Source organism: Tachysurus vachellii, chromosome 10, assembly GCF_030014155.1.
Source record: "Tachysurus vachellii isolate PV-2020 chromosome 10, HZAU_Pvac_v1, whole genome shotgun sequence".
Classification (NCBI taxonomy): domain Eukaryota; kingdom Metazoa; phylum Chordata; class Actinopteri; order Siluriformes; family Bagridae; genus Tachysurus; species Tachysurus vachellii.
In genome coordinates, this window is record NC_083469.1 from 15,211,518 (window position 1) to 15,283,606 (window position 72,089).

At 38.0% G+C, this 72,089-nt stretch overlaps 4 protein-coding genes across 4 annotated transcripts; 3 read left to right on the forward strand and 1 right to left on the reverse strand.

The window, feature by feature from the left end:
- Positions 1–499: 499 nt before the first annotated feature.
- LOC132852556 (connector enhancer of kinase suppressor of ras 3-like) lies at positions 500–46,986 on the forward strand. Its single transcript, XM_060879813.1, has 25 exons — positions 500–754; positions 13,652–13,815; positions 22,107–22,309; positions 23,369–23,456; positions 26,126–26,167; positions 27,125–27,244; positions 27,590–27,649; positions 29,464–29,532; positions 29,640–29,786; positions 32,237–32,364; positions 32,784–32,968; positions 33,098–33,184; positions 33,396–33,646; positions 36,688–36,725; positions 37,691–37,733; positions 41,501–41,554; positions 41,678–41,714; positions 41,795–41,964; positions 42,145–42,218; positions 42,519–42,590; positions 42,678–42,739; positions 42,866–42,993; positions 45,120–45,438; positions 46,129–46,316; positions 46,398–46,986. The coding sequence occupies exons 1-25, from the start codon at positions 703–705 to the stop codon at positions 46,596–46,598; spliced, it is 2,982 nt and encodes a 993-aa protein (XP_060735796.1). The 5' UTR covers positions 500–702; the 3' UTR covers positions 46,599–46,986.
- Positions 46,974–55,251, reverse strand: LOC132852557 (calpain-1 catalytic subunit-like). Its single transcript, XM_060879814.1, has 19 exons — positions 55,055–55,251; positions 53,605–53,858; positions 53,297–53,366; positions 52,980–53,098; positions 52,735–52,880; positions 52,470–52,647; positions 52,269–52,340; positions 51,333–51,418; positions 50,602–50,676; positions 50,176–50,506; positions 49,775–49,983; positions 49,559–49,616; positions 49,060–49,117; positions 48,916–48,980; positions 48,654–48,722; positions 48,473–48,551; positions 48,220–48,336; positions 47,965–48,017; positions 46,974–47,845 (listed from the first exon to the last, which is right to left on the reverse strand). Exons 2-19 carry the CDS (start codon positions 53,839–53,841, stop codon positions 47,819–47,821), a joined length of 2,049 nt encoding a protein of 682 aa, XP_060735797.1. The 5' UTR covers positions 53,842–53,858; positions 55,055–55,251; the 3' UTR covers positions 46,974–47,818.
- Positions 55,252–63,399: 8,148 nt separating this feature from the next.
- Positions 63,400–68,335, forward strand: LOC132852558 (complement component C1q receptor). The gene has a single exon (XM_060879815.1). The coding sequence runs from the start codon at positions 63,501–63,503 to the stop codon at positions 65,133–65,135; it is 1,635 nt and encodes a 544-aa protein (XP_060735798.1). The 5' UTR covers positions 63,400–63,500; the 3' UTR covers positions 65,136–68,335.
- A 1,199-nt stretch (positions 68,336–69,534) lies between these two features.
- Positions 69,535–70,825, forward strand: LOC132852083 (signal peptide, CUB and EGF-like domain-containing protein 1). Its single transcript, XM_060879111.1, has one exon. It carries the CDS (start codon positions 69,618–69,620, stop codon positions 70,644–70,646), a length of 1,029 nt encoding a protein of 342 aa, XP_060735094.1. The 5' UTR covers positions 69,535–69,617; the 3' UTR covers positions 70,647–70,825.
- Positions 70,826–72,089: the final 1,264 nt, after the last annotated feature.

The window sequence follows — 72,089 nt, forward strand, 5'->3', positions numbered from 1 at the left end:
CATCTATCTGATTGATATGCCATTCAACACCACCTGTGCAATATCACACATGTATAGATATATTTCTTATATCTATATTGCATTTTAAGATATGGTCATTTTGTTTCAAGTTCTTTGTTACCAGTTTCCTCTTCTTCTTTGCTTGTGTGTACATTTGGTTGGCCCAATTTGGTTATTTAAAAACACAAAGAGCTAAAAGATGTCCCCTTGATTACTGAGCTAAAGTTAGGATTGGTTTTAGTTTTAGCATTATTTAATGTGTGTGCGCGTGCGTGCGTGTTTAGACACCGCAATGTTTGAATAGTGAAATTGATGTTGGGGTTTTGTTAAACTGTAGAAGATAATTCATTTACTAATTAGGTTCTGACTAACGTGTGTGTGTGTGTGTGTGTATGCTCGAGCGCGTGTGTGTGTGCGCTAAAGCCCCTCCCCCGCCTGCCTGTCTCGCTGCTGATTGGACGGCTCTCTGTCATTTAATCTTTCACTGCTTTTCTGGAGCGATTCTTCTGACCTCGGTCGTTCAGATGCGTTCATTTTCACTGAGTGAAAACACCAGTGATCGTTTTAAAGTGGAATATTTTTCAACTTCAACGTAGAAGGATGGAAGCATGAATACAGTGCTCGGTGAGAATTTTAAACTGTGGCTGCTGCAGTCGGCGTTTAGTTCAAACTTCTGTTGCCTGGTAGTTTAAGTAAGAAACCATGGAACCGATAACCAAGTGGACACCTAAACAAGTAGTGGAGTGGATGAGAGGTGAGTAAATCGGTCGAACATTTAAAGATATATTTGTTTCACTGTTACTGTTTTGTCACGTCATATTTATACAATCTTTCTTTAACTCGTGCGCCGCTTTTGTTTACATTCAGTTTCATAGAAACTCGGCGGCTCGCGCGTGTCATTCAGCACCAGCCGGCTGCTGAAGCGAGCAACAATTTACAAGCACTATTGAAAGTTAATGTTTGACAATTAATATAAAATTCACCTTTTTTTTTTAACATCTGTCGTTTTACAATCCCTATATATTTTTTCCTGTATAATCTTTCATGAACCCTTAAGAACCATTTGAGCCTTAAGAGTGTTTGTGTTTCTGCTGATTTAACATGAGCACGACAGTCATGAGCGTTTACCAAAATACTACAGTGGATATGAACCTGACACAGTGACTAGGTACTTGACTGTAGTATTGTTATTGTTTTGGACTAGGAGTTTGACAGAGAGCTCATCTGTAAGGCTTTTGTGGTAGTGGAGAAGGCTTTTAATGGCAGTTGATTGTGCAGGTGTGTTGTTAAGGTAGCGCTTTGTTTACATGGCTAAGCTAACAAGCGTTAAAAAAAAAACATAAACCAGTGTCAACTCATCACATATAGGGCTGTTTGATACTGCAGAAATACATCTTACCGTTTACTGGTTTAATAATTCACACCCTGATTTGGCCCATGAGAGTCTCAGCTTTGTTTGAATTGTGTTCAAACCTGTTTGCGTAGATTCCTGTGAATAAACACATTTGCTGAAATGAGTAACTGAATTACTCCAAACCTAACCGAAATGTCTTTGCCAAACGGTTTTCGTTAACAGACATTTGCTTCACCCAGAAAGCAAATAGCAGCCCCTGAAATCATGGCACTTCTTGGAGCCTACTGAAGTTTACAAAGCTAACATACATAATTTCATGTGTAAACTTGTTGAACAGTGCTTATTAATCCAATACTGCTATGCATAATCTAGTCTCTTGATAAATGGTTTTGTCTTTTGATAATGTATCATATTTGTTTATGCATTGTTCAGTTCTACAAAGTTCTACTAAAGGCAGTTTACAGAAAACATCAATTAATGCAGGATAAATTGTTGTTGTTTTTTTGCATGTGACACTGGATTTTATGCTTCAACACATCAGTTGTTTCTTATTACAATTTGTACTATTCTACTGAAAACTGAATTGATTTTTTTTACCCATTACTCCAACTACCAAATAAACTGTGAGACAGCCTTTCATGCCAGTCTGTGGGATTTCAAACATCCATAGCTCTCTACCATAAACGTACTGCTGAGTGAGTTACACCAGAACGGAAGTACGAATATCATATCATCATGTGTAATTATTAGGTTTTCAAACTTAAGTGAGAAACAGTAGCTTTATCTTTCACTGTTAGCCCAGGAATGTAATGAAAGTGCATTCTTTATATGATTGTTACCTTTTGCTCTTTGTGTTGCAGTGATGACTTGTATAACCCTGGCTCTTAGCCTATAAAATATTTAGCCTGTTTATAGGTCTGGGTTTGTCCAGTATTATTTCCAGCCAAATGCCATGCCATAGAAGTATTGTTGGGTCATGGGAAATTCATGGTTTATTTTTAAGGACCTGGCACAGTTTAATGGCTGCTGTTCCAGTGAACTGCATCTGGAGGTCAAGCTTGAGAACAATGCAGGTTATAATTCGCACTTTGTGACTCATGAGACTGGTTTAGTTGCCTGATGGTTTCGGCTAGCATAGCTGAAGTTTTATCAAAGGTTTTGCTCTCTAGACAATCAGTTAGCTCGAGGATTTGGGTCAAAACTGCATTTAGAGAGATTAATCACCCATTTATGTGAAACCCTCTGAATGCCCACCCCTAAAGAGTCAAGATTTGATATCTTTAATCAGAGACTCTTAATGAGAAACATATTTCCCAGATTTGTTTGTATGTGCAAGAGATGGTATAACCCTGTCAGTTCATGCATAAAGTTTGTTATTTTATCATAAGTTCTTCATGTCTAAATGTGTGAAAAGGTAATGTCTAAAGGCATGACTCATTTAACTGAAAGTATGAGGAGTCAATGTTTAACAATGTAAGGTATTTTAAGGAAGTCCATCTGGAATGACTTGAATGAACAACATTCTTTGTCACTCATACACATTTAGTTTTCTTCATTTAGTAAAATAGACTACAAATTACCATTTACAATGACAATATTTTTAGATAATTTTAGGTAGGAACAATGGGTTTTCTGTTGGTTAAATAGTGTTGGTAATCAATAGCAAAGTTTATACACATACTAATAATATGCTAAAAATGCAGTCGAGCATCAATTAAAATTGATTGTTTGATTAAAACATCTGATTAAATCTCCACATTTCTTGCATACAAAATGTACAACATGTGAATTTGTGTCATTATATACCCCGACTATTACTGTATGTATTTCTAATATTAAAAAAAACTGGTCCTGACAGGAAGCAAATAACAGAATGGTTCTGAACAACATTCTGCCCTTCCCTTCTGCTTGAAAAGCAAACTTGTATGCTGTAACAGGACTAACCATTTAAAACCTGTTAGAGCTGCTGGATGTTAGATTTTGAAATCAGATAATAACAGATTATAACTCAACCCGACAACTCTGTATCCCAAACATCATGATGTATATTAAAAATAGTATTCCTAAGATTATTAAATCCTGAAATTCCCAAACTTTTTACTAACCTCTAATGTCGTAGGGTAGTAAGCTTTTTGGGATGCAGCCCAAAAATGTGTATTGTGCATATTCTGTGTAATGCTAAATGCTGCATAGCATACACAGTGTAGTGGCCTAACATTAGCAAGCTATAGTATAAGTTCTGGCTAAACAGGGAAATGCCTACACATATACATACATGTACATATCTGTTATTGTCAGAGGACAAACATGTTCCTGTCGTACTAAAGTGTTTAGTTAGGGTTATATGTGATTAACATGTGAACCCTTTGAAAAATGTTTTCAGCAGGGTTAAGGGTCTGTATAGATACTTTATTTAGAATTAATTCATTCGGATCAAAATTTACTTTGAAAACATAGCTCTTTGATTGTTCCTGTTTAAAGAGACATCTTGACACAATATTTGTGACTCTTCAACTATGAAATTACCATGTGGATCCTCTATAAGAGGATCTTATAAATTTAAAGCAGACTTTTCTAGAAACCTGGAGAGATGTCAAGAATTTCCACTTTGCCTTTGTGTAAGTGAATTAGTTGATATCAGCTGTCCATACGGTTTGATTGTTTTAGGGACTGAGTTTCAATTGTATACATGCAGTAATTCTTAGAAATACAGCTGTGTCGTTATAAACACAGGAGTCTCGCTCAGTGTTTTAGTCATGTGATATATGATGGCTGGCTTATGGTATTTACTGTATATGGTGTATATATTACAGTCATCAGATCTTGAATAATTGCTTTTGTCTGTCAGTTTAAAACCTTAGTTTTACATACTCTGCCTTAAGCTTAGCTAAAACACAGCAGCTTTCCAGTGAAACACTGAGTCCGTTGACATTTGCATGAATCCAAGCTCTGTTTCCCACAGAGACCAGACATGATAAAGGGTCACCTTGTGTGTGCCATGGTGAAGTGAAGTTGTTGGCTTTGTATTCAAACCTGAATATCCAAGTACAAAGCTGCAAGATTATCTGATCTTAGCAAAGCCAGTGTTAGCACCCTCATGAACTAAAGTCACTGGCTTCTTATAAAATCCTTCTTCATACTTAACTCTGAGGACCACATTGTTGCTGACAGGTAATCCATTAGAAAAGTAGAACGCTCAATTTGTACACAAATATATGGCAATAAGGAGAGATGCAGAGCCTCATCAAGCACAAAACTACATTCTACAATCACTACCTAACCTGTGGCATTCTATTAATAAAATACAGCATGTGCTTTTGTTCTGTTAAATATGCACTTCATGGGTTAATTAAGTGATGTTTGTTGTAGATTAAAAAAAAACAAACATTTCATTTCGGATAATTTCATTATCATGTCAGAACGTCTTGACCCTTCTCTAATTATTTGCACAGCACATTAGAGCAATGCCAGGTCATTTGATCACAGCTGTTAAAAAAAAAACAAACAAAAAAAAAACGTAAAGGATTTATAGACATTACAAGTAGTATAAGCAAAACCTGATAGCTTTGGATTTATACAAAACAGCTAGTCAGAATTCTCCAGCATATTTTCTGCATGCCTTAGTTATCTGATCTTATCTGATGATAACGTGGGAATTTTTTTTTTCCCCTGGCTGTTGTAATTCACATTTATAGTGTTAACCTGTGTTGTTGTTGTAATATGCAGAATGCTTTTGGCAAGCATTCACACAAGTCTATAAAACACATGATGCCTCTGTGATATAGAAGAGAAGGCTTTCCTGTGTCCACTGGGGGACATGCAGGCATACTTCTCTATGTTTAAACAACCACTAAGACAGGAATGTATACCGCAGCTAGGCCAAACCCTCAATGAATCAAGAAAGAAAAGTGCTACAAATAGCCTTTTATGTCCTTGTCCTTTGTTCCATGCCACTTGTGGCTTTTTAGTCCATATTTAAAATTAAAGGCCAAATAACCACTGGTGTGTGTGCTATATAATATAATATAAATAAATCTCCTCAAGCTTTTGTTATTTCATTCCAAAGGGATTTGGCTGTAGTTTTGTTAAGGAAATGCCTCTTAATTTTGTATTACTAAAGGTTGCTCTCTCTTTGTCTCCGTAACTCGTGCAAGTGGGAAATTTATGTCTGGAACATGTTGAGACTTGCCTGTGCTTTCTACAAGTTGCTCTCTGATTATTTTTTCATTTAGCCATGTAATCTGATTTGATGCTTTTTTACACTGTGTCTCATGCCTAGTAGTGTTTCTCCCTGCATCTTTGTTAATACATATTAGTAGTAGTAGTAGTAGTATTTAAGTCTCTTATCCATAAAAGACTTAAGGCAGTTGGCATAAAACATGTAAAACACCTAGTAGAGATGGGAATTTCCTGTGGCACAGCAATTAACTATTATCTTAGCATCACATTCTTACTAGAATAATGTTTTACAGCAGGTAGTAAACAATAACACTGTGATGATTCATCGTCAGTTTCCCAGCTGATGTTCTACTAAGCTGATGATGGTGAGTGGAAAGTTGCACATAGTTCTCAAATAAATAAAAATCTGGGTAATTTACTGACCATCAGTTTGGGGTTTTCCTTCCATTTGCTACCATTTCATCAGAAGCAGGTTGGTAGATTTTTGGACTTTAGCTAATTCTTGTAATTTGGAATAACATCTAAGAGGACAACTCAATCCAAAAGATGTCCAGCATCCCAATGAAACCCTGAAAACCTGCACATAAAAACAAGACCAAGTTCTAAATACGTGTTTGTGATCTGGCTTTTCATCGCAACAAACAATAAGTAAAGACTTTGTTCTGTAAAGGTTGTTGAGTAATTCTCTCAACCAGCACCTGCACGTAGGTAAACAGAGAAAGGGTGGCGTCGCACGTGCGCTTACAAAACAGTCTTAACCACACCACACCAGAGCACTGAGGGGAAATCCTTTCACTGGTTGCCACTGTACAAACTCTGTCTACTTTAAGCAAAAGGACACTCTGTGTGTGCTGTAGTTTTGTCATCAGCATAAATAATGACAAGGCTCAACATTATTGAATAAGCGGCTCTATTAATGTCTGCATTCAGGATGAGGCTTGTTGCTAATTGGTACAGGGTGTTCCTTTATACATGTATGATCAGATTTTAACACTTGCTTCACCCCAATTCACCTGTTTATATCATGCACTAAAAGTATGTACATTTTGTGCAGAATAATTTCATACCTTTTGAGTGTGTAACAACGAAATATGTACTGGGACACAGTAACATGTCATGTAATGGAAGAGAACATTGTTGCCTTGCTGCATTTCAGCTTTTCTTCATTCATTATTCCTTATATAGTTTAGTTTACCATTCTGTTGATTTTTCACATTTTAATGACACCAATTTAAAAAATGACACCACAAACCTTCTTCATGCAGTGAGCTGTACGCAATATTAAAACGTGTAAGGATCCTAGGAGAGAGCGTGAATTAACTAATAGTGAATTATCTAATTGGCCAAATTGTTTTGATACAGTATCTATACTTTATACTTAAATTATGGTAAATTTTCCTGTTTTATGCACCTGACAGAATGGAGCTTCCGTCTTCTCTGTTGAGATAAATTTATAAAGAATCCCTTAAAGGAAATGGCATAGAGTAAAATAAAACAGAATGAATAAAAAACAAAATTACTCTTGACTTATTAATAAAAGACAAATATTAATATAAAAAAAGGTTTGCTACGATGGCTTAGGACTAATTTCCAAAGTTTTGTTCTCATGTCTCTATTAGTGAACAGTTTTTCCATACTAACACTACCTCTGGTTTGCACATTAGGAATTAAATGTAATTCTGTATCCTGAGTTTCTATGTTCAGTAAAGCCACTTTGTGACAATGTCCATTGTTAAAAGTGCTGTACAAATGCAATTTAATTGCATTTAATTGAACTGAAAAGGTAAGTTAGAGCTAAAGGATTCAAGATCTGGAGGACAAAATGCAGCCCAATAGAATGAACACTATGTAAAAATAAATTAATTAATTAAATTCATTCATCTTCTACCGCTTATCTGAACTACCTCGGGTCACGGGGAGCCTGTGCCTATCTCAGGCTGTCATTGGGCATCAAGGCAGGATACACCCTGGACGGAGTGCCAACCCGTCGCAGGGCACACACACACTCTCATTCACTCACGCAATCGCACACTATGGACAATTTTCCAGAGATGCCAATCAACCTACCATGCATATCTTTGGACCGGGGGAGGAAACCGGAGTACCCGGAGGAAACCCCCAAGGCATGGGGAGAACATGATCGGTTCGGTGTGAGGCGAACGTGCTAACCACTAAGCCACCGTGCCCCTCTAATTAATTAAATTAATAAATAAATAAATTAATACATTAGGTGGTCTTTAAACAACAGTCAAAAAATTGTACCACCTTAGAATCATCTGTATCGTTTTTTTTGCATTCATGTAAATTATGTGGCAGCATAATGCATAAAACCAAGCAGATACAGACCAAGAGCTTAGTGTGATCTTTGTGACTTCAAGGCATGGCTGCTGGATGTTCTGGATGTGCTGCTAATCTGATCTTCTTCAAAATGGTGTGAAAAGCAAAAAAATGAGATGAGGGGAAATCAGATCAGAATGAGCAGACAGTTGATAAGTCTAGTAACCCTAATAGTCACTCTTTACAAGCGTGTTGAACAGAAAAGCACAAAACATCAGCCCTTTAAGTGGATGAGCTACAGCAGCAGATGATCACATCAGGCTCCACTCCTGTCAGAACAGGAATCTCAGGCTATCATGGCACACATTCACTTAAACTAGACAGTTGTTTTGTTTTCTAATCAACTATCCAGTTAGCCAGCCCCCAAAACATGCACTATCAGCACTGTTAGTTATTACACCTGTGTTTAGTCCCTACATTAAGATATCAAAGCTTCGCCAGGGGCTCACTTTCCCATGGAATTGTGCCCAAGCACAATATTTACTGCATGATTTGGAAAAACATGCAAATGACTCATCATAGTCTTTCATCTTGATGTATGAGCTGGATTTATTTATTTTTTTTATCTTATAGAACCAACAAGAGAGTTGTCTTCAGTGCTGTGGCTTCAAGCATGTCTACTTTATAACTTATTTTATCATGACTTCAGCTCCCATTTATTCATTTTTGCTCCAGATGTTTAAAATCTCGGCTTTATGAGAAAGTGGAATATTTTACGTCTCCCAATTGCTTCTTTAGATTTCTAATTCGTGCCTTTTTTTCCCTTTTACTCTTTAATTATGCCTCATTTATGAATGCCTCTCTCCATTTCTGCCATTTTGAAGTGTCCATCTGCCTTCCTTTTCAGATTTTATCTGCATCTCTTATGCCATATGACTCCTTCTGTCTTATGTTTATCATATTCTGTCAGTATGCACTGCAGTATGTTAAGCCAAAGGTATGAAGCTTTAATATGCACCAGTAATAACCACCATCACTGCATCTTAAACCACACTACATGCTGCAAACTCCCAATATGTAATTAATTATGATGTCCTGCAAAATAAGAGGAGGAAGAGTTTTTTCTCAATGGCAAAACCAACAAGATGTTTAAATTACATTGTTTTGTTTTATATATTTTGCAGCAAACTCCTTATGAGAAGTTATTCTCATAAGATGATAACTTATTAGTTCCTGAAAAACAGGTTTCCATTGCTAATGCTGCCAAAAAGCATAAAACATTAGAGAAGATTAAAAACATTTATTCTGCTTTAGCGGTTATTTGACAGCTGATTTACATATATTTTTACAAGTATTATTACAAGTAGTCAAAAGTTTTCTCCAATTTGATTTGTATATTTGTGTTTGTTCCATCATACATTCCAGATCAGACTTTGGGTTTGGGTTTGAGGTTAGAGAGGGTATTTTTCTTCTTCTTCCTATTAAGGCCTTTGATTGTTTGGGGGAAATCTGCATTCCTTATGCATGAGAAAAGTGTTTCTACCATTTTCTATAAGTTGTATGTAAACACAGGGCTAAAACTAGTGTGGTACAAGTTAGGTATCCCCACCTCAGTGTTTCAGACTTCTCTGTAATTGTGGTTTTGCCTTTTGGGGATGTGGCACAGACGAGAGTCAGAGAGGTCAGTTGGGGAGTGCCTGATTTCCAAACCGCTTCTGATTACACATCTGTAATGATCCTGTGTTTACTGCATTGCTTGAACTTATCAATAGTGAGAGAGTCTTATTATAGTTTTGTTGGCTGTAAAAATGTCAAACGCTCAGTCTCCAGTGAGTAGATTTTTTGGCTAGTTTTCTGCGCTAAAGCTCTGTAGTGAGTGAAGAGTGTTTGTTTAAGCAAGTTCAGTGTGCAGACCTCATGACTTAAGATATTCTGTCTAGTCTTTGAAAGAAGCATGGACTTTCCCCACTATCATATTAGTATATTTTTGTAAAATATTTATGAATTAGTGTCTGCTTGGCAAGAAAATCTTATCAGTTAACTTAAAACACAGTGTAGATGTATGCATAATAATATAATAGTGTAAAACTGATCTGTATCTCCATGGCTAAGCTTATTGGCCCATGGTTAATCTTTCCTTTCCCCCACTTAATCCTTTCATGCCTGATGGAAAAGTTGCATGTGAGCTGTAGCAAACCTGTCAGATCAGTTTCTTTTCCCTGTGGTGCTTTTTGCTCACTAACATCTCCTCCCCCTTCAGCATATGTCACATGTCAAGGCAACATGTGGGTCAGACTGAGCACCTTTAGGCCATCAGTCGTGTCTGTCTTTCAGCCTATAGCACTGCCACATTGAGGTGGTATAATTCCTCAACTGATCATTTGCTTAAGACTATTTCGAGTACCACTGCTTTGGTTTGCACATACAGTGAGCAACAGGTTCTTGACTTAATTATCATGTGTGTGGATTGCTAGTCATTTAAAAATGAAAGTAATTATAAATTACTGAAATTAATTAACGTGTTCATAACTACTTATTGAAGGGATTAAACCATTTATCAGCTGACTGGGTTGTTCTTATGTAACTGTACTCTACTTGTACAAGGGTTTTGTTTTTAATTTGTGAAATCATGCATTGGGGTTTAAAGCTTAACTCTTTTGAAATGGTTTTTCTTTTAGAGTTTTTTTCTTGCCAGTACAGCCTTTACAGGGCTTTTTGTGTACCAAGGGAATGCCATTGTAGAAAGGTGGAATTTCCACAACAGGGCATCTCTGGAGAACAATAGACATTCTTGCAATCCTCACAGGTTTGCCCCAAAGTCTAAAAAGAAAGAAACAGTGGCAGCCACTATTGTACACAATGTGTTTTCCACTTCTCTCCCATGGAGGCTATAGACAGTTGTGTGTGTGTGTGTGAGTGAGTGAGTGAGAGAGAAGGGAGGTCAGAATGGTTCATTCTCCCACTGGGATGCTGTTCATTCTGTGAGAGGTGGAAGGCTTTCTTTCTTGTGTAATCAAATCTCTGAGAACCAAAGCCTGCTCTTCCTTTTTCACAGGGCTTGTCTACGGTTGAGAGCCCGGCTACAAGAAGGGACTCCAGCAGAAAGAAGAGGGCTAGAGGGTGTCAATTCCAGATAGTACAAGGGTCGGTTGGGGGTAGTGGTAGTGAGAGATTTGTGCTGCTTCCTGTTGGAACAGATGTTAAGGTCACACTATATCGTGCACTAAAGAGTGTAGAGTTTACAGTTCAATTAATTTTATTTTGCCATGAGACAGTTTGTTTTAATAGCAATGTGCAATTACAACATATTAATATGTTGTGAAAATAGAGAGAGTGGTTTTTATAATGAAAGAGTCTGTCATGGCAGGATCATCAAGAGATCATTAAGAGAGAAAATGGAGGCTGGTGATAGCTTTTATTATTTAAGGGATTAAGTAAAAAAAGTCTTGTGGAGGCTAAACTACAGTAAATGTAATTATCAGTTAATAGATTGACCAACATACTGGTTTTTAATTAATATATAATGTTGGCATTAGCAAATGTCCATGGTATAAGAGGGATAAATACTTGAGGGAATTTTGTTATGAGGAAATAATCAAGTCTGTGGTGATAACAGCATCACACCACCCTGTCCTTGATTATTTACCTACAACAGTGCCTCGAGTTGTTTTTATTACTTACCTGGAAAACTGCGGTGAAATGCTTCTGTCTGCTTCCTTTTTTGAAGATGTTTCACTTGTCTCTTTTGTCCACTTGACACTATATGGACATTCTATCTGTCTTTATTGTGTTCTCACAATAAATCTCTCTCTCACTCACACACACACACACACACACACACACACATACATTCACACTCAGTGAGTTTATGGTGGGAGCTTCATCGTTTCATAAGTGTTTTCACCAAAGGAGCTAACCTACCTATTATTCTCACCTAATTCACACAGTGATTCTGTTGGGGTTTTTTTTCTGCCTGGTTCAACAAGCAGGTGGGAAGGTTTGATATTTGATCTCCAGATCTTGAAAATGTTCCAGTAAGAAACTGATCCCCAATTCCAGATTATATAATGGTGAATGAATCTTTTTAGTAGGAGTCCTGATTTTCTTTACTGTGATCAAAGTTGAATTTTTTTTAAGAAGATTTTTGTCTCTCAGGCCAGTGCCAAAAAATGCAGAGTCAATTGAGCATCAGTGAAGGGCTTTCATTAGCGAGCCGTGTGAGAGCCATTAATTCTAGTGTTGTGATGCATCATCTCACTGTAATGATGGAAAACTCCTCATAAAGCACTGGATCAGGCCCTGTAATCACTTGAGCACATTCCACCACCTCTCTGTCTACTATTCCTCTCATCATCGCTCTCCAGGAAATACTTTTTTAGCAGTATCTGATTCTTAAAGGAGACACTTTCCTCTTTCTGTTCAGTGCCTTCCAGTTTGCACAGCTTGTGGTAGTCAGTAAGGTGGTTTGTTCTGGTCTCTGTTCATTCACCTCAGGCTGCTCTCTCACTCTTGTGACTGAACTTTTAAAATAAAATGCATCTTACACGAGTGAGGTTTAACTCAAAAGTTTAGCTCTAAACGGATTGAAGCTGAAACTATCACAGTTCTGTTTCAGTTTTACTTTTCTTTAATAATTATACATACTTTTTAATGTTCTAAAAATTAACTTGATAATCGAAACTTTTAAAACAAATGAAAAACAAAATATCAAATTAACATCATCTCATTGCAAGGGCCAATGTACATGCATTAATAACTGAAGCTTTCCCATATATGGAGGTTAGGAAGGTGCTTTGTGTTGCATGTAAAAAGCTGGACTGAGATGGATGTGGTGTTGAATGATGAGCTGTGTTGTTGTGTCTGGGCTGACAGGCCATTGAGCACTAGCGGGGCATGTGGCCAGTGCTCTGCAGCTGGCCCTCTCTTTACTGCCTTTGACTTGGGCAAACCCCCTCCTCCATTACCCCATTGAGCCATCCTTCACTGACACACTGGTGGAATGGCTCACTAAGTGTGTTGTGTATGTCGTTTGGCGTAGGAGTGTGTTGTTGCACAGGCAGCCAATTGGGTTTGGGAGTGAATGCAAGTTCCTGTGCAAGTTAAACAGCTCGGTTTCATTGAGCATGTTCTTTTACATTCTGTGAAGGCATCATCCAAACTTGTGTTGCAAGGTATTAAGAGTGAAACTGTTGAACTTCCTCAGGTGTGTAATTATTATATTAAAGTTCCCTAATTTTTAATGTCAAATTTTATAAAAAAGGAACCCATGGTAACCTATATAGCTGTAGTCTGTTGTCTTTTAGGATTAAAGCGTGCATCATAACATTTACAGTTGACTCTAATACAGTAATGTTAAGTGCAGTTGACTGTTTTATATTAATTAGAGTTACATATTGTTTAATCAGCCCATGTACACACACACACACACAGACCGGCAGTTGGAAGCTGTGTGGTGTTTAGAAAGGCTTTATCAGGGAGCTCCATCTCACACCTGTTATTACTGAGTGACATCAGAGCAAACAGTGGAATTCATGCTTCTAGAGAAAACAGCAGTCTGCTACTCTTTTAAGCACAGTAAGGGAAAGAGAATGCGTGTGTGTGTGCACCTATATTAGGAACACCTGTACAACTAATACACTTTATTCTCTATTTACACTCTATTCAGCCAATGATGTATTCCTGCACAAACATGTAAAGAGCTGCAGGTAATATCATCAAACATCAGAATGACAAAAAAGGGATCTCTACCGGCATGATGTGTCTGTTTCTCTCTCTGTCTGCTCTGTATCTTAAATGCCCAGGTTTCATTCATGCTGTTTTATCTTATTCTACATTGTAAAGGTCTTGATGACAGTCTCCAGCAATATGTTGCCAACTTTGAGAGGGAGAAGATCAGTGGAGAGCAGCTGCTGAAGATCTCACACCAGGATCTGGAAGAGCTTGGGCTGGCTCGTATTGGTCACCAGGAGCTGATTCTGGAAGCGGTGGACCTGCTATGTGCTCTGGTGAGTACAAGAGAAATGGATGTAATAAGCTCTCATATTTACTATGGTCCTTATTGCTCATAAATGCTTTTGGGTATTACGACCCCTGGCAAAAAGTATGGAATCACCCCTCTCAGAAGATGTTCATTCAAATGTTTAATTGTGTAGAAAAAAAACACAAGCACATGTATGCCACAAAACAATTATCACTCAACAATCCAAACTTCTGGCTGTATAAAACACTTAAAAAAAAAAAAAAAAGATAACTATAGTCAATTACAACTGTTTTTTACAGATCAAACAGAGGAAAAAAATATGGAATCACACATCTGAGGAGAATTATATGGAATCACCAAATAAAAACACTACTAGTACTTTGTTGCACCACCTCTGGCTTTTATAACAGCTTGAATTCTCTGAGGCATGGATTTAACTAATGACAAACAGTATACTTCATCAATCTGTCTCCAGCTTTCTTATTGCAGTTGCCAGATCAGCTTTGCAGGTTGGAGCCTTGTCGTGGACCATTTTCTTTAATTTCCACCACAGATTTTCAATTGGATTGAGGTCCGGACTATTTGCAGGCCTTGACATTATATGTCTTTCCTGTAGGAATGTTTTCACAGATTTTGCCCTATGGCACGGTGCATTATCATCCTGAAAAATGATGCTACCATCACCAAACATCCTTTCCATTGATGGAATAAGAAAAGTGTCCAAAATCTCAACATAAACTTTTATAGAAGATGTAATGACTGTCATCTCTCCCATACATTTACCTGACATACAACCTCATATCATTAATGATTGTGGAAATTTGCATGTTTTCTTCAGGCAGTTGTCTTTTATAAATTTCATTGGAACGGCAACAAACAAAAGTTCCAGCATCATCACCCTGCCCAATGCAGATTTGTAATTTATCACTGAATATAACTTTCATCCAGTCATCCACAGTCCAAGATTGTCTTTCTTTAGCCCACTGAAACCTTGTTTTTTTCTGTTTAGATGTTAATGATGGTTTTCGTTTGGCTTTTCTGTATGTAAATCCCATTTCTTTTAGGCGATTTCTTACAGTCCGGTCACAGACATTGACTAGACTTTCTGCCCATTTGTTTTGTTGTGCATTTTCTGTTTTCAAGGCATATTGCTTTAAGTTTTCTGTCTTGGCGCTTTGATGTCCATTTGATTTGTACTTGGTCCAGATTTTAGACACAGCTGACTGGAAACAACCAACATCTTTTCCAACATTCCATGAAGATTTACCTTCTTCGAGAAGTTTGATAATCCTCTCCTTTGTTTCAATTGACATCTCTCGTGTTGGAGCCATGTGTTATGTCAATCATCTTGGTTCAACACATCACTAATGTATGCAAGCACTCTTTTTTAACTGCAGACTAATTAGCAGTTGTAATCAGATACAGGTGTTTGTTTTACAAATACAAAGTGCATGGTGATTCCATATAATTTTCCTCAGATTTGTGTGATTCCATATTTTTTTCCTCTGTTTGATCTGTAAAAACAGTTGTAATTAGGGGTCAAGCCCCGAAGGGGCGTAGACACCTATTGTTATCGTTAGTCTTCGTCTCCGTCTTCGTCGTCTTCTTCTTCTTCTTCGAAGTTACTATAGCAACTTTGGTGTGTCTAGCTCAAACCCTCTAGCGCCACCAACAGTCCAAAAACCCAATTTTGTGCTGACTCGTAAGGCCTAGAGGCAAAATTCTTGCAACATCAGAATCAGAAAGGTCTTTATTGCCAAGTATGTTTTCACATACGAGGAACACACACTTACTCACACATTTACACAGACACACTCACACATATACAATCACGTTATATATTTATATAGGTACAATGGGCATCTGTCTGTCTGTCTCTCTCTCTCTCGCTCTGTCTGTCTGTTCATGGTAAACACTTGAACACACAGCGCCTGAGCTGTCACTTTATTTTCTCCTTGTGGTGAGCGCTCTTCAGTGTGTCCTCTACTCTCATCAGTCTTCCTGTAAATCCACAGCGTCACGGAGCTCTGTTTCTGCTTTCAGGGGAACTTGTGAGGCTTGGTGCAAATGACCAGCACCACAGAGACACACACACTCACACTCACAGACACACACAGACTTTTTGTTGTGGCTCAGGCTGAGTCCGACGATCCCAAAAATATCATAGTGAAACCTACTTCCTGTCCGCCACTTTGATTTTAAAAACAGCTATTTTCGCTTATAACTTCTGCAAACTTGAGTCTAAATTCATGAAGGAGGTGATGTTAGACTCCTTGAGGCATGCTGAGTCAAACGATACCAAACGGTTTTCAGACGGCCATTTTGAATTTTCAAGTTAAGTTCAGTATTTTACTAATGCAATGCCATATCGCTACGAAACTTGGTATGGTTCATCAGCGACGTGTTCTGAGCGCATCTGATCGGCTTGACCCCGGTATCGCTGCTTGCAGCTATATTTGACTATAGTTATCTTTCTTTGTTTTTTTTAAGTGTTTTATACAGCCAGAAGTTTGGATTGTTGAGTGGTAATTGTTTTGTGGCATATATGTGCTTTGTGTTTTTTTTCTACACAATTAAACATTTGAATGAACATCTTCTGAGAGGGGTGATTCCATACTTTTTGCCAGGGGTTGTATCTAGAAAGTGTTTTGTAGGATTTAAATTCCACAATCAGGAATAGTCTAACTACCAAATAACTCCTAATAGGCCGTAACATCTGAAAATTGAATTAAGCAGTTCTGTCCATGTAGGTTTGTGATACTTTATTTAAATCAAAAAGGCATCATACCAATTGCTCTGTGTTACTGCTAGCATGTTGTTGTGAAGCTTTATTTTGAATGTCAATGTTATTTTGAATTATTTTGAAGGTGGTGTGTAATGCCTGTACATTCTGAGATGCTTCCTGTACTGTACAGCGGATTGTATACAGTGTTTGAGAGGAAAACCAGTTACACTGTGGGTTGGCTTGTGCAAAGCAGTTTTGCTAGTTTGCTGGTTTAGCTAATTAAATGTGAGTTATCTTGCTGTCTAATAAGGATGTTGTCAAATTAAATCGAGTGTAAAATAAAGTGTAAAAGTGGAATGTAACAGTGCGTGCCAGCTGCAATGAATTTTAAGTGTTGGTGTACTTGACATCATCTAGCACAATCTGGAAATGTTAACACAAACACACATGGGTAAGGCGCTTTGTGTCTTTTTACTTTTTCTGGGTGATATCATTGTTATTATTCAAATGATGCCGTGAAAAATAGTCATTTTTATGACGATGCCCCACCCTAGTTTGGAACAAAATGCAACAAAAACGGGAAAATGTCCTCAGGAAAATAAACCCTCTGGATAAATTAACCTACCGGCATTTAGTATGTTGTTTGTCATGTTCCACAGATGTCAAAGTAGCATGTCACTGAGTTCTCTCACTGCAATATCACACAAATGTGAAAACTGAAAAACTCCGAGAACTACAACTAATTCTATTTAGTGTGTAGGATTGATCACTCGGAGATTGAACAGAAGAATTAATTTGCATTGTACATCTGTGGTTGGAGTTCAATTCCCACCTCCGCCCTGTGTGTGTGGAGTTTGCATGTGCTTCGAGGGTATTCTGGTTTACTCCCCCAGTCCAAGGACCGTGTGTGTGTGTGTGATAATAACCTGCAATGGGTTGGTACCTGCCTTGTGCCCTGAGTCTCTTGGGATAGGCTCCATGCACCCCATGAACTTGTAGAATGAGCATTACAGACAATGGTTGGATGGATGGAATTCCTTCAGAGTTCAAAAAATTATTAGTATGAAAATATAAATACTAAAGATGTTGGTTTTCATCTTTTCCCCAAAAAATGAGTTACATGCAATTTTGTATGCATATAATGAATTTCACACAAATGGGTTAAACTGCGTTAAGGTACCTGTGCTTATGTAATTTGTAACATGCTCATCCATGTTTTTTTTTTTTGTTTTTTTTTTTTTTTTTTCTTGTAACATTGGCAGGTTTTTTAATGCTCAATTCAAAGTCTAACAAGTTAAGCCTGATTTATACTTTGCCTCCAAAGCACTTTTCAGAAGCCTTTTTGGAAAGAACCATAAATCAGAGTGTAGAGGCAGAAAACAAAATGACACCAAAGTGATTGCGATGTGTCACGAGAGGTTTTTCTTCCAACTGTTTTGATCTGAAAAATCATGCTCTTGAAATTATAGTGCTGTTACTATAATGGGCAAACAAAAGACAAAATGAAAAGCCCAAAGACCATGGGACCTTTTGCAGGTGTTTTATGAAATGTTGCTCAGAAAATAGACAATGAGGTTAAAAAGTCATGCTTTTGTGCTCTGTCCTGTGTACACAGGTGGACAAACATGAGTATAGCACAATGTGGGGTTAGGGATTAGTTACTTAGAGGTAACTTTAACAAGAACAGCTATCTTCTCTGTAGCTTAATGGGTAAAGCGTGTAGGAAGCTTTTAACTGGAGATGTGTTTTTGCATGCTCAGCAGTTCATCTTAATAGTGTAATTACATGAACAAGATTTACAGCGAACAGAACTGTCTTAAATGAAAGTGTACAAGGGAAAGTTAGTTAGAGGTAGGCTAAAGGTGGGTGGGAAGATAAACGAAATAGGTTCAAGCTGTGCTCTGCAACACTGTCAACCTCTGTTTGGGCACATGGAATTGCTTTACATTTTACCACTTCCTGCATCATAAAAAATCAGTTTTAAGCTCTGGTCTTTGATCGTTTAGAGGTTTTAGTGGGATTCTTATGCTGCTAGAGACTCTCCACTGAATAGTCTTTTGAAGCCCTCTTCAGTTTGCATGAGGCATCCGTTTTTGTGCTGCCATTCATGTGATAATCAAGGAGGATTCAAAATATCATTTACATTTACAGTTATTTGGCCTTATCCAGCGCAACTAGAAGTGCTTTGTAGTCTCAGTTTAAAAACACCCCAAGGATACCACTAGTGTAAAATCATTGTTCCAGAGATCTGTATAAAGAAACATAAGTAAAATAAATAAGTGCTAATTGAAGTGCTTGGTGAAGAGCTGGGGATTAACATGGATTTACAAGGGACAGATGGTGACTCAGTTGTTTGTATAGCCAGGAGAATTTCATTTCATCAGGATTGATGCTTATGTCATATGCTGTAAACTGTATGATACATCCCAGTGTCCAGCACCCCTCACCTTATGGATGGTATAATTGAGCCCAGACCATGTGTATCCACAGACCACAGATTTCTACAAGACCTTAAATTATCCTTTGTTCTACTTCATAAATTTGGCCTGGGTTGATTTGGTCTTTGCTACAAGAGTAGTTATCTCAGATAAATCTGCTACTTCTCTTTTACAATGTGAAGATGTGGAGTTCTGTAGGTTACACATGAAGAACCCCTCTTTGAGCTTTCCTCCTTCTGCCTACATGGAAAGGAAGTGGTTCAGTAGGCCAATGGGGCTGTGGGAAATGTTTATCAATGAGCTTCAGTTGCCCCTTCATAAACTACAGTAGACTATCTGAGGACAGTGTCATTAAACTGTGTCTCATGGGTACTTGGGAAGGAGCTAGCTTAAATGTTCCAGTAGACATTTTATGGAGGTGAATGTCAACACCTTTCAAAAGAAATGTGTTTAACAACCCTCTCCCCATTAGGGAGGATCATCACTGCAATTTGTTCTGAATATTGGTCTGCTCATAGTAAATATTTTTTGTGTGTGTGAATCCCATTAGATGCAGATCCCAGCTATGCTTATACAATATATATACCCAGTGTATACTGTATTATAATTGCTCTGCTCAGGTTTCACTGTATAGAAATGTAAAAAGCATTTAACCCAGCACACTTACATGACAGTGAATTGGACTGGGACCATAATATAGCTTTTGCAGAGCTTGTGCTGAAACCTTATACCACTTTATTTTTCCCTCAAGCTATGGCAGCCCCATTGGTGGAAAATGTGTTCTATTGTCTCAGAGCTCTGGAATAGATATTAAAGATAGCATCCCTGACAAATCATACTACAGGGATTCCCAGAAGACTCCATACATTGGGGAAATGCAGATTCTCAAACAACACAGGAAACAGATGCTACACCTTTAGTGTTTTTCCAAACCATGGAACGACAAGGCTCAGGAACATAATCTAACCGATTCACATAATGGTTTGGGTATTGCTACATTTACACAACACTATCATGATAGTGAGAGATTCTCTGGAGGTTACTGAGTGATAACTAATGATAAATATTACTTGATAAAAACAACTTCTCTAAAACATTTAGCTGAAAATGCTTATAGTGCTTTATTTATAGATAACCTGCATTTCATTTTAGCTTTTTTTTTTATTTTTTTTTATCATGCATCTAATCATGCACCCTGACCAGTTTCCTGTCAAGCTATAATATAGCGCACTTGTGGTTATGTTGGGGCTTGAACTCACATCCTTCTGATTAGAACACTTTAACCAACGAGCCATTACTTCCTTGTAATTAGATTTCAAAAAGATCCTGCCCTTTATTAGAAACTAATTAGAATTTTTTTTATACATTATAAATTCTAGTTGAAAACTATGTAATAGCATACAAATAGAAGCCATACATCATGTTCTCTTCAGTTCTGCTGATGCATATCTGCTTCTTAGATAAGGCTATAGTTAATAAGGTACAGCCCCATGATGTGAGGAGTAAGTAAAGTAAACAAAACTATTTTGGAATGAGCCTAACTTGAAGATTTCAGATTTGAAATGGATCATTGGAAATATAAAATCAAGATGTACAGAAACAAGACCTTTTTATTGTAACAAAATAAAACAAATCAAATATTGCAATATTACAATGGTGACAAAATATATATGATCATGGTTTATTTCCTGAGCTGAGCCGAACTGTGCTGCAACATTCATTGTTAATTCAGTATTAAAGTGACTTATGCTCAGTTGTTTTAATTGTAATTAAGAATGAGAGCGACTAGGAACCACATCTCATACAGGTTCTGCACAAATCCAACCAGCTAAGCTAAACGAAAGCTTTCACTTTTGCTGAAAACCTTGTTAAAGTGGCTCTTTATTTTGTGTGGGGATTTCACACTATTAGTTTTTGAAGCAATGGTCACATTTTTCAGCCTTTCACCCTGAAGGGTTTGGTTTCCTTAGAAGTGGAAGAGAACATGCTGGAGTTCTTTGGGCTGTCTGCTTCATCACCCTACAGCATAATGATATTTAGTCTTTAGAACATCTGTGAGAGAATTACTCTGAACCTGCTTATAATTAATGCAGTAATGAGAGCTAAATGTGGGGTCTTTTCTTTTTCCCCCCCAAAACGGGACTCAAGGTCTTCCATCACCAGCAGTTAGAAAAAGAGTTAAGTCCACACTAGATATGCACATGAGTCTTTGATCTAGATGGGTCCATTTGATATGGGGAAAGTTCATTGATCTACATCATCCATATGTAAGCATTAGAGGGCTAGAGTATAGGAAGAGATAGAATATCTATTTATCTGTTTCACAGTATTGATGGTGAAAGCAGCTGTGAGGATATTTTGCAGGTTCAGACTGCTTGTGGCAGCATAGAAACAGGCTGTTATCCCTCAGTTATATCATTAAACCACAGGCTCTGGCTGTGGTGCAGCAGTTTTTGCAAGCTGAGGTTTTTGCAGACAGGAGGCACCCCCTCGAGTCTCCCAGTGCACCGCTTCACATGTTCAGCACTCATTCTTTCCGAGAAAGAATGAAAAAAAAGCAGCGTCAACTGCCAGGTTTGAGATCTAAATTCAGCAACACACTGTTTGCCAGAAATCCTTGGGCTCAAAAATTTTGGGTAATGCTGTTCTAAACGCAGCAAAAAGCTTATTTTATCAGCTGAACTCGTGATCATGTTTATTTCATTACCACTTAAATTACTAAAGCTGGATTTACTGTCATTTAGATATTTACCAGAAACTTGTTCATATCAGCAGAATGAGTTCTTTTGATATCATTTTTCTTGTAAACAATTTGTATAAAAATGTGTAAGAACAATTTATTTTATCAATCACATCAAGAAGCTTTTATTGTCATTTCAACCAAATGTAGCTGGTACAGTACAAAGTGAAATGAAACAACATTCTTCCAGGAACATGGTGCTACATAAATTAACACAGAAACTGAGTAACTAAAACAGTACTACATAAAGTGAATGTGTGCAAGCATCTACTGTACAAGACAGACAGTACAATACAATAGTGTTCAGAGTATCACTGACCAGAACACAGTTCATATTAGATATAATGATCATTTATATTTTTGTTACTGTACACGTCATGTTTTTTTGTGTTGTTTCTGTATCTCCACTGCAGAATTATGGAGTGGAAACCGATAACTTGAAAAACCTAGTGGTGAGAATGAGAGCAGCATCCAACAATCTGCACATCAGTACATCAGAGCGCAGGAAGATTCCTAGCTACGATGGCAACACCTCTCACAAACCCCCCAACGAGTTCCTTACCTTCGTGGTGGACCTGATCAGTGCAGCAAAAAGCCTTCTCACATGGCTGGACAGGTATAATGATATGAGATAACGTGATAAAGACCTGCTGGACAATTTTTCAGAATAAAATGTGTTCAGTTTTTATGTTGCAAGCCGGGTTCTTGTTATAAAGTAGATGTCATTATCTGAATGAAATATTAACGGTATGTAAGGACACATGAAAGATTTGCATCTCCTCGAGTGCTCTCCAGCAGACACAGCAGGAGCAGGTCTTGAGTTTCTGAGATTTTATTTTTCACAGGAACATTCAAGGACATGTGAAACTAGATACAACATGCAGTGTTCCTACAATCAGCCTCTAGACATTCTCACACGAAACAGCAAGCATCACTATAAAACATCTTATTGTTTTTGTTAAAATGTTATTTTATTACCTTTCCAACCCATATATAATATTAAATCCGTATATGTTTTAACATTAGCAATTTTAGCAATTTTGAGCCTTTAAATTATAAATAATTCTCAAATAATTGCTCGAATGCTGTAATTATTAATGATTGAAAAAGCTGTAACTAAGCTTTTAAATTACAACTAAATTAAAACTAGATCTTGATAAATAATTAGTAACCATTATTAATGTTATTAATCATCATAATGAAAATAGGGAATTCTATAATACAGTGTATTATAACTATTATAAGTGTAGTATCTGCATTCTATATTATAATACAGTGAAATATGAAAAACAAGAATACTGCACTACACCTTGTCTTTACAGCTCTAGCACAGTATATCCAGTGTTCTTACATATTACAGTTATTATGAAGCCCCAGTTCAATTCAAAAAGCTGCTGTGAAATGTTTTTAGTGATCAAGCAAGGCTGATGATTGATGTTTACAGCTGTAGCAAAACCTGTAACTAAGAGATTGGGTTTCTTTATACTCTAACCTCTGACATTGTGTGACAGAGTAGATGTGGTTGACTTTTGGGAACAATGAGAAAGAAGACAATCAGCAGTGCTACTGCTCTGCTGTTCTGTTTTAAGGTGTGTGTGTGTGTGTGTGTGTGTGTGTGTGTGTGATGCAATCTGCTTGATAAAATGTCTCATCTGTTGCTTCTTCTCAATAACAGAACTCCTCTTACTGGGATCAGTGACTTCACCAGTACCAAGAACAAGATCATTCAGCTGTGCCTGGAGTTGACCACCACAGTCCAACAGGTTTGCATTTGTTCTCTCCTGCTCCATGTCATGCCTTTTCAGATTTCAGCAATACATTGGTTATCTGAGCACTCTTAGTAGCCTGTGTGAAATGTCTGGGTTTAGAGTGTAACATACCATGTCTTGGCTTCTACTTCTAGGTTTCTGTGTCTTCATTGTACTTTATTGCATGTTCCTCTTTGATAAACACCTCTTGTGTTTGCGGTATCAGCAAATAGATGTGTGCCTTCCCATTCAGATGCTTTATTTATAGTTATTGGAAAGTGGCAAAAGATTTAATTGTGTATATTTTTTAAGTCTAACTGTATGCTAGGTTACTCATAATATACTATAATATACTACTTCAGTTTCTTGTTGGGATCTTCTCTCTTGGCTGGCGATTTATGTGAAATGTATTCATTTTAGTGAAGTAAGCAGAAGAAAAACTGGAAAGCAGAAGGGACGGTTTACACTGATATTCCCTGACTGACCTGAAGTGATGCAGGTCACATTGCTCTTAGGCAATAAATCCATGTTGATTGGTTGGTCCTGTATAAACTCTAGCTTTGGATAACAGACCTTGTTCAGGATTGGTGTTCTATTTTGAATGAAAATTGTATGTGAATTGAATTAAAGGCTAATAGTCAAAAGATTTTAGTGATTAATGAATTGCCATGCATCAGTAGGCTTGTTACTGTTTTGCAGCTATGTTGTGTCTTGTGTTGATATGCAGGATTTAAATTGGATCTGTCAACACTAGCCATGATCACAGGTTGAAGTAAATCAAGTCAGAAAATTTTAATTTAATTTAAAAACCTGTTTAATTTGTATGGTCTTTAACATGCTACATATCCATAATACAAAAATCTGACTAAATATGGTTTGATGTTCCTCAGTTATTTATGTACTGTGAAGTGAAACAAATATTTTAAACTATGTTCCGTATTTATCTGCATCTTACTTTATACGGTTCACTTTTTTTAATTGATTCAATTAAGATTGTTGCATTTATCATGTGAAGTAAAGCCCTTAATGCCTATTACTATAAATAACTATCTTACTTTTATTCTTACATTTATTAAGTAAACTCAAGTATTACTGTTAATTTTACTTTTTAATTTTCCTAGTTTGCCAGGTTATCGCGTTTAAAACTGTGCTGTAATGGAATAAATGTACTTTTCAGTACATGTGTAAATTGTACATGGTTTGCTGGTCATGAGAGGGCCGTGTTAAAGCAAACCCCTGCTAGGACTCTACAGCCCGGGCAAGATATATATATATATATATATATATATATATATATATATATATATATATATATATATATATATATATATATATATATATATATATATATATATAAGGTGTAAAGAATTCATTAAGCGCATGGTCGTTTAATTGGTAATAGGCGTGAAGCACACATTAAAAGCTCCAAACCAAAAAATATGACCTAATTTTCACCAATGTATTTCAGTAAGCTACAGGGTGTTGCAAAGAATAAGCGTAAAACTAGGATGCAGTAGAAATGGTATAATGTCCAGTTGCTTGACAACACAGATTTCTCTGATTCCTTACTGCAGTCATGGATAAAACCTCTCCGGTTTCATATCAGAAGCTGACTAGAGAGGCATCTGATCTCTATCAGCTGTTGTCTGATGACATCCATAATTCAATTTCTTGTGTGTGTCCACGTCGATCTTTGGACTGGTGCCCACAATTTTCATGTGTGAAATCTGACAGCAGAAAAAAGACAGAGGGAGAACGTGAGTAGGTGTATACTGATCTGTAGAAAGTCAGTCTGTTTTGGAGAGTTTTCGAAATACTATGAATAACATTTAATCTCTTTGTGGTTAGGAAAAAAAATCTTTAGGAACTATAAATAGGAACATTTCATGCTTAGATTATTTCCTAAACTTCATACTATTATTATTATTTTTTTAACTATTAAATATCTTTGAGATTCGAAAAGAAAAATAAATGTTAATAGTACTACGGTGTACTTTACAAACAACTGTACTACTACAAAAAAATTAAAATACCTCTCACTTGAAACAGGCTCCCATTATTTGTACTGAATCATGATTGTGGTATGACTTCGCCATGTGACCATCATTACTCTGTGTGTGGCTATCAGCTGACAGACAGGTGCTCACTGGACATATGGACATGCGCCACTAAAGGCAGCATTCTCCTGTTAAACAGGGAAGGTCTTACTGTCTATGGGGGGTGAAGTTAACTGTCCTCAGCCTCTGCTGTGTTGTCTCAGCTGTGAGCCAATAGTTGTAAAGGCTACATTCTATCTTTTAAGCATATGCACATACACACAGACATTTTCACTTTCCTTTATCACAAATTATTTAATTATGGTTGGTTTTATTTAGAAATGCACCTAGTACATTATATTTGGCTGAAGATTACTGCAGACGATCTGAAATTGATTTAATACGTGCCAGTCTGTTCTATTTTCCTCACACTATAGTTGTCCTTCACGTCTTATGTAATTATGTTGTCTTACAGCTGACATGAGTATGTAATTCATGAGTCAAAGCTGTTTATTTGTGGCTGGAGCTCATCTTTCACTGCTATATCTGGATTGCTAATTATATAAACAGTACACTGACCCTGATTTCCTGGTTATTACTTAGCTTAGAGATGCTCAGACTTTAACACATTCTTCTTTGTTTCTTAAGGATTGCTCTGTTTATGACATGGAGGAGAAGATTCTGGGAGTTGTAAGTATTTGATATCTTCTTACTTACTGTATGTGTTCACAACCATACCATATTGGTCCATACCATATTATTGTATGTAGGTTATAATGTATAATTAAAAAATCTAACACTTTAACACAGAGAAAATGGCATCGTGCTTTAACAGAAAGCAGTACTGTCCCATTAATATTAATGAAGTAGCCCAACATTGTTATTGCAGTGAAAGCAGCCCAGTCCTCTGCTGAGGCTCCATGAGTTCCTGTTTAAATGCCACTGTTGGTGTCGGAGGCTCTTGTCATCTATCACTGCTTCCTGTTAATGACATTCTCCATACCAACTTCCTCTGTTGCTAAACTTCATCCTTCTTATGCTGAACTCCAAAAGCCTCGCTCCATATGACCTTCTGACAACTATTTCCGTCTACTATTAACTTTAGACACTCTCTCCAACAAACATTCTGAGTAATTATGCAAGGATTATTTAGGAGTAATTTGTTAATTTTGCTGTCCCTTATTTGCTGACGAGTGCCAGATTCATCACAGATTCCTCATATGCCAGGTTTATTTTTGTGCATCCACCAGACCAGTTCCATCTGTCTGTCTTTGTTCCTGTTTAAATGGCAGAAGTAAAGTAAGAATTGCATAAGTTGTATATCTCATAAATCAAACAAACATGTAGATAAGCTTGGTTTAAAAGCATGTACCGATAATATATTCATCCTAAAGTCTCCTCTATATGCATGAGCATTATCATACAGTCTTGAAAAAGGGCAGATTAGCAACGTTTTTTTTATTTTACCTTTTCCCAGTATATTCTGATCAAAATATTTCAGAATTGCATCATCCATGATCAGTAAGATAGACACAACTTGTCTGTGAATTCCTTCTCTCCTGGGGACTGATTCTTTTACATGTTTCTAATGTGCTAGGATTCTCCTATCACATTGCTGCTAAACACTGTTCTCCTGTCGTTCTGCAGTCCAAGGTGCTAAATGTTATCTGCGACCAGACTGTGAGAACAACCTCCGATCCTCTAATGAGCCAGCTGACATGCCTGGAGGAAGTGCAGCTGACCAACATCAAGCCAGGGGAAGGACTGGTGAGCACTTATCGCCCTCCTGCTTTTGTGTTAGATAAATGTGAAAATTGTTCACATCCCCTGCTTAAAGCACTTAAATCACCTTAGCAGACCGTTTTCAGTCTGTCAGGGTTGTATTTCTGTCTGGCAAGTAAAATGCACCAAGAATGCCTCAAGCATCCTCTTTAGCTTTCAGAATGTATATAGTCTACATTTCTTTATGTCAATAATTTTTTTTCTCTCTCTCTCTCTCTCTCTCTCTCTCTCTCTCTCTCTCTCTCCCCCCCCCCCCTCTCTCCTCTCTCTCTCTCTCTCCCCCTCTCTCTCCCTCCCTCTCTCTCCCCCCTCTCCTCTCTCTCTTCTCAGGGGATGTACATAAAATCCACCTACGATGGGCTTCACGTCATCACTGGCACTACTGAACAAGTAAGAGTATGATTCTCCTCTGAGATGCCATCTGACGCTGGGGCTGGTATATATTTAGCCTTCCTGACACAGCGTGTTGCATCGGCATGTTGAAAGAGCTTTTACTGTTTGCCAGCTTTGAGCAGTTTTGTTGGACATACATTGCACTCTTGGTAATCTAAACTGACAACATAGAAAGAGGTCATAAAGAAACTTTAGATAGTAATAACTTAAGTTGAAGGCTTTTAGAATAAGCTTAGGTTTTAAACATGCTGGAATATACCAACAGCAGTACAGACATGGATTTAGCTATGATTGTAATAAGAATTTAGCTGGACATTATTAGCATTTCCCATAACAACTATATAAGCATTTAAATTGCTTTATTTCCATTTTAATTTTTTTATTTTTTTTGGGTGGGGTTAGGTTCGAGTTCTTTTTCAGTTTTATATTATTTCTCTCGTATGTCGGTATGGCAACACAGATGTTTGCAAACATTTGTTGGCATGTGCCAAACAGAAGAGAGGGAGGGGTAAGATAACGATGGGGTGTGAAACAAAACCTCCCCCTCTCTGTGGGTGGCAGAGTCCATGTTAATGGGGAATGCATTAGCATACTAGTATAACCATAGTTCCTTTAGACTGGGACAGAAGAATGCATTTAGACAGGCCAAGATAATCCATAAAGATTTCTCTTCTCCCTGAACTCCTGACAAATTTTTCACAAGTTCAGTCATTGTCACAATCTGCAGCTTCTCTCAAAAACTTCCCACGTTTGTAATGAATCATCCACCTTTAATCATCTTATGACTAATTACAGTTAATGAATCATACTGACATTCCTCCGGCTGTGTTGCTCAATCACCCACTTGTTTACTGTGAGCCTATAACATTTTAGCCTCCTTTGCGGTAACGATAAGCTGTGTGTTTGTCTGTTTTTCACTTCAAGCATACATGTGAGTAATTTCACAAAACCTGTGTGAGCCAGCCTGGGAAAACCCTTCAAATTTTGATATTTACTAATATATTGTTTCACTACAGCAAATACAACTAAAAGTTTTTAGTTATCATAACGCATAAAGCACATTAGGCTTTAAGATGTAAATGATTTGTGCCCTGATGTCCCAATCACCATTTAATTTAAACATTGCGAATATTCCATTGCGACTGCTCCTGTAGTGTGAACAGTTCAGTGACATATTTTTCTCAGTCTCTGACTGTGTTTAATTTTTTCCAACAAATCTTTTAATTTAAACCCATTTGAGACCAAATGCAAGAGGAGAAATGTGAAAAAACCAATGAGAGACAAAGGAACTTGAATGCATTTATTGTTGTATGCCACAGATCCCAGATCCATCTTGTGTGAAAGGGCAAGGACAAAATGTAAACATTATAATATTGCATACATAAGAAATGATTTAGCATGCCATACCAAAAACAATTGTTTTCTCTGCACTTTTTGTACATATTTGTAATAGTCACATGATGGACAGATTATGTTCATGAGAGAGCAAGATTTGGGGATCAGGCATGCTTTGGCAGGGATATTTCAAGGTGAAATATCATAAAATAAAGTGTGCATTCAGTCTTAGACAGACGCTCTGTGTTTGTTAGACTAGTTGCTTACACAACATGTATGGAGGACACTATTCTAATTAAAAGAAGTCAATAAAAAAACATATCTTTGCCATTATGAAATTGACACAATGACATTCATCAGTTTTTCCAGGCCAAACATATACTTTAACATAAACAGCCATTGGATGCATCTTATTAGCACTTTATAGATGTATGTGAGTACATGTATCAGATTATGGTGGTTTTTTTTGCTTCTAGTCTCCTGCAGATTTGTCTCGCAAGATTCACGCAGGTGATGAGGTGATCCAAGTGAACCAGCAGACGGTGGTAAGTCTTTCTCTGCTCTCACCACACCCTCAGATTTCCAACCATCCTCTTCTATGCATTCGGGCACTTGTGCAGGGATGTAAGTCTTTGTGTATTTCCTGCTGCAGGTGGGCTGGCAGCTGAAGAACCTGGTGGCTAAGCTAAGAGAGGACCCTAAAGGTGTGGTGCTGCTGCTGAAGAAGAGGCCAGCAGGCACGTCTGGGTTCACGCCTGCACCTCTTAAAAACATGCGGTGGAAACCGCCTCAGGCACAGGTTAGTCTCTTTTCAGACATCAATGCTCCATCTCTTACTCTAGTTTCAATCCACCTCTTCATATTCAAATTGCTATGGAAACTTTGAATCTGCTTAAGAGCATTTGAATGGAAATGGCAAAAATGTCATGGAAAGAAAAATAGGTTTTTGCAGTTAAAATAATATTAGATAATATCAGGAAGCCGGAAGAGATGGCTCATGTGTAAAAAAAAATACTGTATGTTTTAGTTTTTTTTTTTCTTCATGACTGGTTTTACTGGCACATTTTTGTTTGTCATCTTGTTGTTCTCTTTGACATATTCACATGAGTAGTTTCCGGTAGAGGCAAGTTTTGTAAACTTGAAATGTGGATTTGCAAAGGTCTGCCTCATTATTAGAAAACAAGTGGGGATTCTGATTCCTTTGGTTCATAAGATCACACCGAAATGTTGCTTGGTCTAAATCGAAGGACGGACAGGTCATGCTGTAATAAAAGCTCAGGATCTGCTGTGTTGCTATTTTATATTTTTCTTTTAGTATGGTGGATATAATAATAAGAAGAAGAAGAATAATAAGAATAATAATAATATTTAAAAAATAATAAGGATTTTCTGTTTTTAATTTGTTAGATATGTGTGATAATCAGTCATTAATATATTTTACTACAGCTGGAGACAGCAACATAATAAGCATCCAGTCTGTCTGGTCTGCAGTCTGGCCCATGCCTATAATTAATTTCTTTTGATTGCAAAATATGTTTTATTATTTATTCCCCAAGCCTTCCTATCCACCAACCTGCACTAGATTTCCTGTAGTGAAATTCTGTTACTCTGCCTAGTTATACATGTTAAATATAACACATGTGAAAATAATATTCTTTGTGTGTATTTTTCTATCATAAATATACACCTATCTTTCTCTCACCGTTTTAGTTATTTCTTTACAATAAGAAATTCCTTAATCATCTACAAAACATGATACCAAAGTCCTAAATCAGGGCATGTTTTTTTGTTTTTGTTTTTGTTTTTTTTTTGTTTTTTTTGTAGTTTACAGTCTACTTATTTTGAGATGATTTTTATCAAGGAGTTCCTTTATCACTTCTACAAGCACAGAGTGCGGTGCAAAGGCACAAAGAACTTTTTTTTGCAGTCAGTGAGTCCTAGGCACCATCGCTGAGGATTTTTGGTCTCTTTACATAAACAGTTAATTTCTAGCAAGACCAAGCAGAACAATAACAGAGACATTTCAGTGTGGTGTTAATTGTGATGGATACACTGTAGATATCACTAACTATAGATCAAATATCATCATTTTCTACATTCCACAGGCTTCACAACTGTGAAGATGTAATGCTGAGAATTCTCCACAGGTTCCCTGTGTTCCATATTCACTTGGGTTTTTGTCCTGTTCCTTCCGAAAGTTCTGTCACCACATTGTTTTGTATACTTCCATTTATAAGTTTTGAATAGAGCCTCCTTTAAACAGAAACAGACACACCAGTCTTTTGTCTAAACATGATCCTGGTCTCTACAGTTCTCAATCAAATTGTGTGTTTAAAGATTTATGTAAAGATAATTCCATTCAAGACCTGCATTTTTAGAAAAATGTAGGCTTTTGGAGCTGCCCAGGCCTGACTCTATTGCTTTTTGGAAACAAAGAGCTGTTATAATCCATACCTCCTCAGGTGTCTCCACACCCTGCTGAGACACCATCAGAGAAAGCCTTCACAGTCCTGAAGAATGATCCCTAAACAACAGAGCCTCTGATTACACACAGGCTTCTCTGGACATGTTAGGATCACACTTGATAAAAGTGTCAGAATCTCAAGTGGTAGATATTATATTTCAGCAATGTGGCATTGTACAAGGTGTTCAGGTGGATCATACATTATTCAGTGAGGTGATTTCTCGTTCTTATATGTGGTTTTGTCAGTCAAGGTGACAATGCGTCATATTTATCACTAAGATAATGTACTGCTCACCAGACACATAAAGCTCTGATTTCGGTTTGAATCCTCTTTGTAGTGGATCTGCGCCTGTTATTAAACACTATCATTATTCTGGCAATGCACCATTTTAAACCACCTGCTTTACAGTACTGTGTGTAGGAAGAGAAAATTTTGCTCTTGACCCAGTCATGAGAACACTGTTATAGAGTTAGGGACTTGGCCTGGGGTACTGACTGTAGACATATGACAGACATACCTGCCTGCAGACATGTATACACTGATGTATGAGTCAGAAGCTCCTTAATAAGTAGCATAGGATAAAGAAATACATGCAGATGAAAGTGCACGAAAAAAGAAATTTTAGAAAAAGCACCACTGGAACCACAGTAACTGTAAGCCTACAATAATACTCTTTGAATGTACAATCAGCCTTACTTTAATTTAGAACAGACTTTGCCTGTTTGTTGGTATGTGGACTGGATGTGATAAACTCATCTAATGATAATTGTCTCTTGTCCTTTAGGGCTCCTCGTCACCCAGTAAAACCCAGTCGCCTGACAGCAGCAGCACTGGATCAACAAGCAGGAAGCAGAAACCAGCCATCTTAGACTTGTACATTCCCCCACCTCCATCAGTGCCTTACATGCCACGGTAAGGAAATACTAGGAAGGAGAGACAGTGCGAGATTAAGAGACTTAGTCGCATTCCTGTGGGTTAATGAATGTACCTCAGTGTCCCCTGCCTTTGTCCCTAAAGCATTAAACCTCACTCTACATTCCCTTCTGCTTTACTTCCTTACTCTCATAGCTTACTTAAGAATTATTTTTATTCCCATGCTGTCTGAGTACTGACTTATCTTCCTTTAACCTTCTTCCATTGCATCTACTAGTCTTTCTGTCATCTTTTAAACTTATATGTAATGTTTTTGTATTAAGCAGTATATTTCCTTCCAGCCTTTTCATTGTCTTTTTTTTTTTTTTTTTTTTTTTTAAAGAAACATGAAAGGGCTGCTTCTGATTCATCACCTTGGGTATTTGCGTTATTAATTTTCTCTCTTTTTTGTGCCACAGGGAAGCGAGGACCAGCTCAATCAACAGCGTTAACAGCAGACCTAAAGGCTCAGAGTCGCCAAACTCTTTCCTGGATAAGGAAAGCCGCCACCGCTTCACCATCGCAGAGCATGACAAGCTGCCTGTCTACCCTATGGAGGCCAATGTGGTGCAAACTCGGCTTAGGGAGAGAAACTCCTCATATGGTTAGTGACGACGCAGTCTCGGAGCATTATATTGTTAACGTTTGAGCTATAACCTCACAGAGATAAAAATATTGCTAATTCTTGGACTGGTCAGTTCTTATTAATTTCTTTTGTGTTTTTGCAATACAGGTAAACCACGGCCTCTCTCCATGCCTGCTGAAACTTGTCTTCGTGTGACCGACCCTTATGCCAGGCCCTGGACACAAGGAAGAAAAGGTATGAAATGTGCAAAGACAACAGCACCTACCTGTTTCATGTCCGTTTTTAATGTGAGATTTAATCCACACACAAGAAAATGTAATCAGAAATGCTGTAAATTTGTTCATACGCATGTTTGAATGATTCTCAACATTCTTACAAGCATTGTCAGATTTTTTCTTTTTTTTTTCTTTTCCTTCACTGCTTCATGTTTTCTCATGTTGTGTAGGAGAAGATCTCTTGTACAGATACCTCAGCAACGAGCGCATACCCACTATAGCTGAGGAGGTGCCTGCAATGGGGCGCTCATACAAATCTACAGATAAACGATGTGTACGAGGTGTAGACCATGTGCGAAACAGCCGGGTCCTTGTCGGTGTAGACCTCCACAACAACTCCACCATCCCCTATCAGGAGGACTTTGCCAAAAATGCTATGACGTCCACTCCGAAAAGACCCCCTGCGGAGCCCTCGCTACTGGTCAGTTGGATCACGAGGCTAAAGCTACTGACTCATTAATGTCACCTTGCGCTCTAAAGCTGTTCTGCTCTTTCTCCTTTCTCCTCATTCCTACTCCAAGTCTGCTTCCTTTTCTAACTGATTTTCTGCCTCAAACTGCTTTTTTCACGATTTAACTTGACTGCCTTATAAAGTGATAGAACATGGCCATACTTACTTTAAAAACTTTTTCTGAATGTTTGGAAACACTGCAGCAAATTCTTTTGCAAGAAATCCAAGGGCTAAAATGTTCATCATAGTGTTGGGTATTAATATTATAATTTGTGCAGTGAGCTATTTGCAGTACATATCTACCTCCATAAAATTCTGCTTGTAACAGCATTACACAAATGTGTCCATTGAATTTTAAATCTGCTTCATTTGGAATATTGGAACTATGCAGACTTTTAAAAAACGTGTTTCCAAACAGTCTCCATGCGAACTAAAACTGACCCTTGTCATCAAATACATTCAGGTGTCTCTAATCCCATAATGTTTTAATTAGGTGTATCGAAGATATTTTGCATAAGAATTACCCCTACATACACACACACATAAACACACACACAAGCACACATAAGTCAGTTGGCAGAATTTGTCACATTTGCTTACTCTGGGTTCTTTAGTGTAATGTTATTTATTATACTGTGTAAACCTCCTCTAACAATTGGTTTTTACTGACCAAGGTTTGTGTTTTATTTTATTTTATTGCGATTTGTCTTCTCCAAGTGGGGAAAATATTTCAAATGTTTATTTTCCTCCAAGTATCTACCCTTGTGTTTTAAAATAAGGGTATATATATATAATTTTTTTTTTTTTTTTTTTTTTTTTTTTTTTTTTTTTTGTATTTAACAATTGTTGCCTTTTGTAATGCTTGCCTTTAAACGAGAAAGGTGTAGTGTACTATAAGGTTGGATGATGAGGCCAAATTTTCTACAACATGCACTAGATTGTGGACAATAATGACAGTGCATTATCTGCAGAGTGAATTGAGCATTTGGGTTTTTCTCAGCTACATGCATTCTCAGATGTCTGACATACGATTTATAAAATTGATTGATTTATCATGCTAAACTCAAAAAACATAGTTCACACAATTTATAAGTGAAACCCGAAAGCTCAGCCTCTGAATCCTAAATTCCATTTGAAAGGACCATTTGAAATGCTGTGACACAACTATCTAGTCAGGCAATATACCTTGCTCATGGTAATGCTTTCTCACATTTAATACTAACATGTCTAGTAAAATGGAGAAGTAGTTAAAACATTGTCATGACTGGAAGGTTGTGAGTTTAAATCTTGGGACCAAAAACTGTCACTACTTGGCATTTTAGCAAGACCTTTAACCATCAGCTGTATAGATGAGAGAAAAAACTTTACTCTACTTTTCTTTACTTTTCTAGTAAAGTAACTGGGAGAAAATGTTCACAAAGAATGAGAATGCACACTTTTCTTTCTATAGACCGCTGCTCATTAGGTTTTAGTAAAGTTTAGGGACACATACTCTGTGTGTTGCTTTTGTACTACAGTAGAAAAATAGTTGTAAAGTTCAGCTTCTCAATAGGAGTTTGCTGACTGAACAATCTGCACAGTCCTGTTTAATTCAGTACAGTTAAGTTAGCGCTCAGAGACATTATAATAGTCTAGTATCAGACTGTATACTGTACAAACAATCAGTGGATAAACTGTATACAATCAGTGGAGTTGATCTACTGCACAGGGACTAGGCTTAATTATTGTCCAGAACATCCCCTTTAAAGCTGGAAATATTCAACAATGTTGAATCAAACTGCTTTATGCATTGGGTGTGCATGTATACCGGAGTCTGTACTATACTGGTCTTATACATTTTTGTCATTTATTACAGTTTATTTAAAGTTCGTAGCTCAGCCCAAAGGTTTCAGCACAGTGGTTAACAGTATTAAAGTAATGTAAGATATTTCTATTGCATTTGGGGATTATTTGTATTTGGCTTTTGTATATTTAAGTGATGTGTATCATTAAAAGTGCCATGTCACATTTGTTTTGTATTGTCTTCATTTAATAATCTTTCATTTATACTCTGCATTTTAACAATACTTACATTTATAATATAGGTCAGAATTTAGGAATCAAATTAAAGGCAGTTTATTCTAAAGCAAATACAGTAAGTTAGCAAGAGACACATTTGGTTTCGGGAACATAAACAACACTTGGACAGTAAGTAACATGGCTTGAAAAAAAAAATCATGTTAGTTTAACAAGTGCATCATTTGATTAAATAAAGAGTTGACTTGAGGTTGACATCTTGCACAAAATAAACCTCATTATGTTTGCTGATTGTAAGTAATGTTCATTATAACACCAGCACAAACAGTACATGCAAAGAAAAGGGACATTTTAATAAAGAAATATTATTGGTGTATATTTTACATACACTGTATTCCATTTTAGGAGAACTTGACCAATGTGATGAGAATATTACAATATTATAGATTTAAGAGGCCTTGACCATAATGCCGTTGCCGTCTCCGTCCTTCACACTGTCTGCTCTGCTCTGCTCTTCTCTGGCTTGTTTGGGCATTCTAAACAACAACACTCGTACTACTAAATTTCCTTTAAACCTCTGTCTTGCTTTAGCTTCTCTAACAATGTACCGAACTTTTCAAATCCATAAGAGAGCTGTGTTTGAAATGTGCTCATGTTTTCTTACCAAACTGCATGCTTAATCCTTTTGTAAGTGAACTGAAGATCTTTTAAGGAATAGTCAGAAGGATTGATTCCTTTTAGTTTGCATGAACAGATTCTTTTAGAGATTGTAATCTCTGCTGTGTTCTACTCTGAAACCTCAGGAGAATAACTGCCTAGCTCTTTCTCTTTACACTTTAAAAAACCCCACAAATTTCTATTAGACAATTATATGCCTTCCAATGAAATTATATAAATACTTCAAATTTCATATGTTTTTGTTCCACTCTAATTTCAGGGGTTCAGTGGCCTCTTACTGTAGTGTAGCTTATTTCTTTGTCTGTGTCCCTTTACAGGATCCTGACTGGTCATCCAGCAATGTGTTTATGAACAAGTGAGTGGCTATTGTACTGCACCTCTGAATCAGCCCTTATATGTCTCCTCAGTCTGCATATCCAGTTACAGTGACACTCCTCTGACACTCCTCCAGGCCAGGCCTTGTATAATTAATGGTGTCAGTTGTGTGGAATGCATGATGGGTGGCTTGGGTGCTGATTTGCCAACAGTGACAGCACACAGTGAAGCACAAAACACAGATGGACATAGAACATAACACACGTAAATCCAGACTTACTATGATAGAAATGAGCACCACTTGCATAGAAATGACATGCCTGAGAAATGTGGGTCATGCAAAAATAGCACTCCGCTGTTTACCACTCAGAAAGAGAGGAAGTACTAAAGCCTGAAAGTCTTGTGTTTCAGAGCAGGTGTAATGTCTCATTATTGGCAAGATGGATGGCTAATCCAGTTCTCTTTCTACAAGATTGTACTTCTATGAATGCAGACATTACTCAAAAAATTCTTCTAATTTTTGCTACAAAGAAATGGAAATCTTCTTACCTACATGTTTGATTTGGATATTGCGGCCTTATTGTAAATGCACAAAAGGATTTAGCCTCCACATTTTGGGCATGTAAATAAATCAATATTACAAAAATACATTTTCATGTCTTACAATAGTCATCTTGACACACCTGCCCAAGCATTATAGCTCTAAGCATTTGGTGGTATGTGATCTGTATTTATGAGGGTCTGCAGCCAACACAAATATGTAATAGAGTTTGGCCAATTTTTTATTTTTTTTTTTTTTAAAGTATTGAATTCACAGATACCCCAGTGAGAAATCATACCATAATGATGAGAATTGAAATATTAAGTAGCTTGTACTTAAACCACATACCATGTAGCAATAAAATGTATATAAATCTTTTAATTTTACTTTAGCTTGCCTCCCTGCCATGTATATGTTTCCATTGTTACTTATAGGAACTCTGTTTTCTCGCCTGCTTTGATTAGGTACAGCACTTCAGCAATGCGAGCCTGGTCATTCTCTCAAGCGGTAAGAACCTCCCTTGATTTTTGTGTGTTTTGAGTACATCATTTTAGTTGGAGCTCAGTGCAGTGACCTGTAGTACATTGGGAAAGAACTAAACAACAGTCAGAGGTCAGATATGAAAACTAAAGAGAATGTCTCTGATCCTGAGTTTAGTTATATAATGAGGATAATAATATTACTATTAATAATGCTTTTCCTTTCTTACTCATATTCGTAGTGACAGCTGTGAAATTTCAACACAGGTCATTTTCCCTACACAAAACCTTTATGAATTCACACTTTACCTTTTCTGCTGTGAATACGTTATACTTTACAGCTTAAAGCAAATATATTTGCTTATATTTATAGAATGAGAATATTTCAAGTGATTTAAATTCAAGTGAAAGTGTGTGAGAGCAGGACAGGTGTTGATCTCAAATTTCCTGTGTGTGACATGAACATTTAACACATAAACCCCTCTCAGTTACTTTCCCACGGTCATTCTTCTACACACACCGTTTCTGTCCAGCTGTGAACACTGTGTCTTAGGCTGTATAAAGCTGAATTTTGTATCCCATGTCAAAGTAGAAAGCCTTTTTCCATTCTCAGCTGGTATCCTAGCCATCATATTTTTCTACATGACAACTGTCATTGATTCATCTTTGTATTATGTTTATTTGAGTAGTTTGAGAATGTAAGTTATGTTTAGATTTCCTTATATTGCCTCATTTTCCTTCAGAGGGAAATGTTGTATCTGGACACTCATAAGAAATAATATGTAAGAAGTAAAAACTCACTAGAATTCATAATAGACATAAAATGTATTTTTTTCTGCGTTGTGTGATCAATCCATCTTCCCGTGTAATCCACCTAAGCAGTATAGGGAAGTGTATAAGGACTTGACTCATATCATGAATATGTAAATGAAACTGCACTAAAATTCACATGAAGATTTGAGGTATTTGTGGCCAGAGGTGAACAGACACATGGAACATATCATCTGATTAGCTTGTGTCTGGCCATTATTATATTACCTGATCCCACTTCTCATTATGATATTTAGGAAGGGGGCTAAGAAAGAAGTGCCTAAATTTTATCATCATCAGTCAGTCATTTTAATAGTGTGTGTGTGCAAACATTGAGAATTGTTTTGGCTACAGCTCCAACAGTCTGCTGATAAGTATAGAGATTTTTAAAGAATGTAAATAAAGCGCACTTTTGACTCTTCGGTTCAATGGTGCGTCCAGATTCTTAGACCGAACAAAGCTGCCTTTTCAGAATATTTTATTATCTTATCAGTAACTGCTTAATCCTGCTCAGGGTTGTAATGAATCTGGAGCCTATCCCAGGAACAGTAGGTGTGAGACAGGAATACACCCTGGATAAGATGCCAGCCATTTCCAAGGCACCATGCACACACATTTAAACACGCTGTTTTTGGGACGTAAGAGGAAACTGTAGAACCCAGATGAAACCAATGGCAGGCATAAATAGGGGGAAATATGTAGAAACTCCACACAGAGTTAACTAACTCTTTAACAGAGTTAACACACACTAACTTTAGCTCAGGACCCTCTACACCACAGTGATGTACTGGCTTCCTAGTGGTTCTATAGTTCCTAATTTTAAGGCATAGTTATTATTATCCTGTCACAGTTATTTTTGTTTGCATCTAATTCAATTAATTCAAGGTTTGGTGGCAATTTTTTCTTCTTCTTCTTTTTTAATAACTAATAGTGACCCAAACCACACTCCTGCCTTCATTTCGCTGTAATCCTCTCTTTTTTCTCGTTTAAAATTGGGTTAGAGCGACACTCGGTGGCTATTCACGGTACTGCAGATATGTACAAACATAGTTAACGCTTGTTTGGGAACATTTAAACGAGGGCCGTACATGTTGTGTCATTTGTACTATAATAATAAAACTAATAAACAACAGACATTGGGTAATCTCTTTCTTCCACGGTAATCTTAGACATATGTGCATCCTGCAGCGGTTTCCCTGCTCTGTAAATGTATCAACAGTCTAAGAAGAAAAAAAGCAGAAACTGAGAAACTTCTGGCAAACAGGATTGGAAATATGGCCACTCAGAGACCAAACCTGAACTTCACTTTCATAGTTCCTCTTTCTTTTGTCAACACACACCTGTAGCTATCGCATGACTAAGGAAATGAGAGCTGTGTAATGAATGTATAACGTCCGTTCTTATTTTTTCGTTCTTTCTTTCATCCTTCCTTCCTTTCTTTTACTTTTTTTTTTATTTTATTCTTGTCTTGTTTTTACGTGACTTACTTCCTAACCGCATACTCAGTACTCAACATCCCTTTGGGCGAACGTGATCAGTCTGTGCGCTGTGTCTGTGTTGCTGTAGCCTTGTTTCTATCAAGCTTTTGCGTGAGGTAGAAAAAAAAAATAGCAGTTGCGACTTAGTTTTTGTGTCTCGCCGCTAAAGGAGAATGTTTGATGAGGACAAAACGGAATGTTTCTCGCCATCATCCAGCACAAGTAAGTCTACAGTAAAGGAAACATCACCGATGAAGGACTTTAGATTTTGGGACTTGGGGGTTTCCAGTTGGGTTTAACGTATGTGTAATTTATGGAAAAACTGCAAGTGTATGTCAGTTACTAAGAAAAGCTTTTTTTATTTATACAGCAAGTAAAATGTCAGCGTCTTTGAAGTAATATTGGATACTGTAATATATATACTGTGTGTGTGTGTGTGTGTGTGTGTGTGTGTGTGTGTGTGTGTGTATTAAGATACAGCACCTAATAAGTTGAACACTCAGTGAAAAGTGAGTAAAAATCAAACGGGTGTAACTGTATTTTTTCTCTTTTTTTCATCCGGAATCTTAACGTTCTTGTGAAGCAATTGGAGATTAATTATAAATTATTTGTCTCAACTTTATTACAGAAATGTTATATTGAAATGTATAGTGTCAGTTCGACAGATTCAGTCTGTGAGTTTTGCTTCAGCAATACTAAAAACTAATAGATCTGCCATATATATTTGGTGAAATAGCAAGAGAAAATGATTGACATTGATCTGAAGTACTCGTCTACCCTTTAACCACACTGTTACACCAGAAAGGAGGAACTGATACAAGTTGAGGAAATTGAGTAATACCCCTCTTCATTTAGGTTGTCTAGTATAAATGGATGCAGACTGTCAAGCCTAATATGCTGGATAGGATTCAGACATTTGCCTTTTGCCAAAAATATTTGACAAGTAATCTTTATTTTAATGGCCCCTGTCTCCTAGCTCATCTACACCGTAAATTCAGTGTTCCTAATCCATCTGTATTGAGAATAGATATAAAAAAAAAAATGAATATGTACCAGCTCTATAGGTCTGAGTGCTGAGTTGAGAAACACCTTTTAAATATTTACAAAGTCTTTACAAACTCTGAAAGTACACATTGTCATCATGATTATTGTAAAACAATATGCTACGCTGACAGTTTTCTTAAAGAAACTGCTTATATGTTTAGAAGTACTTTATTTGGTCATAATTTTGAAGCACTTTAATGTCTGTAGAGTAGCAAATTGCACAAAACATGTTCAGAAAGAGCTTAGTTAATCACGTCGTTTTAGTGAAGTGTTTGTGTGGGCTATTTTTTTCAGTGTAGCTGTTCTCTGTATGTGATGTCACTTCCTCCCACCACATGTTTGTGGTTTCAGCTGAGTTTCACATTTCAGTTCTTCAGTTCGTGTGGATTACTCTTATTGACAAGTAGTGTTTGAGATTCTGTGATTATTTTTAGTTAAGTTGCTGGATTTGGTTATGTTTCAGGCATCTTTCCCCATCTCACTGGCCCCTCAAACAGATGCTGATCAATACAACCCTGTAAGTACTCTACTATTCCTCGTGTGAATGGTATATTTATTAATATATATATGGTATATATATTAGTATACATTTATTAATGTATTCCTTTTCTATACGTTTAATACGTGCATCTATTATTAGGTGTCCCTCCGGCTTAAGTCAAAGAAGAAGACTCGAGGTAGGTTAGGGATCACAGTGTGCACAGCTGTGCAATAGTCATTGATAAGTCCAGTGTCTAAAGTGATTTGTTTTAAACAGACAATGCAACAATGAGCAGAAGGAGGGTTTCCGTGAAGGACCTGGACCCAGTGGACCACCAGGGCTGGCTTTACAGAAAGACTGAGGGGAAAGGGTTCCTGGGCATAAAGTGGAAGAAGTACTGGTTTGTACTGAAGAAATCCTCACTGTATTGGTACACCAATCAGCTTGTGAGTGCATTCATTAGCATACAAAACTACAGTAAATGTCCAGAATTCATAGTGCAAAAAGTTTATTTCTTTTATTAACTAAATTAGATGGATTTATTTATATACATTGTTTGTATTTGATTTATTTAAATACATTTATTTATTTATATACATTGTGTCTTCTTCCTTTGTTTTTTATAGGCTGAGAAAGCAGAGGGATACATTAACCTGACTGATTTTCTGATTGACCGGGCAATGGAGTGTAAAAAGAAATAGTGAGTGCCATTTTTGTCCTTTGGGACAAGTGAATAATATATTTACAAGGACAAATAAATGGTAAATACTATGGTTTAACTAGCGGGCTGTTTAAGGCTTTTAACCCTTACTTGCTGTCCTGTCTCATTTGTAAGTTACTTTGGATATAAACCCCTTAGCCAAATGATTTAATGGATGATATCGCCTGTCACATGCTGAGTTGGAGACACTGCTAATACTTGTGTAAAAAGACATATCTTGCCACATGTAGACTTTTTTTTAAGGTATATTACGTATAGTGTTTTGTGTATTTAATTCAGTGCTATGAAAGCGTGCCACCCAAAGGCCACAATGTTCTACTTTGCTGCTGAGAATCATGAGGAGATGAACAGGTAAGACTGATGCCATTGCATGCACATAAAGCACACTATAACGACATGATCTTATGTAAACTCATCCTGTCCTGCTATGTCTTTCAGATGGTTGAATAAGCTGGGTCTTGCATCCATACAGTATGAGCCCACAGAAAGCCATCCAGCTGGTGAGTCCTCACGTGGCCATGATTCAAGTTTCTGAAAATGACGCATGCAAGAATTTAAGCTCAGAGGTTTGACCTAATTGTGCGTGTCTGTGTGTGTGTGTGTGTGCACGTGTGTTGAAATTCTAGAATGCTATAGTGAATCTAGTGATCATGAGGAGGCTGAGTCGACTGAAGCACCCCCTCCACCCTACTCTGAGCAGCTGCTGAAACAAGACTCTCAGAGTGTGAACAGTCCATCAGGATCTGGACTGCCGGTGGGTACTTTTTGCACAGTGCTCTCTCTTTTGTAAGAAACATAATCCGTTCAGGTGAATTGCAAATGGCTTGAGTTGAGCAAGACTGGTTTTACACGTTATTGTGGTCGAAAATGTGTCACAATGTAACATAACATATACTTCGGGTGCAAGCACAATTTTGTACATTGCAGCACAGCCTGCTATAACAAGTGGAATGAGTGGAGATATTTCTCCCTGATACATTAACAGGAGCACTTGGGTGATACATTTTATTAGTGCACTTTTCTTTTACATTTTATCTACATTTTATTTACATTACATACTACATTTTATCTAGTTCACTTGAATTCAGGACTTGAATGATACTATGGGAGAGAGTGTGCATGATCTAATTCTAAAAATAATCATGGTCTAAAATTGTTATATAACAAAGATTAACACAGTTGTTCATATGCTGAAGCTTCCTGTAGCGAGATACTAATATAACATTTAAGGAAGGAGTCTTGGGTGTCATCATTTTGTAACTGTCAGTAAAGAGAATCTTCAGGTCAGGACTTCCTGCTTTCTGAGTAACATGACATGCTGTGTTTCATTGTCTTATTAACTTCAAGAGCGAGAAAAAAGAGACACTGTTGAGGGAATGACTGTTTACAGCTATTAAAATGTAAGTGATAGCAGGAACCAGTTTAGTTTAATCACTAACAAGTAGCCCATGTAACACTTAGTGCTCATCACACCAACACTCCCTTAGTGTTTTATTGAATGAGTTTCCTTAAATCAAAACAGTCTGTGGTAGATACAAACAAAACTTCAAGATAAACAGTTCCAGTTGCCTTGACTTTCACTGTAGATCTCAAATATTATTAGACTATTAATGAGGTTTAAATGCCAGGCAACGTCTTAGATCTTAGCTGAACTGATGAATCCCTCAGGTAAATGACAGACGTTTATTCCAGATTTACCATATACTGTATATTGCAGATTGACTCCAGCACAGTGATGTTTTGGTAACAAAGGTTAAAAAGGAAGTTTACTAAATATAATTTGATGGTATTTGACACTTTGTGAGTTCAACATATATTAATGCATATTTATGCATTATAAACATCAAGAACCCACCACAGTGTGTAGCAGGGCTCTCAAGTGTCACGCATTGAGCGTGACAGTCACTCATTTAGGTATTTGTCACGTACTCCCACCACACATTGTATTTCTCACGCAGAAAAACCTACTATTTATCATATTTAATATGCCGCAGCGCCCAAAATGTATCAGTCCGCACCGCTGTCTCTATGGAACCGGGCAGGAATCAAGCGCGTCTTCCCTGGAGTAATTAGTCGAGCCTGCCACTTATCAGCCATTCAAAAAAAGAGGCTACACAATAGCCAATCAGAAAATAGCACTGGGTAAGATTTAACGCAACAACAAATGAAAAAAAAGCATATCCTTTGAGCATCACTTTGAGCACAGAGTAAGTCATGATCTCCTGTTGTAATGTTACAACAAATTTACAACTTGTTTGACACAAACAATGACATTTTGACTGCTGTTAAAATGATAATCAATTTTTCATGAGTGTCTGTAACTTAGCCAACAGTTTTACAGCCTGTTTACTGACAACACCTGCTTAGAACAAGTTGTCTAGGCCAGTGCTTCTCAAACTGGGGCCCTGAGATGGTGCCAGGGGGCTCCGTTCTTCTGACATTTTATAAAATAATGAATTTATCATAAATTAAATCTCAGAAAAATAAAGCTACTAACCACCAGCACTACATTGTATAATTTAATGTTTTTTTAATTCAAATATTAAGTTTTGGAATGTTTTATGTCACAATTTATTTATTAATTTATTTTTGGGTGGGGTTGGGGGACGACATATTTAAAATATGTCACTCTTGCCTGTCTTCAAAACTTGAGAGCCCTGGTGTAATATTGCGACCTCACAGCTACAGGGTCACTGTGTGTGGAGCTCTATCTGTTCTCTTCGCCCCTGCTGTCTGTCCACGTCCTAAAAACATCCCAGTAGTTAAATTAACTATACTAAATCGTTCCTGTGTGTGTGTGTTCGGTTTCATGTGACTGTTAATACAATCCATTGTGTATTTCTACGTTTCTAAAAGTCCTTTCTTTGTCCGTTTTTTCAGAGGAGTCTTCCTCCTCCATACTCATCTCCTGTTCCCAGTGAGGCTTCGCCATCCTCTCCAGTGAGCACCATGACGTCCCAAAGCTCCATGTCCTCTCTGGCCAAGCAGCGCCAATCTTGGCTAGACCTTGTCTCCCAGGCTGGACCTACTGCTGCAGAGAACGTAGTGTCCATTGCTCAGGTTCACGTTCGAAGAGACACAGTACAAGAAGCACCATACTGCAGTGAGCCTGCTGCTGCTCTGGCTCAAGAACCCCATGTAGAAGCCACAAAGCGAGCACCAGCTCATTCAGGAAAGAATCAGTTTACACATAAACCTAGTAAGCATATATAATACCTATAAGTATATATTATTTTTGTAAACTAGCCCAACAAGCAGTGACTATTATTCTAATAGCGCTTTTCCATTGGATGCTAAATTAACCATGATTCCACAAGCAATCATTATTTTCACCTGCGAGCCTGTCATGCCAAACTTCACACTTAATTTGTTTTTTTTTTTTATTTGTTTTGTTTTTGTATGTGAGCTAAGCTGGACCATATAAGATGATCCAGAGATGCAGAAGTGCAGACTATTGACTGGCCAAACACAATCATTACAAAATTAATGGTTATGTTAATGGTGTATGTTATCATTTTTTTGCTCCCTGACTAAACCGTTTTATTTTCCTTTTCAGCAACAGCAAAAACAATCCTACTATAACACTACTGCAGTATAAATTCTGCACTATAGCTTAAAAATGATGTCATTGTTAATTACCAGCAGTATTTTTCCACTACCTTTAGACACCCAGTAACCTCCATAGTGTTTCCTACTTTCACACACTGATGGTCAGATACACTCTTGGGTTAGATTAGATGTTGAGCATTTATGGTGCCATTTTGCTGGGCAGAAAAGCACTATTAGTGTTACTTATTTACTGATATTACACTTTATTTACTTTATTCTCAAGACTTCATTAAGAATTATGGCTTTAAAAACTGTCTGCAATTATCAATTTTATTTTCAGTTGAGGAAAGCACTAGTGATGAGATGGAGAAATTGTACAGAGATCTGAAAAGGGCCAGTCTGTCTCCCTTGGGTGAGCGGAGGCCATCATCAAAACGGGAATTCAGAGCTTCCTTTATTAAACGCTGCAAAAACCACAAAGTCAATGACAAGTTGCATCTCGTTCGAGCGCTCAACAGCACACTAAAGGTTAGCATTTGTCCCAGTTATTTTATCAGATTTTAAAAATCTCATTTTAGTTTCTTAGTATGGTCTTTGTCTTGGCTCTAGGCTAAAGAGGCAGATTTGCTGACTCTGGATCAGGTGCTGGCTGATTCTGCACTCACAGCAACTAAATTCCGCAAGTGGAAGGAGGCAAACATGGTATTGCTACAGGAGATGCATGCGAGAGATCCTCCTCCTCAGACCCAATCCTGTGAGGTTTCTGATTTAACAGCTGCTGTTTCCCATCTAACAGAGACTAATTTATAGACACACTTCAAACGAAAAAAGTTCAGAACGAAAAGCAGGCCACAGTGGACCTGAGCCTGAAACATTTCCCGTTTTACCACATATCTTAAAAATGGAAGGACTTGATGCATTATTTGTATTTATCTTGTGTTTTTTTTTTATTTCCTGGTTTTAAGACCCGTCAAGTGTCTCACGTCATTGCAGAGTCTTATCATGTTTTTGTGTTAGCTCTAGCTGGAGGAGATTTTTTTTATTGTCTCCTGATATCACAAAATATCTTTGGTGAACTAACTTTTTTTTTTAAACTGTGTACAGATTTAGAATGTGGTTCCTGTAAATGTTTGCTAACAATCAAAAAATGGTTTATTTCCATTTTAGTGAAATAAGAATAAACACTCAACTGAAATTTTTTAATGTTTTTGTTGCTTTGTTTGTTTTTTATCTTGTAAGAGATAAGAAGAGAGTTAATCCACAATCATACAGCCATAAGAGATCAGGTTACAAGAGATACAGCCACAATTCAGACTTTACAGCAGTCCGTTTAATTTCTAAAACTTCAAAATACAGGTTTAGCTGGAAATCCTAGAATTGCTGAGAAAACACTCTTACACTCTATCCTATAATCCTATCAGAAGCCTCTGTATTTAGGCACCATTCATCATTCAGGCTTTTCTCCAACCTCTTGTAAGTATGCTTCTACTATTTAAAGTAAGCGAATCAACAAGGAAAATTTAATGAGGTCAAACCAGTGTACAAGGTACAAACAAGGTTTCAGTTGATTTAGGGTCTGATTTGCTCTGAAGGCCGTGTTTAGTTCCACTAGATGGCAGCTTCATGCTGTCATGAAACAATACAGGGAGAACTTGGCACACTGGTGAGAGGTGTGGCACAACATTTAAAGTCTCATTTTGTACTTAAATGCTGTCAGCAGTGTATGAGCTTGTATTGTATGTGTAGTGGGGAAAAAAAAACATTTTGACATTTGCTCAGAGCAAGTTGGCAAATAATTCACTAGATTCCCAAACATAATTTCATGCTCAAGTTCAAGTACCAACAAAACAAAATGCTGTGTATTATAACCCCTTGTCCCAACATGTTGCAGACAGTAATGTGCTATATTTTAAACATCCCTTGACTGAATGAAAAAAAGAAAGATAGCCATTAGGTAGATTTTTTAAAAGTAACCCAAGGAAATGTTACAATAATATGAAGTTGAAATGTTCCGTTCTTATGGTTCTTCTTCAGGAGTACATAGTAAGGTGCAGCCACTAAAACATGAGCAGATTAGAGAATTAAAGTGGTAAAGATAATCACAGACTTGAAAATATCATCTCAAAATCAGTGTATAAACATGAATATTACATAAGGAATTTTTAGAAAGACATACCTCATGCTCTCTGAGATGCAAGAAATTGCTGTCGCCAAGTTTACTGAATATTTCTTTAAAACACAGAAAATAACATGCATATTAATGAAACTGAATTTAAAACCGCTGTTTGTTTGCTTTGCTTGAAAATTAATGTATAATTAGAAGAATAATAAATGGATTTTTGTTTTCTTTTTCGTGTAGACTTAACTGATTTTTAATAATATACTCAAATATGTAATGTATTATAGCATAAAATAAATGAAGCCAGCTCACCAGACATGCAGCTTAGACGTAGAGCCAGATAGATGAATCTTTCCAGACTGATTCGACCAGTGGAGTCAGCAAAGCGTAGATTTGTAAGTTCCAGCAACTTATCACTAATACGAAAGCCTAAAAGAGGACATATGCATATAAGAAAAATATGTGCCTATACGGAAAAGTACCTACATCCTCTAAAGTAATGCAATAGGATGCCTTAAAGCAAAATTAGCTGCATCAACTACATAACAAAAGCATTAGCAGGAACCTGTGGCTTCTATTGCATGCCGAAGCTCTGTCAGTGACAGAATGCCGTCTCTGTTGCTGTCCACACGGTAGAAAATATCCTGTGAAAACACATAAGGTTTGTAATACATCACTGAGACCTGCACAAACATGGTAAATAGTGAGCAATTAAGGTCTAATACTTAAACATTTTAAATGTTTACCTTGTACACATCAGTTTTTCTCAACAGCTCACCGAGTTCATGCGCACTAAGTGTTCCAGTAACTGAGAGCTAGTAGAGTAGACTGCTAAGGATGATCCCAAATCTAGCTAATTATGCACAGTTTTAAAACATTTCAGCCAACCACAGCCAAAGCATATATTCATTACATTTGTATATCTTTACAATTGCTGGTAGATGTTTGTTATGCATACAGGATTGCAGGATGACTGTTACAGTGGCTGTAAAAGTAAAGGAAGGATACATCCATCATAGCGACGATACTCTGGCAAGCATCCAAACTGAAACCTCCTGTGTTTTTCACACCACCTGCATGTACAGATATTGATTAAGCAGAAGGTTACCTGTAAATAAAGTCTACCTAAATGGAATATGACCAGTTGCTCACCTTTAATATATTTCTCATTTAGAAATCTCTGAAGCTGCTCTGCATTCACATCCTGATACTAATCCAACAGAAGAAACATAAAACATTCAGATTGTAGTCAAATTATATATCAGTTTCAAGTTGCACAGATATTTGCCTTAGTTTCATTATATCATTAAAGTCAAGTTTCATATCCATATTTTGTTTCTTTTAGTTTTGCATCATTGGAATGGTAACTCAGTGGTTAAGGTGTTGGACTACTGATAGGAAGGTTGTGAGTTTGAATCCCTGCTCCACCAAGCTGCCATTGTTGGGTCCTGAGCATTACTTAACCCTCAGTTGATTAAATGTTAGTTGTTTTGGATAAGGGTGTCTCCCAGATTTTTAATAAGTATCATGCAAATCAATAGCCAAATCAGCAGGAACATTTGTGCAAATATATTTTTCTATGAAACATCCTCCATAACATTTTTTGGTTGAGGGTAAAGGCTATTCTTTTTTAATAAAAGAGCATAGTTACATGATCAGACATTTGACGCAGCATTTTCTCATCATAGTTGTAGGCCATAAAGGGTTCTCTATAAAAAAAAAGAAAATTGGTTAAGGAACATTATTCAGCCAAAATGAAAGCAATATAATTGAAAAGTCACCCCCAAAGTTCCCTCATCACAAACTGTGCCTACAGTTAGCACCCTGTCACTTGAATAAGGTTAAATGTTAACTGTACTGCACATACCCAGTGTGAGTTTCTGTCTTTGAACAGAGGCCCAGAACGAAGGAGGCCGTTTTATTGGATTCATAAGTAAATGGCACGATGATATAGTCTCCTGGGTCCAGCTTCACATACTCTGTTACTTCACGTGTATCAAGCATCGCTTTGGGTGCAAACACCAGATTAATGTTGCTTAAGAAGGAAACTGTGGAGGTCATACCAGATTCTACCAGCTACAGTAGAGAAGAGAAAATATGAATTTTTAGAAAGAGATTTGTGCTACAAACTGTAAGTAATATAACCGACTATAGTGAACTTACCTGCTTTGTTTTCTAAAGAAAAAAATAAACAAAGGCAATGAGTACAAAGACAAAGGGCAGATAACCATATTCCAAAAACAGAGATTTTTTATAATTCTCACTAGCCTTGAAAATGCAGAATCCCATGTGAAGATTTCTGGTGAGACGTCTGTTTCTCTTATCAGGCATTTGCATGAGAGACACAAGTATATTTTGCCCCTGGTTTGTTCCTGGTTCACACGACGTTTTTATCTCAGTGATCCTGACCGGAAACTGAGGGTTGGTCCAGAAAGTGTCTAAAAGTGTCATGGGGCCACCAGCTGTGCTGCCTGCGAGCCAGCGGCCCTCGTGCACTGAATAAATCCAATGGCTTTCAAGAGAGCCATCCAAAAAAGCAGGAGAGTAATTGCAGATATCCAGCTGACAGAAGCATTTGCAGAAATCTTCCATAGACATCCTCAATTCAAAATAAAGGCACATATTCAATTTAATTCAACATGCACTAGAAGGTCATTTTGTAGTTGTTAGTTAGCTATGTCTATTGACTCCTACCAGAACTCTCCATCGTCTACAAAATTTGTGCATGCTTTGCGTTCTTCTTCACTGACCGTTGACCATGATTCTGATCTGAAAGTAGAAAAAAAGAGCATATTTGTGTTATTGATTTGATTTAACCTATGTGTGTTTATGGACTCAAATAAAAGATTAAGAAAAAATATATAGCAAAAAAAAAAAAGATATAGCAACATTATCTAATGCAACAGCAACACCAACAGGACACACCGGACAGTTACTAGAAAGCTTAAGCTGTATTTTGTCAAACTAAAAACAGTAAATCTAAAAAGAGTCTCATCTTCAGGTTTTGTTCAAGACAGTTCAAGGTTTTGTACACAGAACACAATTTTGAAAATGGCTTTTAGTAAAGGTAATGAACCTCAGGCCCTCAGAAACAGAAACTTATACACGGGACATACATAGTAGCAGCATGTATAATATTTGTCATGCTACTGTCCACAAGTGCCCCAAATTCAACTGTGCCATTTTTTGTTTTCTTATTGTACACCCTGAGCTACAGATAGTGGATAGATGACATTTGAGATTATCACTGAGATAGGCAACACCAATATTTAGTCACTTTAAAGCATTAAGTGTTTTCGCATTTATACTTATCTAAATCTATTGTTGTCTAAGTGAATCAATTTACTTTGCTGATTTGTTGAAGTGCACATTTCTTGTTTATTATTTCCTGGTTTTGCAGTGTTCAGTACAACACAACTTCTTACCCATCACACCAGCTTCCCTTCCATTCTGTGTGTCCCCAGGGGTTTAACAGCCTTACCAGCAGAACTGGATTGCCATTGCTTTTCACCTATTTAAAAGATCCAAGGTATTATCCTTTGAAAGCTCAGACTGAAAAGCATTTTAAAGATACAAAGAAACTAGCCACAGAACAACAAACACAGACCAATCAAACAGAACACTGTGAAACTGAAAAACTAAACCGAGAACAACTGATCTTACTGATGTTTTAAAGTATGCATTATGGCGATGCTAAAGAGTGAAAGCTGCTGTTTACAAATGTTTAAATGGTTTTAAACTTATAAAATACTAGAATTCTAAAAACATCACATAAAATAATTTGATTTATAATATTGTCATGTCAACCATCTGGCTGATTTGACCATTTCACAATTAAAGCAGCCATTATGTTAACTGAGGTTTAAAGCCGTTCCAGCATTGCGTACACAAAATGAATAAAGAATAAAGATCTGGTATGGAAGAGCTGGAATATCCTGTACAGAATCCTAACCTCAATCCCATTAAACACCTGTTCTATAATCACATATGGGTATGTGATGGTTAGGTGTCCAGAAACATTTGACCATACAGCGTGTCCCGTCCGATCTTTATGATGCTCTGATAAACTGGACGTCATTGAAATTGGTTACTCCTGATATACAGAGACCCATAAAATGTCCACACCAAAAAATAGTGGAAAGACACATTGCTATGAGGTAAACAAAGGTTACATCATACTAAACATTGCAGTGGAAACTTCTTTCAATAGTCTTTTTAACTCAAACCCTTGTGTTTGGATACTTTGGATAGTAAGGTAAAGTGTATATTTATTTTCATTTGGAAATTAAATTAAAAGACAGTAAAAGCTCTAAAATTTACAAGCTGCTTCCTTAAGCTGGATTGATAAGAATAAGACGTACCATGGTGACTCCTGTTACAGTGTAGGCATGTCCCTCCACTAGACCATTGTTCTGTTGTGAATTAAGCGCTGACTGAAAAAGAGTCTTGTAAATAGGCTTGGTATACAAACATACATATGGGCTAGAGAGAAGTTATTAACACAGAGTATGTAACTAATCATGCACAAAGGTTTATGGAGCAGTAGTGAATAGTGTATTTACATTTCCAGGTGTACCACAACCCATCAGAGAGTTGGCTCTGGCTGCTCGATTGATCAAGTCCCACAATTTTTGAGGGTTCTCATTTTGGGGGTCTACAGTCATGTGCACGCCACCAGTAAAATCCTTCAGGGCTTCAGATACCCAGCCAAATTTCATGTCTTCATAAGACCCACACACTCTGAAAAAAATGCAAATGACACAGCAAAATTCCCTGAAAAATTCATGGCAAGTTCATTCAGTCATGGTATTATAAACTGAGGCTTACTTGGCATATGCCTTTTCTAACAGGGCAGGCCAAAACTCAGGAATTCTGGAATTTTGGATTTTAGGGCGTACAAAAATGAGTTGTCCATTAATGGTAGGTAGTTTGTCATCAATTACAACATCAACCCATTTGCCAAACCTCCAGAACTGTGAAAAAAATACAATTTCATTATTATAATGCATTAAAACACATATATAAATTAAAGTACAAAAGTCAGATGAAATATGTTTTAGTGGAATACTTACCCTAAAGTGAAATATTCCTACATAATCCTTCTCAAATGACTGTCCATCTGGAAAGACCTTCTGCATGATGGGCTTCTGAAATGTGAGCGCACCAACTGCAGCTAGAAACCAGCAGTTACCTTAAGGAGAAAAAGCATACTTACTGAGTCACTGAGTTTTAAAGTGTTATTACACAACATTTTAAAAAGAATTTCTATTAGCATATTAACAAAAACAAACAAAAAATAATACATGATGAGTTGGCTGAATAATATCAACTTCAAGGCTACAAAAGGCTACATATGGCATGCATTCAGTTAGTGCATTATATATCTTACCCACTACGCCCTGGGCAAAGTCAAACCTGGACACACCATCAACAATCAGACTTGGATTTGGCACCAGTTTCTGAAAATAAGCCAAAAAGCCATCTAAATGCCAGAATCTGCTGTACATGCGTCATTTTATAACCACCCATTAATCATTATGAGAATTTTCCATTAATGCTCTCTTTTAATTTATTCTGAAGGTTTGTTTTCTCAGTGTGCCTGTTTTTATTTCCTTATTTTAACTTGAAGAACTGGTTTCAGCACAAAGGTGTCATTTTCACTCTCATTTCAGGGAATGATTGTTTTTAATTTAATACCGTTGGTCTTATCCATTCCACTTTAGCCAATTCCTCAGGCCGTAGCAAGTTTTCTCCGATAGAAGTGCTGTCAGGGGGGAACATGTCATCAATATATCTCCTGTCTCTGATAAGATAATACTGGCGAAGCAACTCATAGTCCTGGCCCAGGAACTTCTTTGGGTTACTTAATGTCCCCACACCACCGCTTTGCTGACGCTCCTTTATGATATTCATGCACACACCAGGAGCAGGCATCTTAGAATTTTGTTATTCTGTATAAAAATAAATATGTCATACCTGGTTATTACATGCACTTATTATTTTTGAACATTTTGAAATGAATCACAAACCAAAAGTTTGCATAAACCAAAAGTTACGATCATTTGCTTACCTGCTCTTCCAGAAGAGGCACAAAGAGCAGGTAAGCAAATGATTATACAGTAAAAGATTTCTTCATCAACACAACAGTGCAGTCTAAATGATGAGGTATGAGATGAAGTACCTCAGGACAGCAGAAGAAGAAACAGAATGAAATCTAGTAGAACTCAATGCCAACAGTTTGAACAGTGTCTCCACCAAAACTCTAGTCCTTCTTGTTACTTATTTGTATGCCTGAAATACTATATATTTCAGATAGGAAAAACTTTTTTAGACATTTCACCTTTACTGCCCTGTGAGTTTGGATCAATTTCAAAATCTATTTAGTTAATCTGCTGATTATTTCATAAATCCTGCAAAAACTCAATCATTCGTTCTTACAATTTAAAGCTGAAGAGAATCTCAGACAGGTGAATGGACAGATGGGTGCACAGAGTGACAGACTCACAAATGGCATAAACTGTATATAGCTGAAAATAACAACTGTGTTGTATGACACCACTCAATGTTGCAGGCAAAAAGACAAAAGTCTTCAGAGTTTTATTAAGGATTGATTAATAGACATGAGTAGAAAAGCATGATCTTGCATATTTACAGTTTTAGGACCTTAAACTTGTAGCAACACCCTGGGGGATAGTTGTTTTACACAATAAATCCTTGCAATAACATTAACAAGTAATGGCATGTATTATTTTGGCAAATGCTTTTATCCAAAATTATTCAGGAATTCCAAACATAGACCACTTTAAATAGTCGAGTGACAAGCCGTTTTATATTCCTCCAGCTCACAAGTGCAATAGCCAAAACTTATAATGGTTCAAAAAACTTGAAGTGCTAAGAAGTTCTAAACCCACTAGTTATTATGCTGCGGTTTCAATAGAGCTTACAAATATAGCATCAAATGATCAATGACAACTAAAATAGACATTGTGTGCATATATATTCTAAGGCTAACATTACTGACTGATGAACTTACCTTGTTCTTTAAGACTACTTTATGCTGCAACTCATTATAGAAAGAGTTTCTAATGTGATATCAGTTTATGGAGTTTTAAATACGTCTAAATATTTGTAAAAGTTTTCATTTTACCTCAATGGCAGAAGGTAGTGAGATCTCACGCTGAAAAATGGTAGTCTAGTTTTTTGTTTGTGTCTCATATGTCTTTTTGTTTGCCTGAGGCGTTCAAAGGTTGGCCTCAATGCTCCACCTATCTTCATATTTTCCTGAGAATAATACCGCTTCATTCCCTAAGGTTTTTTTTTCAACAAGACTAGACAAGTCAAATTCTGGCTGTTGGAAACCAATACATGTTCACAAGTAGTCTCACTCTCACAACATTCTCACAGTCACAAGAGTCGGTCGGTCTGTCTGTCTGTCTGTCTCTCGCTCTCGCTCTCTCTCTCTCTCTCTCTCCATCATTTCTCCAATATTTGATGGCTTCAACAGGAAACAATTTATGTTAAATCTATCATGAATTCAGAAATGATGCTGATGCTTATACTTATAAGTTGCCCAAAGCTCCCATTTACACAATTCTACATGACAATATTATTTATAAGCACAGTCTCCAGTGTTTAATCAGAGAAGGATGGGTTCCTTGACTCTGGTTTCTCTCATGGTTTCCTCCTCATATCATCTCAGGGAGTTTTTCATTGTCATTGTTGCCTTGGCCTGCTCATTAGAAATACTGATTAATTTTTTTTTTAAATCACCAAATTTATTTATTTATTTATTTATTTTTTACAATTTTTATATGAAGCTGCTCTGAGACAATGACCAGTGGTAAAAGAACTAGATAAATACAACTGATGTATTAGTAGATTGTCCTGTAACATGTACTGTAATGTAACATGTACATGTGATCTGTATATGTTCCAGAGTATTTTCTTAGCACTGCTGAAAGGTGCATTTTGTTTGTGATGGTGCATTTGGCATGCTAGTCAAGTCATTTTAATCATAAACAGCGGGTACAGTACACAGTAAAATTAACTTTCCTCAATGACTATGGTGCCACATGAATCACAGAACTACAAGAGAGAACACAAAACTAAGTTGCAAGTAAGTAACTAAGAATGCAAAAAAGCAGAATGCAACATACATGTATGCGTTCTGTAGTGCAACAGTAAAATCATCATCAGCTGCTCTAAGAAAGTATAGCCAATGCTGTGATCTTTTGACCAGTAAGGTAGTGTTGGAAACCTTAAGAAATCCTCTGAGTTGTGGACACACAGGAAACAAAGCTGGTTACTCTCTCCACCTTGAGGGTTTTTGAGCATAACCAGAGCTATGACTCTATGACTGCATCATAATTGACACTCGCTTAGCACTTACTTTACATAATATCTAGAAGTACAGTAACCTTAGCTTACTATGTTGATTACATTATTGTGAAATAGAACATCTGTATCTAGCAACTATGGCAGTTACTAGATTTGTATTTACTTTTTATATAATTGGGAGTATGTTAATGAAAATTATTTGGATATTATATTTTATTGCTGTGTTGCATAAGGATGTGAAATAAAAAATAAATACAAATATGTGGTGCCTGCTTTATGATAAAGGGGGGAAAATGTGCCAAATGAACACACAACTATCAAAATACTCTTAAGAGATCATTTCAAAAGTGAAACTGGGTATTTGAAATTTATCTGCTGATGTCTAGCTGACGCAAGAAAAACATTCCTGGGTTTCTATTCAATTCTTCAACAGATCACTGTTTATTACACAGTATATAAATACAAAAATCAATACCCTCTTTATTGGTATCAGGAAGAGTTACGGTGGGGAAAAAATCATACATGAAACAAGATGAAGCATGTAGAAGCATGACAAACTAATTTCCAAACTTTTAACAAACAAGTTAGAATGAGCTGAATGTAGTGTTACTGAGTCTAGGATTTGTGTCTTGTTTAAATACAACAAAATTACCATCAGAATTAAGACTTAAGGCATATTGGTATAAAATAAGTATAAAGTATAAAAAACAGTCTAAAATAAGACTGTACAATAAACCAATATTCTCTACTTAAACTGACTGAGGCTTTAAACCGTTTAATCAACAAAGGAATAGTTTGCTTTCAATTAAGAGAAGCATTGGATGTAACCTCTGTGTTTATGCATATTGGCAAAGTTTCACTGAAATTACATTTCCCTAAAATAGGGTGTGAAAATTCTTTGCTCATATATCAACTCTCATATCTGTTTCCTATCTGTGGTCATTCCTTACATATCTGTAATGAATGACCCCATAGGTGTCAAAGTTAAGGGGAAATCCTAACTGTATTTTGCGCCCAGCCAGGGACAAACAAAAGGGTGAAGAAAATGATGGTAGTTTTGTTTTATTTACACTTGGTGAACTTCCTCGTTGTGTTCAATTACATTTTAATCACTTTTTCAATTGTGTACCTTATCCAATATCTGATTTATGCAGGATATCAGACACATTTCTCTTTTGTGCAACTGTCTTTTATTATTATTATGTTTTTATGACACGATGCTTCAATCATTTCTCTGACAAAGCTCTACTGTTGTCTCAGGATGTGCTTATTTTAGCCATCTATAATGGCTTAAATATCCATTATATATTTTTCAAAAACCGTTTATTATAACTGTTAAATCATTATATACTTGTTTATATACCTTTACAGTATATAACTGTTTTCTTTTTCATATATCATATGTTGTGTGTTTGTGTATTGCCACTAGATGGCATTAAAACCCCATTTTTTTACCTGTCAAATATTTCTGGTAAAATACTGTTGCTTTCATTTAGCAAATAGGAAATGCAGGTGTAATTGTAAGGGTTGCAATAAAAGCAATTTAATTTCAGTTTAATGTCAACGATTCCCAATGTGTTTAACTGCATTTCAGTAACATCAATGCAGCTAATAATTTGTGTCAATACTTTCCGATTTCCGAAAATGATTAAATGACACATGAGTAGATTAATAACAAGGTCCGTGACGTCGCCCGGTATGGCGCAACCGGGGCCCCACTCTGGAGCCAGGCCCGGGGTTGGGGCTCGCATGCGAGCGCCTGGTGGCCGGGTCTTACCCCACGGGGCCCGGCCGGGCTCAGCCCGAAGGAGCGACGTGGGGCCGATCTCCTGTGGGCCCACCACCTGCAGGAGGGACCGTAAGGGGCTGGTGCAATGTGGATTGGGTGGCAGTCGAAGACGGGGGCCTCGGCGACCCAATCCCCGGACACGGAATCTGGCTCTAGGGACATGGAATGTCACCTCGCTGGGGGGAAAGGAGCCTGAGCTGGTGCGGGAGGTTGAGAGATACCGAATAAAGATAGTTGGGCTCGCCTCCACGCACAGCTTGGGCTCTGGAACCCAACTCCTTGAGAGAGGCTGGACTCTCTACTACTCTGGAGTTGCCCGCGGTGAGAGGCGGCGGGCTGGTGTGGGCTTGCTCATAGCCCCCCAGCTCAGCGACCATGTGTTGGAGTTCACCCCGGTGAACGAGAGGGTCGTTTCCCTGCGCCTGCGGGTCGGGGATAGGTCTCTCACTGTTATTTGTGCTTACGGGCCAAATGGCAGTGTAGAGTACCCGACCTTCTTGCCGTCTCTGGAAGGGGTGCTGGAAAGTGCTCTAACCGGGGACTCCATCGTTCTACTGGGGGACTTCAACGCTCATGTGGGCAGCGACAGTGACACCTGGAGGGGCGTGATTGGGAGGAACGGCCCCCCCGACCTGAACCCGAGTGGTGTTCTGTTATTGGACTTCTGTGCTAGTCACAGTTTGTCCATAACGAACACCATGTTCAAGCATAAGGGTGTGCATCAGTACACGTGGTACCAGGACACCCTAGGTCGGAGGTCGATGATCGACTTTGTGGTTGTTTCATCTGACCTCCGGCCGTATGTCTTGGACACTCGGGTGAAGAGAGGGGCGGAGCTGTCAACTGATCACCACCTGGTGGTGAGTTGGATCCAATGGCAGGGGAGGAAGTTGGACAGACTTGGCAGACCCAAACGTACTGTGAGGGTCTGCTGGGAACGTTTGACAGAGTCTCCAGTCAGAGAGAACTTCAACTCCCACCTCCGGCAGAGCTTCAACCAGATCCCAAGGGAGGTTGGAGACATTGAGTCCGAGTGGACCATGTTCTCGGCCTCCATTGTCGACGCAGCCACTCGGAGCTGTGGCCGTAAGGTCTCCGGTGCCTGTCGTGGCGGCAATCCCCGAACCCGGTGGTGGACACCGGAAGTAAGGGATGCCGTCAAGCTGAAGAAGGAGTCCTATCGAGCCTGGTTGGCTCGGGGGACTCCGGAGGCAGCTAATAGGTACCGGAGGGCTAAGCGAGCTTCAGCCTGGGTGGTTGCGGAGGCAAAAACTCGGGTCTGGGAGGAGTTTGGTGAGGCAAACTCCCATGAACCCTCCAGCAACCTGGCGAGGGTATAGAGATGGTCCAGTGTTCCACGACCGGGACGAAACCCGCATTGTTCCTCCTGAATCCGAGGTTCGACTATCGGCCGAATTCTCCTCTCCAGTACCCTGGCATAGACTTTTCCGGGGAGGCTGAGTAGTGTGATCCCCCTGTAGTTGGAACACACCCTCCGGTCCCCCTTCTTAAACAGAGGGACCACCACCCCAGTATGGAGAAGGACTATCGGTTGGCCTCGAAGAAATTCTGGCAAACCGTCCGGCGCCTCAGGAGGGGGAAGCAGTGCCCTGCTCACACTGTTTACAGTAGGAGTGGGAATCTGCTGACTTCGACTGGGGACATCCTCGGACGGTGGAAGGAGTACTTCGAGGTTCTCCTCAACCCCACCGACATGTCTTCCATTGAGGAAGCAGAGGCCGAGGGCTCAGTTGTGGACTCGTCGATCCCCCAAGCTGAGGTCACTGAGGTAGTTGAGAAGCTCCTCAGTGGCAAGGCACCGGGGGTGGGTGAGATCCGCCCTGAGTACCTCAAGTCTCTGGATGTTGTGGGGCTGTCTTGGTTGACACGCCTCTGCAACGTCGCATGGAGGCTGGGGACAGTGCCTCTGGACTGGCAGACTGGGGTGGTGGTCCCTCTGTTTAAGAAGGGGGACCGGAGGGTGTGTTCCAACTACAGGGGGATCACACTACTCAGCCTCCCCGGAAAAGTCTATGCCAGGGTACTGGAGAGGAGAATTCGGCCGATAGTCGAACCTCGGATTCAGGAGGAACAATGCGGGTTTCGTCCCAGTCGTGGAACACTGGACCATCTCTATACCCTCGCCAGGTTGCTGGAGGGTTCATGGGAGTTTGCCCAACCAGTCCACATGTGCTTTGTGGATCTGGAGAAGGCATTCGACTGTGTCCCTCGTGGTGACCTGTGGGGGGTGCTCTGGGAGTATGGGGTCCGGGGCCCTCTGCTAAGGGCTGTCCGGTCCCTATATGACCGGAGCAGGAGTTTGGTTCGCATTGCCGGCAGTAAGTCAGACTTGTTCCCGGTGCATGTTGGACTCCGGCAGGGCTGCCCTTTGTCACCGGTCCTGTTCATTATCTATATGGACAGGATTTCTAGGCGCAGTCGGGGGCCGGAGGGAGTCCGGTTTGGGGACCACAGGATTTCGTCTATGCTTTTTGCAGATGATGTTGTCCTGTTGGCTTCCTCAAATCAGGACCTTCAGCGTGCACTGGGATGGTTTGCAGCCGAGTGTGAAGCGGCGGGGATGAGAATCAGCACCTCCAAGTCCGAGGCCATGGTTCTCAACCGGAAAAGGGTGGTTTGCCCCCTTCAGGTTGGTGGGGAGCTCCTGCCTCAGGTGGAGGAGTTTAAGTATCTTGGGGTCTTGTTCACGAGTGAGGGAAGGATGGAGCGGGAGATCGACAGGCGGATCGGTGCATCTTCTGCAGTGATGCGGTCGATGTACCGGTCTGTTGTGGTGAAGAAAGAGCTGAGCCGCAAGGCGAAGCTCTCTATTTACCAGTCGATCTACGTTCCTACCCTCACCTATGGTCATGAGCTTTGGGTCATGACCGAAAGGACAAGATCCCGGATACAGGCGGCTGAAATGAGTTTCCTCCGCAGGGTGGCTGGGCGCTCCCTTAGAGACAAGGTGAGGAGCTCGGTCACCCGGGAGGAGCTCAGAGTAGAGCCGCTGCTCCTCCACATCGAGAGGAGTCAGCTAAGGTGGCTCGGGCATCTGTTTCGGATGCCTCCTGGACGCCTCCCTGGGGAGGTGTTCCGGGCATGTCCAACCGGGAGGAGGCCCCGGGGAAGACCTAGGACACGCTGGAGGGACTATGTCTCTCGGCTGGCCTGGGAACGCCTCAGTATTCCCCCGGAAGAGCTGGAGGAAGTGTCTGGGGAGAAGGAAGTCTGGGCGTCCCTGCTTAGACTGCTGCCCCCGCGACCCGGCCCCGGATAAGCGGTAGAAAATGGATGGATGGATTAAATGACACCTGTAAAATATTAAATGTAAAATATTACTAATGCATAGAGAGTGTGGAGTTAAAAAAGAAATCTACAACCACAGCTTAGTGTGAGCCAAGACAAAGCAGAGTTAACACCCTGAGTTTAACTACCTTTCTATATCAGCATGTCCAGAATGTTTATTCATTTACATTAAGCAGATGGCCTTATCCAGAGCGACTTCCATTTTTATCTCATTTTATACAACTGAGCGTTAAGGGCCTCACTCAGCAGTGGCAGCCTGGTGGACATGGAAATCGAACTCACAACCTTCTTATTGTTAGTCCAGCACTTTAACCACTATGATACTACATCCCCATATTCCTCCTATACCACAGCCAATGATTACTTATTTTATATTTTTTATATAATGCTACTTACGACTGTTTACATATTATTGTAATATTGTGGAATGTCCATGACCCAAGTTAATTGCTGTTATCACATAAGTTATTGCAGGACATTTCCTAACCATTAGCTCTTTTAAAGTTCCAAAATTCAGCTTTTCATATTACTGCAAAACATAAAAGCACAAAGCCATCTGTTCTTCTTCTGCAAATTTTAAATAAATGTCTCCTTCCAGAAAACTTTAACAAAGCAATAAGTCCCATTTTCTTTGCTCAGAAATGTGTTTTTAAAATCTGTTTATTATTAACTTTAGATTCTTGTGGAGCATCCTTTACACAATTCTAAAAATTTTAGCTAACCATTTTCAGAAAATTCAATCAATTTTTGTGAAAACATCTTTCTAAACAATTCCCACAAAAACTGTATATCATACAGGACAACCACTTTATAATAGTATAGCGTGTGGAGCACATGGAAGAAATGTGGCTCCCCAAGGAAAGGTGAAAATATTCAGGAAGGGTGGATGACCTCACTTACAGTTTGCTTTTCAACACTGTGTTTGTTTAACAAAACAGCAAACAATATTCTCAGTAAAGAATATTACCAGAAGTGAATGAGAAGGGTAATAACGGTTATTATAAATAATGTGGTTATGAGTAAGTGAATAAATATTCTTCAAAAGGTGGATGAGTTACTTGACAAATTTTACTATTGAGACAAATAATTTACATAAAACACCACACCATATAATATATTCATATCCAAAAAACAGTGGGTTTTCTATATCTTAATGTATAAACTATAATATATGCTAAGAAGTATTGTTTTATGGTGAAAATATGAGGAAGTGGTGCTATAATAAATCAATGCCTTTAATGCACAGACTGTTTCCTGCCATTGAAATGCTAGTTTAGGCCTGTCTCTCTTTACAAACACAGGATGTGGCCCCTCAGATTTGTGTGCAGCAAATTAGCAGTATAAACAAGTAAAATATGTTTACACAATAGATCATAAATGCAAAATGTGCAACAATTTGTGTATTTTTTACATTTTGTTCTAAAAAAAAACAGCAAACGTTATGACTTATGTGAACCACACCAGCGGACACAATGTGAAGTATTTATGAGCTCCAGTCCACTAATTTGATTTGGATGCTCCAGGATTGCTTATAATTAGTGTAATTTTACTGGGATATTTCACTGTTTGTATTAATTTGCTTGTCTGTGTTCACACATATATTTCCAATTCTGGCAACATTCCCAGTGTAAATGCTACTACAGTGGCCATCAATGTTAATCCATTATTTAATCCATTCCTAATTATTCCATTCCTTGAAGAAGCATTCATTCTAAAAACTAAACCATTTATTAGAACAGTAGATACAATGCTTTTATTATTTATTGGTAAATTAAGCACAAAGAACATTCAAAAACTAGTTCTTATTACTTCTGGAAATGTAGTGTTCACTTAGAAACCTTAAATTTACCAAAAAATTTATTTCCAAACAACTTGATAAACGGTTTCAAACTCATTTGCTTTCCGCATAGAGACCATCTGGAGTCCCAAAAAAGTTTGGCCATGTGGGCAATTGTTTTAACTTCCAGAAAGGAAGTTGCCTTGATAAAAGACAAAAGAAGTGTGTTGCTAAATAGTATTTCCGTTTAGGAATATTCTCTAAACAGGATGAGTCTGTTTGAATAAGGCATTTCACGGCTGAGCTGTTAAAGCGCATAAGGGGCCTACAAACAGTATCTAGTCTGGAACATGAACTGGGTATATATGCTTTAAATCGAAGATGCTCTGCGCCCTGTTAGCGGTCCTCTGCGTTCTGCTGGCTACTGAAAGTGCGCATTGTGCCATCAGCAAGTGCACAGCCAGCGCGTGTTTCAGTCTCCACACAGAAAAGGTAGAGTTTCAAAAAGCCGTCGCCAATTGCTACGACAACGGCGGATACTTGATCACAGTAAGAGACAACAATGATTTGGAAGTTTTGAAGTCACTTCTCGCGTTAGCCGGGAAGCGTTCAGCTCGTGAAAAAGTTTGGATAGGACTGAAGCTTTCTAAAGGGAGCTGTGTGCTCAGTGACGAGGTCCTGCACGGCTTCAGATGGATCTCTGGCGCGCCGGATTCCTCCTATTCCAACTGGAAAAAGGAACCAATGAGCACTTGTACTGAAGAGCGCTGCGTTTCTCTCTCTACTTCAACCAAGGATCTTAAATGGAGCGATGGATCTTGTAAAGCGCACGGACATTATATGTGTGTGTATTATTTTAGGGGCATGTGCAAACCTTTGTTATTTGCAGGACCAGGAGAGGTTAATTACACACTTCCATTTTTAAACGTGCCAATTAAACAAGATGGCGATTTGGATATGTTACCTCATGCAACATACGCTGAGATAGCTTGTGCTTATGACAGTGATATGAAAACTTCTTCGGTATGTGAAGAAAAAGGGGCTCAATTCGTCTGGGAAAAGCCCGGACCATTTTGCGCCTCGGATCTGCGAGATTGCAAGAACAGAAACGGGGGATGTGATCAGCTTTGCTTCGAGGATAAAACCGGAGTGCGTTGTGAATGTAAGAAGGACTATTACCTCGGCGACGATAAAGTAACATGTTTCCTTAAAGACCCCTGCCGCAATTCACCCTGCAAACACAAGTGCACGCCAAATCCGACTGGGTTCGTGTGCACGTGTCTAGACGGCTTTGATCTTTCCGAAGACAACGTCAGCTGCGGTGATGTTGACGAATGTACCCAAGACATTTGTAACGGTCATATATGTCACAATAAACAAGGGGGTTATGAATGTGAATGCAAGAAAGGCTTTAAGGAAGTTAATGGTATGTGCCAGGACATAGACGAATGCGCAGAATCGGTGTGCGCACATCGCGCAAAGTGTCTCAATTCCGAGGGTTCGTTTTCTTGCTACTGCTCTCCTGGCTTTAGAAAGAATGAAGATCAGTGTGTAGATGTGGACGAATGTCTGAGTCGGCCCTGTGAAGGTATATGCAGCAATACGGACGGCAGCTACACGTGTTCTTGTAGCCCAGGCTTCCGCTTAGCTAAGAACGGCATCAGTTGTGTTCCAGACCAAACGCGCGCACGTCATTCTGAAATATTGTTAACTACAAGATTTGATCAGCTGGGAATAACCACCGTCACGCCACGTTTAAACACCGACACAACTGCGGAATCGCATAAAAGCGTGCGCAAAGATGGCTCCATTGTCGGTTCTTGGATATTGGTGTATGCCTTGAGCTCAATAATCCCCTTAGTCCTCCTGATTACACTCACTGTGGTTATTGTTATTCACCGATGGAATCGCTCACGCAAAGACGCTAAGAAGAAAAGCGCCACTGCAGACAGCTACTGCTGGGTATCTTCTGGATACACAAATCACTTAGAAACGCAGAGGAACCGAATCTACTGACAGCGCTAAACTTATTATAATGGACAACATTAGACCAGAAAAAACTTCACTGTTGTTTTGATTTTGCTTTTCATACACACTGTCACTTGTACTTTGAATTCTTTATATATATAATCAATAAGACATTTGATACAAGATATTCTTAATGCCTCAGTGAACTGAATCAGACCAACTCGCCTTTCATGAATAACGCTTTATAACCTGTTATGGCCTAATGACATTGTATGAAGTGCCCCAAAACACATTACAGAAACTTAATATATGTATACAAATGTATGTTTATGCATTTGTTTATACAAATGTATAAACATACTCTCTCTCTCTCTCTCTCTCTCTCTCTCTCTCTCTCTCTCACACACACACACACACACGCACGCACGCACGCACGCACACACAGAAATGACCCCTAGTGGTTCTCTAGGGACCTTTCACAACAGGGAGCCAGTTATCATTTTAATTGAGTTTACTATAAACTAGCCTACCATCCACTTTAATTAAGGCTATAAAGTTACACTCTTACACAATCATTCAGTGGTGTTTGAGCTTACTTAATAGTTCTACCTTAAACTTGTTTTTATACACATTTACTCATTTACAAGGCTTTCTATAGACCTTTTAGGTATTCCCACAGAGTTCCTGATGAATCCTGTGATTAATATAGCTGTAGGTTTTTATTGAATATTATACAGTAGTTAGAAGCTTAACTAGCCAATCACAGTAATTAAATGGGTTTCACATTATACAACTAAAAAACATACTAAATGATTTAAGTCTATGCTTGAACACATTGTAACAAGTTGAGGTTAAATTGTGTTAAGTTCAGCATTCAACAATCTGTAATTGGTCAAAGCAATGTGCTTAATAGTTAATAAATTAATACTGAAACAAATCTGAGCCTTAATAATAAATGGTCTGTGATTTTGTTTTCTGTAGGAGTTCATGTTTTATTTACAGTATATAAACTTTTCACATGTTTATATTAGTGATGAACATTGGAATTGCCACTATAGTTATATCAATTATTCATGAACCATATTCTTTTCACATGTTACAGAATGGCTGTATCACTATTTTCTGTTTTAATGTATGAATATATAAATAGGGCACATGTGTTTTTTGTGTTATTGACCAGTAACAAACTGCCACCAACTAATCTTCATTGCAAAATAAAATCTTTTTTACCTTTGAATTTTAAGGTAGAGTGGTAAAATAATTTAGGTCATTTTTTAAAATATACTTGAGCCAAACAACAATTAAAAGTATAAAAGTAATCAAAATACTGTATCATAAAATGTAAACACTGTTGAGTAGATCTACCCTCATAACCCAAGATTTTTGGAGCAGGGAATAAAATAACAAAATTCAACTCAAAAGCCCGGCACAGTTATTTATGTTATAGGCATCAAAGACACATTGTCTGCACTTCCACATTTCTTTGGTATAAAAAAATTCTTCGTTTGGATTTGCAGCTTCTGGGCAGTGGGTGTTGGTCGTATGACTGTATTCTAACAAGGAAAGGTTGAGCCGCATATGACATGTTGAGGAGGGGTTTCCTTCTTTTTTCAAGGTTTATTAAGGTGCCTAAGGTTCTGTACCTCAGCATTTCGGCTCAGACTTGTGACCAGTCTCTATACAATAAATTTGCTAGAGAATGGATTCCTACAGAGCAGTCATCTCGTTTATTATTTTAATCTCCTTTCATGTGGGACAAACACTACGCTGTGCATACAAAGAAGATGCAAGAACTTGCACATGCATTCATGAAATGCAAGCCACCTTCAGAACAGCCGAAAAGATCTGCATGGAAAATGGAGGTAAATTACTAACCCCATCGAGTAAAAGTATCGACAGCTTACTTTTCAACAAAGATGGACATTTCTGGATTGGAACAGAAGGTAATTGTTTAAGCAGAAGCAGAAATTCTCGAGGTGATTCTGTGACTCTGAACAGAGGAAGCGAAGATGCAGCGTGTTCCTCAAAGTGCATGCTGGTTTCTAGTAACAGGAATTTAACTGAGCGCTCGTGCGAGGAACAAGCTGATGGCTTTATGTGTGACAGCGTTCAGTGGGAAAACTGCTGGGAGAATACACCAACTGAAGTGCAAATTCTGAAAAACGAGGACTGTCTACTTAGTCCCTGTGAACACCAGTGTACTGTGGTTCCTGGTGGTTACATGTGTTCCTGCTTTCTACTTTTCAGGATAACCAGGAAAAATCCTGAACATTGTGAGTACTTATGCGACTCTGAATCCTGCCCACGTTGCCCCAAGTGCAAGTGTCCTAAAGGCTTTCTCAAAGACGAGACACGTTGCACAGATTTAGATGAGTGCACGTCTAATTACCACAACTGTGAACAAAAATGCATGAACACAATTGGAAGTTACAAGTGTTCTTGTGATGAAGGATTCAAGCTGGTAAACAAATCAAAATGTGTTGGTCTTATGTATGAAACTGCCACGTTTGTTACACCTTCTGTAAATTACACGTCAAGTCATGCAACTTTTGCGACTCCAGTGGAGTATATAGGTCTTATACTGTTTATCCTTCTGGCCATATCTGCTGTGGTAGGACTTCTGTATTATTTGAGAAAAAACAAATCTGATTTACTTCTAAAAGACAACGATGCTCCAGATGAAATCACGGTTCAAGAAGCACAGTTACAGCTGTAAAACTTCTTCTTGTATTCAAGACCTGTAATAATTTCTTGTGTGACATTTGATTTTTAGCTAATTTAAATTATGTGTTGAAGTAATATTATTGTTTTATTGTTTTATAATTGTATTATTATATCGGTACCATTTATGAGCTCATATCAGTGTAAACAGTTATTGCTAAAAATGGTGGTAAGATTAAAACTATTTACATACCTATTTATATACAAGATTTCTGTAGTCTGAATGATTCTTCTGTGATAACAAAAATGTGTGGTAATATTTCTGTCATATATTTCTGTCATACTACCAAAGTGCCCAGATATCATATTTGAGTTACAGTAAAACACTCTTTATTGGGAAATGAAGCCAAAGTCACCCATATGAATTAACTATGTTCAAAAGTGGCATATATTATGCGTACTTAATTATCAGACTACTTGGGTATTAAAACAAATTGCAGGAGGATCCAGGATGCCACTGTTATGCCAACAATAATGTGTTTTTATATTAGTAGAACTGTACACAATAAAGACACACATTATATGTATTTCTGTGTACCATTCACTCACTCACTCACTCACTCACTCACTCACTCACTCACTCACTCATTTTCTACCGCTTATCCGAACTATCTCGGGTCATCGGGCATCAAGGCAGGAAACACCCTGGACGGAGTGCCAACCCATCGCAGGGCACACACACACTCTCATTCACTCACGCAATCACACACTACGGACAATTTTCCAGAGATGCCAATCAACCTACCATGCATGTCTTTGGACCGGGGGAGAAAACCAGAGTACCCGGAGGAAACCCGCAAGGCACGGGGAGAACATGCAAACTAGACACACACAAGGCGGAGGCGGGAATCGAACCCCCAACCCTGGAGGTGTGAGGCAAACGTGCTAACCACTAAGCCACCGTGCCCCAGTGTACCATTCAATGTAAGCAATTTAGAAATTTCCCCATATTTTTGCTGTATCAAGGTTTAATTAAACACTCTGGTGGTGACATTATATGAAATCCTGAATTACACCAGACATTGAAGCAAGAAGGGAATAACTGAAACTACTTGCACCACATTCATACCATGACTTCAGTGTGAGATTATCATAACTATTTTAATGTTAGTTAACCTTGTTAAACGAATAATTACTGAAGTTAGTATAAGACTCACTTAAAAAAGCAACCTCGATTTTGTGATTATTCCACATTTTGTTAAATATTGTGGATCTTGTGAAACTGTTACATTGCCTTATGTATTGTGTGTTCTAGTGGTAACAATAGTCAGATACTGGTAGCTGACCTGGAGTAACTAGTCAGGATTTCCGACATTTTTATGTCCCAAGATATGTACACAATTTGAGTCAATCAGTCACTGACTTCAAACCACCACAGATGTTGCTGATCTTCCAGAATTGCATGCTTTAGTGAAGCAGTAAGCTAGCTGACAGGGGTGTCATTTTAGTATGTCTTCCGATTATATTGTTGTATATGAAAAAATGTCATTTTAAAAATAGACTTCAGCAGACATAAAATGTCTGTGTAAAAGTGTAAAAATTCTCACACCAGTCCATAATGAAATGCAAACATTAAAACAAACAAAAGTATGTCTTTACTCTGGAATCAGTCTATTTGTATGCAGTGGCTACCGAACAGTGACTGCGTTCCACTGAGGAAAGACTGAGCCAGAAATGACACAAATACATGTAGGAGGGGTTTCCTTCCTCTGTTGACAATCCTTTAGGCACTAAAGTGCTTGAAGTTGTCCATATCAGCATTTTGGCTCAGACTTGAGACCAGTCTCTATACAATAAGTTTGCTAGAGAATGGATTCCTACAGAGCAGTCATCTCGTTTATTATTTTAATCTCCTTTCATGTGGGACAAACACTACGCTGCGCATATAAAGGAGATGTAAGAACTTGCACATGCATTCATGAAATGCAAGCCACCTTCAGAACAGCCGAAAAGATCTGCATGGAAAATGGAGGTAAATTACTAACCCCATCAAGTAAAAGTATCGACAGCTTACTTTTCAACAAAGATGGACATTTCTGGATTGGAACAGAAGGTAATTGTTTAAGCAGAAGCAGAAATTCTCGAGGTGATTCTGTGACTCTGAACAGAGGAAGCAAAGATGCAGCGTGTTCCTCAAAGTGCATGCTGGTTTCTAGTAACAGGAATTTAACTGAGCGCTCATGCGAGGAACAAGCTGATGGCTTTATGTGTGACAGCGTTCAGTGGGAAAACTGCTGGGAGAATACACCATCCGAAGTGCAAATTCTGAATAACAAAGACTGTCTACTCGGTCCCTGTGAACACCAGTGTAAAAAGGTTCCAGGAGGCCACATGTGTTCCTGTAATCCAAATTTCAGGCCAAAGAGGAAATTTCCTGAACGTTGTGAGTACTACTGCAACTCTGACATCTGCCCACTGCTAAGCAACATGTACGACTGTCCTGAAGGCTTCATCAAAGACGAGACACGTTGCACAGATTTAGATGAGTGCATGTCTAATCACAACAACTGTGAACAAAAATGCATGAACACATTTGGAAGTTACAAATGTTCTTGTGATGAAGGATTCAAGCTGGTAAACAAATCAAAATGTGTTCGTCTTATGAGTAATACTCCAATAACTGGCACGTTTGTTACACCTTCTGTAAATTACACAAGAAATCATGCAGCTTTTGCGACTCCAGTGGAGTATATAGGTCTTATACTGTTTATCCTTCTGGCCATATCTGCTGTGGTAGGACTTCTGTATTATTTGCGAAAAAACAAATCTGATTTACTTCTAAAAGAAAATAAAGCTCCAGACGACATCACGGTTCAAGAAGCACAGTTACAGCTGTAAAACTTCTTGGCTTCATGAACTGTAATTTCTTTTTAGGTGACTATGTTAATATTACTCAATTTAAGTTACATTTGAACGCATGTTCATCATGTAATTTGTATCTTACATTTATGAACTCATATCAATGTAAACATTTACTGCTAAAAATTAAAATCAAATTAAACCTGTTTATACATAAATTCCAGATATTATTAGTCTGAATGATTCTGCAGTAATAACAAAAATGTGTGGTAATATTGCATTTATAATGAAAGGACGTATGATGGACATTGTACCCAGATACCATATTTGAGTAAGAGTAAAAGATACTTTATTGAGAAATATATAAACCTAATATTTACTGATTTTTTGTGTACTTACCTATCAAAAATAATTTAACCTAACTGTGTAAGAGTTCAGGACAGAGGTGGCAATACAACATCCTCCTATACTCTCAGCACCAATGGAGGGGTGCATGAATGCCCCAGCCCATCCGGATATCACTGCCAACCACATTTATCACCCCTAAGGCATTTCCACCTTGATAGTGCCCCATGTTGCACAGAACAAAAAACTAGTTCCACAGACATTTAAATTCAAACTTCAACGGCCACAAAGTGTTATAGTTGTTCATACAGCAAAGAGTGTTCCTAACCCAGATCAAGGAAAAAGCAGAAACAAGAACGTGTGTGAGATTATGTGAGTTTGTGTGTGTGTGTGTGTGTGTGTGTGTGTGTGTGTGTATGTGTGTGTGTGTGCGTGTGTGTGTGTTTGTGTAAAAAGAGAGAGAGAGAGAGAGAGAGAGAGAGAGATGGTCTTATATTTTCATCTTGTGCAAATAAAATTGAATAGATTGCAGAGATTGTTTTGCACCAGGAGGAGTGCTATTTTTTACAGTATAGCTGGAGAAACAGATAATGTTAATATCTAAATTCTAATTTTAATTCGATTTCTTTGCATAGCGCTTTTAACAATTCCCATTGTCTCAAAGTAGCTTTACAGAAGTAGAGAAACAGAAGAGGGAAAAAATATATAATAATAAGAAGAAAAAATAAGAAACAAAATAAATAAATGAATTCATACAATTAAAGTTAATTAATTTAATTTAAGTTAATTAATAAAAAAAAATTAAAATATTAATTTAAAAATCTAATCTAAAAAACTATACATCTATATCTGAATTGTCCATTAACACAACTCATTTTGACTCAAATTTGTCATTAGAAAGGTGTGTGTTTTTATGCCTTTATATTTACTATCTTAAGGGTGGAAGCCAGCGACATAAAATATATATTTAATCTGTAATTAAATGACTTGAGATATCTGACTTACTGACATGTTAATCTGGACTCCAGCATTAATAAACAAAGTTTTTTCCATCAATGTTTTGATAAGTCTATATGCACACATACAATATATGTAATATATGTGCTTAAGCATGCTGTAGGTCTGTTAATAGCTAAT

Bases quoted from the DNA above. Each gene is read 5' to 3' on its own strand.
- LOC132852083 (XM_060879111.1), top strand. From the start codon at position 69,618: ATGGATTCCTACAGAGCAGTCATCTCGTTTATTATTTTAATCTCCTTT.
- LOC132852558 (XM_060879815.1), top strand. From the start codon at position 63,501: ATGCTCTGCGCCCTGTTAGCGGTCCTCTGCGTTCTGCTGGCTACTGAA.
- LOC132852556 (XM_060879813.1), top strand. From the start codon at position 703: ATGGAACCGATAACCAAGTGGACACCTAAACAAGTAGTGGAGTGGATG. The intron at 22,310-23,368 runs GTATAATGATAT...TCTCAATAACAG, and splicing joins CTTCTCACATGGCTGGACAG to AACTCCTCTTACTGGGATCA. The intron at 41,555-41,677 runs GTAAGTACTCTA...ATCTATTATTAG, and splicing joins ATGCTGATCAATACAACCCT to GTGTCCCTCCGGCTTAAGTC.
- LOC132852557 (XM_060879814.1), bottom strand. From the start codon at position 53,841: ATGCCTGCTCCTGGTGTGTGCATGAATATCATAAAGGAGCGTCAGCAA. The intron at 50,677-51,332 runs GTAAGAAGTTGT...TTCTACTTTCAG, and splicing joins AAGGGAAGCTGGTGTGATGG to ATCAGAATCATGGTCAACGG. The intron at 48,018-48,219 runs GTGAGCTGGCTT...TGTGTTTTAAAG, and splicing joins ACGTCTAAGCTGCATGTCTG to AAATATTCAGTAAACTTGGC.